At 37.3% G+C, this 72,089-nt stretch overlaps 3 pseudogenes; all 3 read right to left on the reverse strand.

The window, feature by feature from the left end:
- Positions 1–20,880: 20,880 nt before the first annotated feature.
- Positions 20,881–22,482, reverse strand: LOC149192991 (ethanolamine-phosphate cytidylyltransferase pseudogene; annotated as a pseudogene).
- Positions 22,483–49,632: 27,150 nt separating this feature from the next.
- LOC149192992 (protein NRT1/ PTR FAMILY 8.3-like) lies at positions 49,633–55,376 on the reverse strand (annotated as a pseudogene).
- A 7,777-nt stretch (positions 55,377–63,153) lies between these two features.
- LOC149192993 (putative kinase-like protein TMKL1 pseudogene) lies at positions 63,154–64,216 on the reverse strand (annotated as a pseudogene).
- Between the last annotated feature and the right edge of the window lie 7,873 nt (positions 64,217–72,089).

The following is a 72,089-nucleotide window of genomic DNA, read 5'->3' on the forward strand; positions in this document are numbered from 1 at the left end:
CTTTTTCCCCATCTTATGATGTCCGTCCCTTCTTTAACCACAAGTTTCCTTGTCTCCATCTCCTTTATGTAGTTTGCCCATTGTACTATTTCTAGTGCTTCTTGCTAGTCTTCTTGTGTTTTCCATTTTCTCCAGTATCCGTCCCTTTCAGGGAGCCAGTAGTTCCAGACTGTGTCTTCCTCCATTTGGGTGGTAAACTAGTGAATTTCTTGGAGTTGAGGTTGCTGATGGAGTTTTTCTCTTTGTTGCCATGCCTCATCCCAGAAATTTGCTTTGTCACCCTCCCTTATTTCCCAAAAGCTATGTTCTCTTATCAGGTCCCTATTTGATCTTGCCAGGTTCAAAATTGCAAATCCTTTCTTTTTTGATTGGCTTCTTAATTTTCCTTCAGGAGATCTGGCCATCTCATATTTTTTCTCCCACAATTTTTTCCACAAGTCTTCTCCTCCTTGTATCCATCTCCACCACAATTTTTCCCCCATTACTTGGTTTAGGATATATGGATCTCGCAGCCCTAGTCCTCCTTCTATTAATGTTTTACTTAGCCATTTCCATGATAGCAGCACCCACTTTTTAGCTTTGTTTGTCCCTTGCCATAGGAATTTTTTAAGGATTTTGACCATTTTTTGGCATATTGTTTTTGGTATAGCTTGGCTAGTCATTTGATAAATTGGAATTGATTGGAGGATTGATTTGAGGAGAATGATGCAGATCGGGGTGTTCAGAGCCCTAAAAGTCCAATTATCCATTCGTTTTTGTATCTTTCCCATCAGACCTCCCCAGTTAGAAATTATGTTTTGCTTATCGCTTAGTTGGATGCCTAGATATTTAGTGGGAAATTCCTTGTTTGAAAACCCATGGTTCGTGCTAGGAATGATTGGGAAGTCATTGGAGTGTTGAAGAAGTAGATTTTTGATTTGTCTTTATTTATCTCAGTACCTGTTGCTTTTGTAAATTCACCAAGGATTTCCATTAATTGCTTTGCTTCTTTGAGATTGGCTTGTCCATACATCATGACGTCATCTACAAATTTTTTATGTGTTAGGGGTAGTTCTTCTCCCCACAGTCTGAGTCCTTTTAGCTGTCCTCTATTCACTCTTGCTTTTATTAGTCTTCCTAGACCATCAGCAGCTAGAATGAACAGAAACGGGGAGAGAGGATCCCCCTGCCTGAGTCCTCTAGACGGGTTAAAGGCTTCTATAGGTGTCTTGTTTAGTATTATGGACATGACTAACATAGTTATCATATAAATTATCCATTCTATCCATCTGTCATCAAAATCATAAGCTTTTAGGATTTTCTGTAGATATTCCCAACTTACCCTGTCAGATGCTTTAGCTAGGTCTAGTTTGATCATCATCCCCTTGTGTTTTGAATTCTTCAGTGAATGGATTGCTTCTTGAGCAACTATGATTCCTTCCACTGTTTGTCTCCATTTAATGAACCCCATCTGGTCCTTTGAAATCAGCTCTGGGAGAATTGATTTTAGTCTATTCACCATTATAGTGGCTAGGATTTTGTAAATTACATTACATAATGCTATCGGTCTAAAACCCTGAGGTTCTTCAGCTTTTTCCATCTTCGGAATCAAGGCAAGGAAGGTTGCATTCCAAGCTGGGTGCATTCTTTTCGTGCATCTAGATTCTTCCACTACATTTACAATGTCTTAACCATGAAGCTCCATGTGGATTGGAAGAATTTTGAGCTGTATCCATCCGGTCCTGGGGCTTTGTTTTTTGCTATTGTCTTCATTGTCTCTTCTACTTCTTTCTCTGTTATCACCCTTAGGAGTGCTTTGTACTATTCTCAATTCACCCTTTTGGGTATATATTGTATTATTTTTGCTATATCTTCCTCTCTATTGCTTTGCGTCTCGGTCAAGATTCCTTTGAAGTGATGTACCAGCAGACTCTCCATCTCCTCTTTCTGAGTTAACCTGTTGCCTTGGTTATCTTTTAGAGAGAATATTCTATTTTTGTTGTCTGTGCTATTGCATGGCCTTGTGGAAGAATTTCGTGTTTCTCTCCCCCTCTTTTAGCCATTGTATTCTCAAATTCTGTCTCCATAAGATTTCCTCTTGTTTTCTTCTTTCCTCCAGCCTGTTTAGTACCATTCCTTCTTCCTCTGCTAGTTCCTCTATTCTCCTGTCTTCTATGATTTTCTGTTGTATTATTTTCATTTCTGTCTGAAGCTTTTCTTGGTCTTTTTGAATATGTCCAAATTCCTCTCTATTCCACTTCTTTATTTTGCCTTTGAGATCCTTTAATCTTAGCTATAGAGTATGCATTTTGTTTCTTCCTTTTATTCCAGTCTCATTCTCCTTCCACCATTGTTCCATATTTTCTATGAAGGTTGGATCTCGCAACCAGAAAGCCTTGAACCTAAAGGGTCTATTCTAATTTTGATGGTTCATGGTGATTTCTAGTTTTATGGGCCAATGATCGGACCCTTGGCAGGGTAGGATTGTTGCTTCATAGAAAATGTCTTTCCCTATGAAATGTTTTGTTGCTAGGAACCTATCAAGCCTAGAAGCTATTTGCTTGCTTCCTCCTCTACGGTTGTTCCAAGTGAATTTGCCATTAATGGTATGTATGTCTATCATTTTCAGTTCTGATTGTATGTCCCTGAATCTTTCCATGTCTAGCTCTTCTCTTTGCAATCCCCCTTTCTTTTCCTCTTTTGAGGTTGTCATATTAAAGTCGCCGGCTATCAGCCACAACTTTTCTGTGTGCAATTTTCCTAACTGTTGCAGTTGGAGGAGGAAACTTCCTCTTTCCACTGGTATATGAGGTCCATAAACTGTTGAGACCAAGAACCATTCTCTATGGCCTATGATTCGGAACCTCCCAGAAGAATCCTTTTCATTCCTATCCTATAGTCGAGTGTGACTTCCGCGGGGTTCCATAAAATTGCAATTGCCCCCCACGCTGCCTTTTGCATCAATTGTCATACATTCATATGTACGTTTGATTTTGGCTAAGATCTCCTCCATTCCCCCCCCCCCCCCATTATTTTTATTTCCTGTAATAGGATTATTTGGGGTCTTTCTCTTTTTATCCTTTCTGCTAGGTATCTTTTTTTACCTTTGCTATGAAGTCCCTGTATATTCTAGGATGTAATTATCATTGGGCAGTTGGGTTTGTTTGGTGGAATATCGCTGAAAGTGGAACTACTCTTCCAGTGTTTACTAACATTTCCCCCACAATCTGTATTGATTACTGAATATTCCTCCTACCTCTTTTTTTACCTCCTTTCAATTTAATTTGTTGATCTTGGTAATTTTCAAGTTGGATGCCTAGTTGTTCAGTCATTTTTGTCTTTCCCTGATCTTGTTTTTCCTTGTATTTTTGAAAGGTTTCCCTGTATAATTTTTTGTCCTCTTCTAGGATGAACCTTTCGTCCAAATGTCTCCATTCGTCTAGAAGTTTCCTCAGGATTTCTTCTTCTAATGTTGGATCTTCCCCTCTACTGATATCAATTTCCATTACTTCACTTTCCCGATTCCCCCCTTTTCCTTTCCTACCTTTTCCATTGTTTCACTTTGAGTTTTTCTCTTTGTATTTTTTGTGCCTTGGCTTGGGCTACCCTACTGTTCTTTCTCCTCCTGATAGTCCATTATTCAAATTTCTTTGTCCTCTTCTTCTACCTGTAGAGTTTAAAATCTATTTGACTTATTTGTTTTTGCTTGTTGTTCCTTTCTACCTTCCTTGGAGTTTTACTTTGTAGTTCTTTTTTTGTTTTTTATCCCCTGAAACCCTTCGTTATCTTCTTGATATTTCCTTTATTTCTTGCTTCTTCGTTCTTCCTCTTTTGTGTTAAGAGGACATTCCTTGAAAAGATTTCCATATTCATGACACTTTCTGCATCTGAAAGGGAAATGCTCGTAGTCCAGCGCTTGTTGCCATACCTCCTCATGGTATTCTAGCTCAACTACCCCCGAAATTAGGTCGGCTATGTTCATATAGACACAAATTCTTGCATAAGAAGTGTATGTTCCCTTCTTTGTTGATTCGGCTATCTTAACAAAGCTTCTTATGGTATTTCCTATTCCCTCCAAGATCTTTGGGTCCTAGAAGTCCATTGGTAATCCAAACAGTCTTACCCAAACTGGGGCTGCTAGGAATTTTTCTTTATCAGGGTTGTAACATTCCTCCCAGTACCACATGAATAATCCTGCATTATTATGAAAATATGGACCATTTTCAAACACTCTTTCTTTATCTTGCAGGTTTGAGAAGATTACTGTAAAGAAGCCTCATGCGCCCAGCTTCAGCTTTATGTGTCCTTGGGGTTGCCATTTCTATTGGATCCATCTAGTTAGGTCCTTTTCTGATGGCCATACGCCAATAAACTTGCATATTAATGCATGGTCCTTCATATAACTTCTATAGCGCTCGATTTTATTCATGGGATAATGAATCTCAGATTTTCCATTGCACACAGTAAGCATTTGCCTCTGCTTCCTACCTGTCATCTTGCTCCGAGGATAGGTCCCTGTATCTTCGTTTCCTCGTCTGATTTGTTATTTCTCGGTCCTTCTCCTGCCACTGCATCTCTATAGGAGGGGATCTCTCCCCTCCTATCTTCCTTTGTCACTGTTGTAATCTCTTGGTTTCAGTGCCGCTTTCTGACTGCAATCGTGGTTTTCTGCACCACCTATCTCATGGTCGCATGACCATTAGGGTTGCAGAGCTCCAAAAAACCTTAGCATCCACAAAAATTTATAATAGCCATACAAATGTTATATGAACAATAGTGATCAATTGCTATTATTCATATAGAAATTGTACTCCTTCCCGAGTTCCTCTTCTTATCAAAATACTTAGATCATCATGAAATGAATTATATTGGATATATCTATTGGATAAATGTATTGTAATAGGTTATGAACTGGATTTCATTCTAAGCTCAAGTTGCATGTCTATTAAAGAGCATGGATTCTTGTTATTAATAGGATGATGAAAACTTAACTAAAATGAGAGGAGAGTGTGGGGGTGGGCGGGTGAATCAAGTTAGTATATTCATGGACATTAAATTATTTTCTTTTAAACCTCATTAATTGAAACATTAAATGAGAATCTTAACAAATAATGAATGATAGATTGAATATGTGAACAACAAGTAATAAGCAAATAAAGACATCACATCAACACATAATAACAACACATATTGATACTAGATATAAGTGGAAACTCATAAAAGGAGAAAACCACTATTTTGTTATTATTGTGATGCAAAGGAAACCTCCTACTCCCTTATTACATCTGATTCTCTGTAGGGTCCAACCTACATGAGGCTGCTACTTCAATTTTTTGCAAGCTACAACATGCAAGGAAGCTCCAACTCCCATACGCTTTCTATAGGCTATAACCCATAGGAGGCTCCTACCTCAATAGGATCCAACTTGACGTTTATCAAGACACTACTTGAAAGGAGACTATAATCCCCTAATTCAAACAGTAATCAACAATGTGATTGTTTACCTGGTTGTAAATTCTACATATCTCCAACTTCTTTTCTTCCTCTTCTTCCGTTCAATCCTGCTTCACATAAGATTCATATGTGTCAGGTAACTAATGCATAACACCTCAATAAACTCTCACACATTCTCCAACTCTCTCTCTTCCCTCTTGCCTTCCAAATCACATCTTTTATAAAAATAGTTTGCTGGTTATTTGTATCCCACATAAGAATATGAAGTGAATAGGCTTGAATATTTGCATTCCACTCATTCATTTCCAAACTCTTCATATTTTGAATCTTAGAACACAAAAATAAATGCTCCATCCAATATTATTTTTCATCCACATGTAATGATTAATTCATCAATATAATGCCAACATCACGTAAAATTATAGGAATAACATATGACTATATAATCGAGCATTAATTTCTCACGGTCAATAACAACATTTTCCATTAATGTATCACAATAATATCTGCAACACCTTTACATTTTCCTTGGACTTGCATCAAAACATATTCATTTCATTGTCTCAGTAGCCTTTGCTTTGTTGTCATGGATTTTTTCCTTGCCTTTATTGTCATGCAATTTTTCCTTGCATATGTTTTCATGGAGTTTTTCCTTGCCTTTGTTTTCATGTAGTCTTTACTTGCATCACAACAATTTTCTCCAAGAAATTAGTCTTCAAATCAACCTTATAGACAACACATGCAAGCATCAATTTTATGCCAAGCTATCAAGGTATTTGTTGCTCCTTTGTTCTACTGTCATCAAGCATACCAATCATAAATTGCTTCTTTTCAACTATAAAAACATATGCTTCATGCTTCTTTTCCTCATTGCTGCTCCATTTCCATCTCATATTTTGTTGCTTCTTTGCCTTGATCATAACCATACATGCTTGTTGCTTCTCCTTTGTTGCTCCTTGCTTTGCTGCTAACTTATTGCTCTTTTTCCATGTTGCTGCTTCTTTGCGACTTCTCCTTTGCCATACATGAAAAGAATGTCATCAATCTCCCCCTTTGCCATTGATGGAAAGATCATGTACTTTGCCTATAAGATCTCTAGATAGCTTTAGTAAACAAGTCACATAAAAGAATATATGATGTTCCTTGGCGAGCCTTGGTATTACACCAAGAGTGCTACAACTCCCAAGGGCTTCTCAACTCTATTTATCAACATGGGGTCCATACAAACTTCGAGGTGATAATGTTATAAGAACAAGAGATGAGATTCTACTCATGCCACCCTCAACTAGGAAATTTGATCAATAGTGCTCCAATACCATTCCTCCTACTAAATTAGAATGAAAACTAGCTAATGAAGGTACACTTTAGAAGCTACCTCTAACTGTGAAAAGTGAAATTTTATTAACTTCGACTTGAAAATGTTATTGAATCAATTCATGAAACGATAAGAGATGAACTAATTTCAGAAAGGAAGCTACATTATCTTGCAATCATCCATCTAGTTATCAAATCTACTTGCAGAAAAGAAGCCAACCTACCAAACCATAATCCAAAATTCTATGTACCATCTAACTAACTCACACATGCATGTAAATCATTGTTCTATTTATGCCAAATTTGTGATAAGGAAACTAATCACTATTCTATTTTTGTAGTGAAGGAAAAGGAGGGTTTGGAGTGGCCTAAGAGCTTCCCTTGATCATGAAGTCATAGCTAGGGGTCAACATCCTTCTAAATTAAGTCCAAATTGCAGCAAGGATCAAAACTAATGAAGAGAAAAGATGCTACAGGTGTGCTACGAGAGGTTGCTACATGTGCCATGTATTGCTACAGGAAGGATTGTAATGCTACATGAGGGTTACTGAGAAGGCTAAAAAGGTGGAAATAATGGTTTATTGGTATGGGAAGGTGGATAGAGGTTAGGCAATTGAGTGAAGGATGGAAAAAGCCCCTAGCCCAACTGAGAGCCTCTGGAAGGCATGTTTTTCACTAGGAGGGATGTTCTCAGTGACCCTACGAAAATGATCTCATGAACATAATTTTAGGAAGTAATTTGGGGTTCACAAGAGAAGGTGAGGAAGTCCAAGATGGAGGTGCTGAAAGTGCCCTTGCCTGTAGATCCAAATAGCCCTACAATCATCACATGTGTGTACCCATTTATCATTGACAAAATGAAACAATTAGTAGTGGAAATGATGAGTTGAATTTAAATGATGTCTAATCTATGCCAATAAATAAACCAACTCCTAAGCTACATAAAGCATATGCAAAACAAGATGACTAACACAAATCTTCTTCAAATAAATCATAAACAAAATACTTTTGGACTATGGTTGTAAATCCTTCTCTTCATTCTCCCATGAGAGATATTAGGTTGAGTTTGCAATCACATATTTTTGATAGATTATTCTCTAATGAAATGAAAGAAACTAATAAGCACTCTAAACTAAAAATATATACAAATACACAAGCGGGACCTAAGCCACTAGGGTTGGGCCCAAACCCAAGAGCCTCATCCCTCTAGAACTAACTCAGTAATGAATAAATAATCAGTTTCTCATTATCATTTCATCAATGTCTAATACATCACATAACAATAAAAAATGTTAGTGCCAAGTATTCAAGTTCAATATCTACCTAGCTGAAAAAGAAACTCGAACCCTAAGGAGCTCTTTTACATGTTTATTTATACAAGAGGGTAGCTACTAGAAGGTCACTAGAAATAGGAATAGTTGTCTCCCACAACTCTAGAATGGTGGATATTGTTCCACATTAACTGCACTTTCTTGGCTATCAATGACCTCATCTTGCTTGGTTTTCAATGACCTCGACCTGATGAGAGAGACTATTGTGATCTTGGGCTGGTTAAGGGAGTTAAATAGGTGGAGAACCCCCTAGATTCTCCCCCTGTTGTCTACTCTGAGCCCCTTCATATAAATCATCTCAAAAATGGCTCCATTTCCAGTGATTAAACCATATTAGGCCACATGACACAACAAACATATTTTACCCTTCTCACAAAGCATAATATAACAAAAAATGTAAATAAATGTGAGAAAGAGATAGTTCTAAAGATGGAGGATGGCATCATGACCATCATAATGTACCTATTGATGAGCCTCATCATCACCCCTATTGAAATTTTTGCTCATAATCTAAGAAACTCAATAATCCATGTGCATCTCTTTCATCGCCCTAGTGGCCTCCCTGAGATCCCAAGGCTCCTCAGATGGTTTTCCCTCTTAGGGATAGAAACCTGCATTCTTCACTATTTTTGTTCACTCCTTCTGCTCTTTTACTTTATTTCTTCCATCCTGTAGGCCTAACAACAAGGGTGGACTGAGATTGATTCCTATCCATTTGACCTTCAACCTTTGCATGATAATATTGTATAATAGTGTTCTCTTGAAAGCATTCCTTAGCCTTTCAGGAGAATGATAATCATTGATCTGGAGGTTGTGGGGTAGGGCATGCCATCTTCTCTAGCAAGATTGCAATATTTTTGTTCCAAGCAACTTGAATGTATCTTCGAAATGTAGGATCGCTTGATCCTAGTTGGAAACCTATTTAGGTGCTAAATCCACATCATTAGAGATGATTCCATGATTGATAATGACAACCATTGGGCTCACTAGCTCTGCCCTGATATACATTGTTTCCTTTTCTTCCTTTGTCGTTACTCTTTTCACTTCCTCGGCTCTTTCTTCCTCATGAGTCATCCAAGATGCTGAGGCCATTGGCTCTGTATACCCCAATCTTGCATTTGGATCCCAAAAATTCATATCTGTCAGTGTGAGGTTGTGTATGTAAAATTCAATCATATTTTCTTTGTCCTCCATGTTAGCTTGGTTGCAAAATTCAATGAACTATCTGTAATCTTGAAAGGGCATCAATCCACGTTGTGCCAAGGTTTTATTTGGAATTGCAACCATTGTTCTTCGAGAAAGAAGGCATGAGACTTTGATGGTTGTCTGCACTGTAATGCCTCCATGGAGAGGCTTTCCATAATGTTTCTTTCTCTTGTACCTTCTCTTTCAACCTCGTATATTCATCCTTTAGTTTCTACTTCATTGTAGATTCTCTCATTCTCAGCTCACTCAATCCTTTGCTCATTTCAAGGACCTTTTCTTCCATGAGGCCCACATCCTCTACCTTCTTAGACTTAGCAATTTTCATCCACCTACGGGTTCTTCCTCTTTCTGTTTCTAGCTAATAAAAAAGTGGGACTACAAATTTTTGCAGAATAATCCTCCCTCCTTCAATGAATTTGTAGTAGGAGCTTAGGCTAGGTTGTGGACTAGGCTCTTCGAACTCTGGGAAGTCCTTCTCAAATTCTTTTGCGGAGGTTATTGCTTCTTGTAGTTGTTGTGTCACATTTTCCACTTCTAGTAGCACATTATGCTCCTCCTACAACATCCTTTGTCCCTCTTGTATCATATTTTGTCCCTCCTTTATCATACTTTGTCCCTCTTATAAATTCCCATTCTCTTCTTGTTGGAGGGTTGTTGGTGTCTTGGGTTGTTTGAAGTAGGTTGATCTGGTGGTGGGCCTCCTTACATATGTTATAGGAGTCTTTGTTTTGGGTTTTGGAGAGGTGACCTCTTCAATTTTTCCTTCAATTGGTACTGCCCCCTCTTTGTTGCTTCGGGACTCCTCAATTGTGATGGGGACCTTTGTGGGAGTTTGTGGCCTCCCTTGGTTGATCTTGCTACTTTTTTTGGTCTTAAAATAGAGGGGATCTTTCCTTTGCCTCTTCCTTTGTGGTTTGAATGGTTTGCTTAAGATAGCTAAAGTTACTGCTACCTCATTTTTAGTGGTTCATGGGGAAAAACTTGTTTTCTTTCGGGCATCTTTGTTTCTCTAGGTTCGGTAGCCCTCTTAGGACTTAATGTTCATTTTCCTTGTTTTCCCCCCTCTCCTTTTTCATCTTTTTCTTCTCCTACCTATGCCTCTGTTTCTTCTTCTTTTTCATATGAACCTATTGCTTCTTCCTCTTATGTCCTTGCCCCTTCTTCTTCTTCGTTTGTTTTTCCCTCTCTTCCTCCAATACTAGAGGGGTGAGGGCTTGTGTCTATGTGAAAGTTTCTCTATCCATGTCTATGAATTTGGACCAAAGGACAGGGATTCTTAAATTTCTCAAGGCATGCACCACTATCAGTTTAATTAGGCAATGGTGGCCTAGGTGTTGGTGTTTCCCCTGTCTTACTTTCTAACTCATTTCCCTGATGGACTGCAGGAGGAAATATGGCACACTAAGTCTTTCAACAAGAGGCAATTCTACCAGGAACCTGAATTAATGAAGTAATATAAAATGGTAAGCATATACCACTCTCATTCTTCCATCACAAGATATGTACTTCGGAATATGGTAGGAAACCTCATCCCAAGGATAAGGTAGGATTTTCCTCATAACTACATTTTTTCCTCGACAAGATTTTCATTGGCAGTGAAGAAATTCGTTTTGGCAGAAACACTAGAGGCTTTGTCTTCTATTATCCACTTGATCTCTAGAGCTAGGGTGGTTACTCTACTAATTATTTCAGGGCTAAGAGATATAGCCAACCCCCTCACCACAATGGTGGCACTTTCCTCTGTTTTTGAATTCATATCCATGGAAAATTCAAAGGCATGGTCATCATCATACACTTTCAATAACTCGAAGAACACTAGCTACTGATGTCTTCTAAAAATATCTACCACAAGAGGGTCTAGGTGGATTCTCTTAGTATCTGAGGGCTCCCTCCTGTTAAATCCCCCCCATCTCTTATTTATGTTGTTAATTAAGTGAGGGAGAGGTACTTCTACCATAGCTTCAGTGTTTACCTCAGTGGCAATAATGACTTAAAAATTCCTTGTTAATGACAATTTCCTATGTTTCAATCACTCTACTACTTGAAAATACCTCTTAATTTCTTAATTAAATTGTCACTATGTTAGAGAATTGGAGTAAAAGTTTCATGCAATCTAATGGATGGATAAAGGAAATGGTGGAATTTACTTCTTGTCAAGTAGTATGGAATGAATATTATAACTTGAAGATTAATTCAAACCTCTGTGGATCTTTTCACCTTCTCCACCTTCCTGTAGTAGTCTCTCAGCCCCCTTGTAGAAATTACATGCTTGCCTGTAGCCCCTTCCTGTAGCGATTGCAGAATGAGGTTCAAAACTCCTCGATGGCACACCGAGCTTGTCCTCTCCTTAACTATTTTTTAAATGAGTGAATATGCAAAAGAACCCGAGCCAAAGTACATCAAATTCCAATTTTGGGTTGAGGCTTGGAGCATTGTGCTGACCTAGCAGTCACACAGGGTTTCCTCTTTTGGACCATTTTCCCCACTTTGAGTAATTATTATTCTTCCCTCATAATCACCACCCACTATTTGTGATCCCAACTCGGCTGATGTGACATCTCCATGTTGCATGAGTGCTTACCATCACTTTTAGTTCACTAGCCAAGGGTGGCCAAGTTAACTAGCCACCTCCAACTTATTAAAACATCCCCTCTAGAAATTTTTACATCTTTGTTATTCACACATAGGGAAGAGGTAAGAGTTTTCCATACCTGTGCCTACCTCATGATCGAACTACTACAGGGATTTTCATTCTAGAGCTGGACCATATCATTGGCATCAAGGGAGTTGACTTGCTGCCTTATTTCTTGTCTCTTTCTTTATTTCACCTCAGGATACTTGATTGTTGTGTTTGTTGTATGTGCAGGTGCCTTGTTGATGTTCAGGATGATGCTGCTAGTGGAAAGTCCTCCTGGGAGTGACATGACTTCTCTAGAGTTTTCTCGTAAGATTTCATCACCCGCCCCCCTTTATGAGAAAAAAAACAAGATCAATGATTTTTGTGATGTATGCATAGGCTGCTATAGGAGGATGTTTTCCCCCTGTAGTAGTCATTTCCTTTTCGTATGGGGTCTTCAATCTACATGGGGTTAATGAGAGAAGTTGTAACAAGTCCTGAGGATGATGCTAGGATCATGAGGGAGTAGTGTAGACTTGTATAACTAAAGATGATGGCTTCTCTGCTTTTTCAAAAATTGTAAAAGGTTAGGACAGAGTGGAGGAATTGAGTGAAATTTTTTGTGAAATGAGATGGATGAGTGATTTATGGATGATTGAAAGTGATGGAGGAATCCTCTTCATTATTTTTAAAGTCACAAGTTCCTTTTTGGGTTGTGATTTTCCTTGGATCCCCCTCCTGTAGATTTTCATAAGCCTTCCTTAGCCCCACAAGACCTTCCTGTAGCAATTACAGGTCCTTCCTGTATCAATCCAGAGAGTAGATGAAACTTAAATGTTAGGCTAATGGGATGGTGGCGAGAGGTGATCACATGAGTGGACATCATGGGTAGGATGTGGATGTATGGAAGAATGAAAGAGATCCTGATAATTATTTCCCTATAGCCATGAAATCTACCACTATGTATACTCCTACAAAATGAAAAAAAGGTCAACAAACATGGTATCAAACCTTTTCTTGTGTTTTTTTCTTTTTTATTGAGACACACAGGTTGCCTCAGAGGAGGTGTTCAACCTATATGCCTTCCCTAGGTGACTCAAGAAAGGTTTTCACGTAAGGATCTTTATTATTTTTTCTTCTTTTTTTTCCTCTTAGGGTGCCTCGAAGAGGTTTTCAACCCAAGAGTTGGTGTCAAATTCCTCATAAAGGTTTTCATCCAAGCCTTTTTCTTCTTTTCTCTTGTTTTTTCTCTTTCTTTTGAACAATAATATCTAAAACTGTTGTGGATTGGAAGCTATGACACCCCCAATCACATTGACTGCTTTGCTGATTGTGCTGATGAATTCTGCCCTAGACATAGGTTTCCTGTATAACTTCAGCCTATAACCATTGACAAGCAATGGGATCCCTTGCTCATTAATGGTGATGATTTGGAAAACTCCATTGTCATGACATTTTTCTACGAGGTATGTGCCTAACCACATTTTCGTCAATTTTCCTTTAAAATCTTTGAACGTAGAATCATATAACAAGGACCAATCCACTTCTTGGAAATCCTTTTCCTTGATATGCTTATCATGCCAGACCTTCCTTTGTAATTGTATAACTTCAGTGTGGAAGAGGGCCTGCATTCTAAACACATCCAAGCCATTCAACTGGAACAACCTTTCTTGTTGTGCTTTGGAGACGTCTAAATCCAATTGGACTGCCATTCTCAAAGTGTTATATTCATTATAAATAGAAAGTAGAGATTTCTTCCCATAAACCAAATCATATGGAGTGAACCCAATAGTTGTCTTCCAAGTGGTGCTCTAGGCCCAATTGGTCTCCACTAATTTTTTTTCCCAATCTTTCCTACTATTGCTCACAACCTTTGTGAGGATGCTCTCCAATGCCAAATTTGTAACCTCTACTTTCCCATTTTCTTACAGGTGATGGGTAGTAGATGTTCTTTGTTTGACACTATGCTGCCGCAAGAGATTATCAATCAAATGTGATGTGAATTGAGCCCCCCAATAAATGACTATTTCCATTGGATACCCAAACTTGTAGAAAATATTTTCCCTTAAGAACTCAACCACTTTCTCCTTTGTTGTTTTTTTACAACCTTTGTCTTAGCCCACTTTGTCAAGTAATTAGTGCACACAATGATGTAATTTTTCTGTCCTAGTGGTGGATCAATTGGCCCAATGAAATTCATGCCCCAGTTATCAAATGGCTCTAAGGCCACTTAGGATTGTAGAGGAGTTTCATCCCTAGGTGTGGGTTTCCCCATCCTCTAGCACTGATCACATTTGCTACTATATCTTCTTTCATGTTAATGGAGAGTGGGCCAATAGTAGCCAGCCTAAAGTTTTGAAAGTTGTTCTCTTGGTAGAAAAATGACTCCCATAGGGCCCATCATGTCAGGCTAAGAGGATGTCAAATGCTTCCTCTCGCTAACACATCTCCTTAAAATACCATCTGGTTCCAGTTTGAAAATATTGCCCCCAATCCAAGTGAAAGGGGTCCTTTTGGTTACAATTCTACTCTTCTCCCTCGATGAAAGATTTGGAGGAAATATCCTTGCAACTAGGTAGTTTCCTATATCACCAAACCAAGGAGAGAGCAATGAGATAGAAAATAGGTGCTCATCTGGAAGCTGATCATCGACCATCCTTTCATCACCTATAGGAAAAGTAAGTCTAGATAAAAGAAATATGCAACTGCATTTTCTTTACTTGGCTTGTCAATGATAGTCAAATCAAATTGTTGTAACAATAAAAACCATCTAATGATTCTAACATTCACATCAGGCTTATTCATCAGATATTTAATAGTTGCATGATCATTATGCACAAAAGTTTGGTATCCAGTGATGTAGTGCCTAAATATGTTTGAGTGTACAACAACTAAGAGCTCGTTTTTTGTGACAATTTAATTCAATTCAGCCTTAGACAATTTTTTACTAATGAAATAAATGAAGTAGGTTAAGTTATCATCTATTTGCCCCAAGTCTTCCCCCACAAATTTTTATGATGCATCAATATGGATATGGAAAGGCAGAGCCCAATTGGGACCCCTACGTATGGGTGTAGTGGTAAATTTCTCTTTTAATATCTCAAGGGCTTCTTGGGAGCTACTTGTCTAATAGAATTTTGAGTCCTTAGCCAGCAATCCAAACAATGGTGAAGCCACTTTATTGAAATCCTTGATAAACCTCCTATAATATCCAGCTAAGCCCAAGAAACTCCTAACATCCCTCTGCTTTTGAGGGGTAGGGACCCTTTTTATGATGGTGATCTTATTCAAGTCCACTTTTTTCCCTTCCTAAGATATTGAATGTCCAAGGATAGTCAATCGATTCATTAATAATTCACATTTCTCAGGACTCAGTGAGAGGGTCATTTCAATGCATTTTCTTAGGACTTTACCCATATTAGAGAGAGCCTCCAAGAAGTCACACCCATAGGGAGTGAAATCATCCATGTAGATCTCCACTGAGTCATGAAAAATCTCAACAAAGATGCTCAGAACTTCCCTTTGGAAAGTGGCAGGGGAATTGCATGTACCGAATGGGAGGACCCAATAAGTAAAGGCACCCAAGCACATGTGAGTGTAGTCTTTTCTTGGTCCTCATTGCTGATCTAGATATGATTGTAACCATTAAACCCATTGAATAAATATAAGAACTTCTTCCCTGCAATACCATCTAAAACTTGTTCAATGAAAGGAAAATGGAAATGGTCTTTCTTGGTGGCCTTGCTCAGCTCTCTATAACCCACACACATCCTCCACTTCCCATTCTTCTTAGGGACTAAAGCTGGAGGGGACACACACTCACTATCTAAGATGGGGTATATGGACCCTGCATCCAACAAATTTCATAGTTCTTCCTTAACTATGTCCTTAAGGGTTGGGTTCATTCTCCTCTAAGGTTGGTGCACATGTTTGCATCCCTCATTGATGAAGATGTGAAGAGTAAAAACCGAGGGATTCACCCCCTTCATTTCTTTATAGTTCCAAGCAAGGGCATCTAAGTGTTCTCTCAGCATCTTACACAATTTCTCTTCTTGCTTAGCTAAGAGAGAGGGGTTAATAATTAAGGTTCTAGATGGGAAAAGCTCTATAACTTTTACATGTTCAGGTTTTGGTTCAACTGATCATAACTCAGTCCAAGGACTACTACCATATTCTTTCACTAGATCACAAGGAGGCATGTTGTTGGGGGGTTAGTTATGAAGGATATGGTCAATGAGGTCATCTTAATCAAGTTTCCCCCTCCTGTAAAAACATCTAGGGTACATATTGGGTAGGATGTTTTATGATACACTTCATCGTATTCCTCCTCTATTAACCACAAGAGTAATTCATGCTCAATGGATGGCTAAGAAGGAGGATACAATACCAATTGTTTAGAAAAATGTCCATTCTTAATGGTCATGTTGCCAACCTTGCAACTAATGTAAGCATTAGAGGTGGCTAACCATGGCCTTTCCAAGATGAGAGGATATCCATTGAACTTGGTTTTGGGTTGGAGAACTAAGAAGTCAGTACGATACTCTCAAGAGTTGATGGAGACCATGACATCCTCAACAACTCCCCCAGGAGTTAGTGTGGATCTATTTGCAATTTGCAACAGTGTAGTGGTCTTTCTCAAAGTTCCTTGGAGGTTTAGATTTAGCATGGTTTCTTTAGTCATCACATTGATGGCAACCCCAACATCAATTAGGGCATAAGGGAAAATCATGCCATCAATGTCCACATCCACTATTGGACTTCCAGGGTCTAAATATTTTGGACAAATTACTCTCCCCAGCATCAAATTAGATAATTGACCAATAACATTGATGGTGGGGGTGTCTCTTTTTCTTATCCCAGGGTGTTTGAAGAATTTCTCCTTGATAATCTTATTATAGATGGTAACATCCTTAATAGCCTCGAGAAGGGGTATTTTAACACACAGATTCTTCAATTCTCCTAGAAGTTCAATCTCTTATGGGATGTGTTGGCTAGGGTCAATCAATATCTCAAGAAAAGGAGGTGGATTTACTTGAGGCATACTATGTTCCTTTTCCTCTTCAAGTTATTCAGATGGAGATGGTGGATGGTTATCTAGAAGCACTCTTCTAGACCTAAGGTTGATCTCTCGGATCTCCACAGCATAGGCAGGGTAAGATGTCTCTCCACTGTAGAACTTTTGTGTCTTCTTGTTATTCAAGTTTAGACTGGGTTGAGAAAGCATATGAGTTTGCTTGGGTGGAGTAGGATGAGTGATTTGTGGGTGAGGTTGAGGTGGAGATAGTAAAATAGAAGGTTGGTTTAGTTGAGGCCTCCACCCTTGTGATGGGTTGTTCCATTGAGGAGGTTGGGGAGCATATGGCTGAAATGTTTGATTAACACATCGAGGAGGATATTTAGGAGCATAAGGCCAAGAAGGAGGTGTGGACCATGATGGATGAGTGGAAGAGTACCAAGGTGGCAAGGTGCATTCTCGTTGGGATGATAATGAGAGTAAGATACACCTTGCATGCCCTGTTGGTGATCCTTGAGGCCTCCTTTGATTTATAAACAAGAGTTTCTCAGCACCACCTTCTACCCCTTGGTATACAACTTTTAAACCAGGAAAAGAAGGGCATTTGTCTGTGCCATGGTTTTCCTCACAGACTGAGAAGATCTCTATGACATTTAATGGGCATTCATTTCTAGGGTGCTTTCTAGTGCATTTAGGGTAGAAACTAGTTAAGGCTATATTTGATTCCTCTTATTTCCTATTGATTTGCATGGTATCCATTTGCAAAGAAAAGGTATGAAACATTTCACTTTTAAAATCCTCCAACATCTTCCCAAACTCACTTTTTATGGAACTTGTGGAAGGAGAGGAACTGACCAAGCCTTGACTAGCCCTACCCTTCCTTCTAGTAGCCCTAGAGTGATTCTTGAGCACAATTTTATTGTCATCATAGGATAACTGATAGATATCTCCCCCAGAAAACATGTTGAGGGTCTCCAACATGTCCTCCCTGATCCCTCGGAGAAGAACTAGTTTGAGTGATTTAGGATCAAGGGTGCATATGGCCCTCCTATAATTGAGTTAAAATGTCTCCTCGTAGTCTTCTAGGGATTCATCAAGTCCAAGAGTCATTCTAAAGATTTCTTCATTGGTTTCTTTGTACCTACAGTGGACACTATACTTTTCATTAAAGTCTTGTTGTATTTGAGGCTAGGTAGTGATGCTACCCCCAAGCAGACCCATAAACGAGTGCAAGGCTGCATCCTTAAGGGTAGAGGGGAATAACTTCAGCTTCTGGTCAAGAGAGGCATAGTCATAGGTCCTACATAGAACATAAAATTCAAACATGAAGGTATCAGTATCCTCTAAGGTTAATCCACGGAAGTGTGGAAGAGAAGTAGGGATTATATTCTGCATTCTAGCCTCTCCATTAGTCACCCTAATAGGGAAAACCTCATTATTCCTTTTTTCAGCCATAGGTTGGGTAGGTGAAGTGGGTTCTTCCTCTTTCCCAATAGGTTCTTCAAATATTTTAGGTTTCTCACCTAGAGGGGTTTCTAACTCCCTTGTAGTCAGGGGGGAAAGTTGACCGTCACCGAAGAAGAGTGAAGGTTGACTGCTTGAGGGTGTGGGGATTTTTGGTAAGAATTTTCCTTGAGTATCTCTACTCCTATGAAGCATGAAAGAAATTTTTTATCTTTATCTTTTATATTACTTCTTTAAAACTCTATGCAAAATGGAAAATAATTCTTAAAAACATAAAACAATGCTTAAACAGAAATAACATCTTTCTAGACACCTCCACAACAATGACACCAAAAAGTGGTGAACCCTGGTATTGCACCAAGAGTGTTGCAATTCCCAAGGGATTATCAACTCTATTTATCAACCCGAGGTTCGTACAAACTTCAAAGTGACAGTGATATATGCACAGTATATGGGATTCTACCCATGCCACCCTCAACTAGGACATTTGATCAATAGTGCTCCAAGACCATTGCTCCTACTGAATTATAATGAAAACTAGATAATGAAGGCGAAATTTAGAAGCTAACTCTAACTATGAAAAGGGAAATTCTATTAACTTCAATTTGCAAATGCTATTGAATCAATTCCTGAAAAGAAAAGAGATAAAATACTTGCAGAAAGGAAACTACATTATCTTGCAAGCATACATCTAGTTATCAAATCTACTTGCAGAAAAGAAGCTAACCTACCAAACCATAATACAAAATTTTATGTACCATCTAACTAACTCACACTTGCATGTAAGTCACTGTTCTATTTGTGCCAAATCTGTGATAAGGAAACTAATCACTATTATATTTTTGCAGTGAAGGAAATGGAGGGTTTGGAGGGGCCTAAGAGTTTCCCTTGATCATGAAGTCACAACTGGGGGTCAACATCCTTTTAACTTAAGTGAAAATTGCAGAAAGGATCAAAACTGATGAAGAGACAGGCTTCTAGAGGAGGCTTCTGTAGGTGCCATGTATTGGTACAGGAGGGTTTCCGAGAAGGTAAAAAAACTGAAAATTATGGTTTAAGGGTATGGGAAGGAGGACAAAGTTTGAGGTAATTGAGTGAAAGGTGGCCAAATCCCGTATCCCATCTCAGAGCCTGTGGAAGGTGTCTTTTGCATTAGGAGGGATGCTCTTGGTGGCCCTAGGAAAATGATCTCATGAACATACTTTTATGAAAAAATTTGGGGCTCACAAGAGAAGGTGAGGAAGTCCAAGATGGAGGTGGTGAAAATTCTCTTACCTACAAATCCAAAATACCCTGCAATCATCACATGCATGTACTCGTTTGTCATTGACAAAATGAAACAACTAGTAGTGGAAAAGATGAGTTGAATTTAAATGCGATCTAATCTATGCCAAAAATAAACCAACTCCTAAACTAAAACAAGCATATGAAAAAAAGATGACCAACACAAATATTCTTCCAAGAAATCATAAACATAATACTTTTGGACTGCGCTTGTAAGTCCTTCTCTTTATCCTCCAATGACAGAGATGAGGTTGAGTTTGCAATCATAGATTTTGATAGATTATTCTCTAATGAAATGTAAGAAACTAATAAGAACTCTCAACTAAAAACAGATACAAATACACAAGACAGACCTAAGCCACTGGCATTGGGCCCAAACCCAGGAACCTCGGGCCTTTGGAACTAGCTCAGTGATGAATCAATAAGAAACTTCTCATTATCATTGCATCAATATCTAATACATCACATAACAATAAAAAATAATAGTGTCAAGTACTTGAGCTCAATAGCTACCTAGCTGAAAACAAAACTTGAACCCTAATGAGCTCTTTAACATGTTGATTTATACAAGAGGGTAGCTACTATCATCTCCCTAGAAGAGATAAATATTTGTCTCCCACAACTCAAGAATGGTGGATCTTTTTCCTCATTAACTGCACTTGCTTGGCTGCCAATCACCTGGAGCTGATGAGAGAGAGTGTTGTGATCTTGGGCTGATTGAGGGTGTTAAAGAGGTGGAAAAACCGCTATATTCTCTTTCTATTGTCTACTTCGAGCCCCTGCATAGAAATCATCTCAAAATGGCTCCATTTCCTGCAATTAAACCATATTAGGCCACATGACACAACAAACATATTTTACCCCTATCACTAAGCATAATATAACAAAAATGTAAATAAATGTGAGAAAGAGATAGTTATAAAGTTGGAAGATGGAATCATGATGCTCATAATGTACATATTGATGAGCCTCATCAATCCTTCTACTAGATTTTCCAATGAAAACATGATTTGATTATAATCAATAGCAATAAAAGATCTGCGCCCCCAGGATTTATTTGAAATTGTTGTAGTGAGACAACAACATGTGGAACAGGTAAACATTAAAACGTAAATGGATGAGGATGAGGCCTAAGAATGCTCAATCACTAATCACTACAACATGTGGAACAGGTAAACATTAAAACGTAAATGGATGAGGATGAGGCCTAAGAATGCTCAATCACTAATCACGTAGGTTTTATCTTCATAATACCTCCTATCACTTTCAATTTTCTTCTCATTTCGTTTCTCGAAAGCTTCATGATTCACAACTGTCCTTTTCATGATTGATGTAGTTGTTATATCTCTCGGCATGCCTATAATCTTAAAAATCCCCATGCCCTTAGGAGATGAATAAGGATCAACATCCCCATTTAATGAGTCATTGTTCTTAACAACAGGTCTGTGCACAACCAAATAAATATTGAACGTTTTAATCATATATTTAGTGACTTCCCACGGGACACTAATTATAACTTCATCCACATACGGACATGCTCACACTAAGACTACGCTCATGGAGATTCATGACTAGATGATGGGATCCCCTATATGCACTGATAATTTGGCTTGTATGAAGGTCAACAAGTAAAAAATCTCCAAGGTTCCTTGCATATTTAAGTATATCTACATGTCCAACATGAAAAAGATCAAAAGCACCATCAATATAGACTATGCGTGCCTGTGGTCCAGGACCTCTTCCATTTGAGAACTGCACAACCTTGTGAGATATAGGTAGAAAATGGGAAAATCGAGTTGCACTTGAAGAAATTCCACCATCATCATTGTGACTATTTAAATGACTAAATTTCCACTGCAAATTAGAGTAATCCTGATTGGCACTGTTTGGTCTGTCCCTTACACAGAGCAACATTCGACCAAATATATCAGTGCTAGAAGCACCCTAAATACGTTTGATCTATTTATATCCTCCAACCTTCTTGTAAAGGGAATGTGCATCACTACCATCAGGGAGAAGACATGGATCATCTCCATGTATAATATAGTCAATATTATACTCGTCAAACAACTTCTTCATGAAATTCTCATTTATTGCATATGGTGCATCAACTATAACCTCATCGACCCGCTGCAAACCACTCACCATCACCATACTCTCTTCGAGAGACAAGACCGGGGGTCCTTTATTGGTTATAATTTCCTCTTCATTGATAACCATCTCATCACCGAGCGCTCGTGCCTACCTGAGAGCATTTGCATGCCCATAGTGCATCAGGTTGAAGCAGCGAGGAGACCAGTCTTGAGAGACTACATCTCCATAGTTAGAAATTTCTTCACTACTGTGAAAAATACGAATGGATTCCACATTTCCTCGTTATGAAAAGCGTTCCTCTAATTCACATAGACTACTTAATATCTCAGGGATGAAAGGATTTGTAGAAATTCATTAAAAACTCCTATTGTTATCATATCCAATCGTCCATTTGCTATGATAGTCAACGTTGATGTTTGTAATCATATGAATAATTCTTGAGTGAAACATATAAATAAAAATTCATGAGTAGGCACAGTCAAACAATTAAATACTTCATCCTTTATAACCTCTTCTCCATCTCGAGACTGGTCCCTTTTATAAATAATTACATTGTATCTATATGCAATTAAATCATTGTCTTGAATCTTGATAGCTAGGTTGGTAAGATAGTCGATAATATGCTTATCAACGATGAGATAATATGGAAAGGTTTGCCCAGGAATACTTGACCTCGTGGTCTCTTCAGGAATTACGCGATAGGTCATGGCAAGCAAGTCTCTCATCGTGGGGCTGAGGCTGACACGGATCGATAGCAGGATGCCACACCTGATGAAGGCGATGTATAGATAGCAACAATATGAGTATTTTAATGCATATGTTATGACAACCTATCCATATAGCATTATAATATTCTGAAACCAATTCTTTTTGTTATGATTCCATTGAGAATACTACGTTGTTCTGTCACTGGGCCCCTGTAGCTTCTGCAATTCCTATCATATTTTTCAATCCCATCACCTTGATTCCATTAAGAATACTGAGTCATTCTGTCACTGTGCCCTTATAGCTTCTACTATTCCTGTCATATTTTTCAACCCTATCACTTATACACCATCAATGAATATACAAAATGTAGCACCAATAAATATATGACTGTCTAAAAATGGCAACATATTATACCATAATCATATTACGCCATAATGAAATATATACTGTGCCACAAAAATAATATATGCCAAAGTACTTCGTTGTCACTGCACCAGTGAATTACTACAACATTTCCATTAGGATATGTTACGTTGCCATGTCTTAGTGCTAGCTATTTGGAGAATCGATGAAGATGGAAGAGTATGATTCCACCCCTTGTCGGATTGGTTGGAGTGTTCATATCAACTGTGCCATTTGAAATTGGGTGGCCACTCAAAAGTTTACCAACACCGTTTACATCCCTTCAACCATGGATGATGGATATACTATATGGAATGAAATTATTGGAGGGCAAGCCGTGGTGAATATATAAGACACAATAATAATCATGCACCAAGAATTATAATACATATAGCCTGCCATAATATATATTATATATCACCTCACAATATTGTTTAACACTGACCAATAAACTGAATACCAATGTTGCTACAATATACATGAGGATTATGCCACATATAATCGCTAATTTGCAATTGAGGTTTTCCTTCACAATGGATCCCAAATACAAAATCTCAGTTGAAAAACTAGGAGTCATGGGATTGGATTCAAATTTATGGCACTAGTGGATCTGGAGAGGCCAAAAAATGTGATTTATTCTTTCTATTCTATCATCAATTTACCATAACACATATCTTATGTGCAGCATATCAATTTTCCCACAGTTCTAACTTGGTAGGTCTGGTGCTGACAGAATTTCTAGCTCTGAAGCATAACGTTCTCCTTTATCCTTAACATATGTTTCCATTATAATGTTGGCTACCTAACTTCCCTCAACATATGTTTCCATTATAATGTTGGCTACCTAACTTCCCTCGGGTCTGATTTGTAACATTTGAAATGAAATTACCTGGCATATAACTGGTATTTTCAGTTCCTCTACTCTATAACCTCCACGTTCCATATTCCTGACTGTCTTATGTCGTTCCAAATTCCACATGCAAATATGGAAAATATAATGGACTCAACATCTTTATCTCTTTTTGTGCTCCTTTTTCTGGCTTCCTCTGCTGCCACCTCAAGATTTCTCCTCTCTCTGTCTCTCAATAGTTTTCAAATGCTCTATCTTAACTACACAGATGTAACATTCCGTGATTTTCGTCTTTTCCCTGTTGTTACGATTACATAATGGTCTCATAGTCGTCCTGTTAATCACAATTATATTTGTCTTAAATAATTTGTGTTGTTTATCGAAGTGATCCAAGGAAATCTCATTGAGAGTTAGCAGACCATCCAGCGATTGAGGACTCATCGTACGATCCGACTAGCTGAAGTCTAATCTTGTTTATTTGTATAAGAAGGAATTGGGCACCCTAGCCACAAATAAGGCATCGATTAGACTAGGGACCTCCCAAGAAACTGGACGAGAATGATTATTACTAATTGCTGTTCATTTTTCAACTAATGGGGTTCACTACTTAGGCATTTCACTAGAGTGCACACACATTTAAAAGTTGCATAATCGATACAACTTTTTAAGTCATTATATGCCATTGAAGCAAGTATTTTCCTCCACGCCATTATATTGTCTTTATTTGGAATTATGGTGTAAAACCGTAAAAACATATATATCATAATATCTTATTCACCTCCTTACGAAGTCCATAGATTTGCTTGCATAATAAACAAGTGCAATGTTGAAAGATTCTACATTGTAAAGGTAAGAACCTTCCTCTAGCCTTGACCTTACCATCACCAAATCCACATGCCTCTTAATCATGTTTTAATTATCCTCTAACTTGTTTGTATGTAGATTTATTGAAGTTGTGAAAAAAATCATTCTCTGTTATGTTCAAGGCAGAGTTGAAGGGATATAGAAATTTGAGGGGACAAAAGTTATTTCTTTCTTTCATATACCTTTGCTTTATTTCAAGAATTGGCTTCCTGAAGAAAAAACTAAATTAATAGTTCTATATATGATGAAATTAACCAATCTTTTTGGCACTTAGTCAATGCAATGTATTTAATGGAATGATAATTCAATAATATATAAGTTGATTTACATAATGGCCTGATTATTTTGATTTTTTCCCTTTTATTCTTTTTACAAGTAACACTTTAATTTTTCTTCCTTTTGGTAGCCTTCTTAGTCAAGTTAGATATAGGATATTTGATGCACTCGTTTCTTAACATGGTCATTCAAACATCTCCTTTTGAAAATTGCAATTAATCATAGTCATTATTTTCATTAAAGTTTTATTGTAGAGACACTCCAACATATATACACACACACACACACACATTTTGTCTAGAAATTATTTGGGGCTTCTCTCCCCCTAAGATGCTTCTCCTACTGTAACACTGAATGAATTATTCTTTTGCTTTCTTGAGCAGTTCCCCTCTAGGCTATGATGACTTTATTGTTCTATTGAAGTTTAAAGTTGCTCCTTTTGCTTTCTCTTCCATATCTTAGTTGGTTGTCTTCTATTGTTTTATGCATTTCCTTTTGGCTCATTGTCCCATCTTCTTGGAGTTTCTTCTACTTTATCTCTAGAACTCTTTACAATATATAGTAACTTGCAGTATTTGGCTGTGTGGACAGGATTGTTACACTTATAACACCTTATGTCGCCAAGAAATGAAAGAAAATGCTTGTATTTTCTATTTTTCATTTTACAATGTTTGCAATCATCAACCTTATGTCCAAATGCATAGAACAAGAAACAATAGCCATAGAATAAATTTTTATACCAGATGACTAATGGTCTTCATGTAGGTAGATGTCTCCTTTGATTTCTTACTTGAGGTAGATTATTTGTCTGGTGCATCTTTTGCTGATAATATTTGGTCTGATTTCTCCTATAGTGTGATGTTGCATGCCCAAGTTTATGGCAATGGAGACAGTGACATTATTTCTCCTTTGAATTCTTGCAGGCTTCTTACCTTCATATTTAGGAGCAGATTGCATTTTCTTCGAGTCATTATTTTCATTTTGGTTTTATTTCTTTCCTTATTATACATGTATTTTCAATGTTGTTGTGTTTTCTTTAATGGACAATTTTTTTGATTTCTTCATGGATACATTCTATTCTTCTAGTTGTTTACACAATATCTTCTTTTCTTCTAAATCACTTCTAGCTTAATCAATCTCAACCTCTAACCTTTCACATTGTTCTTCTTTCTCTTTCATTCATCTTCTCATTACCTCTTCTATTCTTCTTACTTCATCAAGTTATGTCCTTAGGCTAATGATTCCCTTCTTGTATTCATGCTCTCTTTCATCACATATCTATACCAATTTCTTCAAATCTTTGTTTTCATTCTTCAATATTTTAGTCAAGGCTTTGTCAAGCTTGGCTTGTTCTTCAGTTGTCTTTTCTTCATGGCAATAAGGTCTTGTTTTACTGGCTTCAACCATCCTCCAAAATTTTTCCTTAGCTTTGTTTTGGAGCCTCCCTTCCAACCTTCACAGTAGCTTGCCTTGCTTCGTCAAGTTCACAAGATTCAATGTCTTTCTTTTACAAAGGTAGCCTATTGATCACAACTTGATCCATTCCCCTCATAGGCTATTCACCCGGACTTGGTTTTGAGCAACTTCCCCAAGAAAATTGTGCATTTCTAGAGGGCAACCAACCTTCCCTCCAAAAATTGCGCAATACTATCTGGTAGCCTGCTAGGCTCCAAGATTGCGCAATCCTACCAGTAAACACTCCCAATAGGAATTGTGCAATTTTCCCCACCAGAGATGCTCAGCTTAGAATTTGCGCAAATCTGGGCTACAGTCAGCTGCTCTGCCCAGAAATTATGCAAATCTCCTGGGCCATCAGCCTAGCTCCCAGACGGAAATGTGCATTTCCTTCAAGCAGTCGAACAACCTCTTGCATGTGCAACTGAGTTGACTGGTTCCCTCCGGGGCTGAGAAAAACAAAATTTCATGCATGGGTTGCTTCTCCCAAGGCACCATGTAAAGGCATCACTTGTTTCAAGGATCTATGTTTAGCAGTTGGAGGTTACATGCAAGTATCATTTCAGAAACCTCCCACCAAGTGTCACTTTCCCTAGATTTGTGCCATGCGTGTCACAACCTTGACGTTATCAAAACTAATCGACTGGACATTGCAGATCTCATTCCTCACATCAACCTTGCAGCTCTAACATCCCACATCACATATAGGAGCAGTGAGCACGTTTAACTCAACTGTTTTGGGGTATGTCCGCTTCCCATGCCTTGTGTTTCATTTCTGTCATTTTTTGTGTTTTCGCTTGTATGAATATTGTTCTCTTGATTTATTTGAACGCTTGGTGTCATTGACATGTATATTAGCTTGTTCTAGCATTGTTTTAGTTTACGTCAACATCTCACTACTATTTCATGCATGAAACCATTTTTCGTGAACAGTTGTTGATTCATCGACTCGCCTCACCCACATGCATGTTGTTCCATTTTCTGAATTTCTCATTCACCATTTGCATGCATGATCATTCACTTATGCTTACACTTAGTATCAGCATGCATTCGCACTCACAAACACTTTTAGTTGCCCGTCAGCAAGTTTGGGCAGCCTTGGCTCGGACTCTACCTCACCAAGAACCTCACCAAGACAACATTGCACAATCTTGAGAGGGAAGGCTCTACCTTCATCCCCAAAAATGCAAATTTCTACCCAGAATCTATTCCCCAAGCTTGATTTGCATAATCTAGAGAGATAGTGAGTGTTGGCTAAGAAAATTGCACAGTGAAGTCACTGAGCCTGCAGTCATTACCAGCTGAGATAGTGGATTGCGCAATCCCGGCAGTTAGCAGCCAGACTAGACTGTGCATTGTGCAGTTCCAGCAATTAGTCAGTGTGCTAGTAGCCCTGGCTATGCCTTGGATAGTCTTAGCAGTCAGTCTCCCGACCTCCCAGCCGAAATTGCACAACCTTCATGATCAATCACACAGGTATGTTGCAAGTCAGTTCTCAAGTTCATTTTGGTTTTTGACTGATAGATTTCTTTCCATCAATGTTTCCATGTCCCCAAGTATTGCAGGTGCTCATCTTCCTCTCAGCAGTGCAAGTACAATGGTTTTAAGAGAGCAGAGTCGAAGACTTCATTCAGAGCACACCTGGAGATGCATTCGATCAAGCATCTATGAGCTTGCCCACTTACGAAGACATCAAGTTGTTCGTAGACAAGGACATCAAGATATGACAACAGCAACATCACCGTGAGGATCATCATGAACAACAACTGAAGGCAGCATACCGAATGCAGCAAATGCAAGAGGAAGGTTGTTGCAAACACAGAGGCAAGACAAAGTTGCAAGATCAAGAAGATCCACTGATAATGAAAGAAAATTTGGAGACTAAGGTTATGAGGTGATGGCGCGACCTAAAGGTCGCCCGAAGACAGAGAATGGAACAAAAAAGGAGTTGCATGTGCTAAAGCAGCAACTCAAGGAAGAACATGAAGATGCACTGATAGACGAATGAGTTGCAGTAGGACCAGGAACAACAATGGGCGCAACGTGCACTCACGGATGAAACTGTGCCCGTACAAGTTAAATATCCAACCCTCCAACTAACTTGGAGCAGACATGGCGAACATTGTTTTCAATCGAATGCAAGGTATTCAACAACATGCATGTCATTGCATGCATGCATGCAATATAACACATTCAACACACTCACCAAGGCAAAGACAAGTAGCAAGCCCAACTGGACCTGAACATGTACTTTGGCAAGTTGATGTGCATGAGCTCCAACACACACTTTAAGATCAACACGGACACTATGCATCAGCGTGTTACTGGTTCAACCGCACCCAAGAAGACCATGCACATGTTAGTAGATGAGTTGGATGAAGAGGTTGAACCAAAGCACCGGTTGCAACGAAGGCAAGAGTTCGTTTCAGCAAGATCTCACCATGAGGTGCATGCACACCATCACGGACGACCAAGCTTGGCATCAGCTCACCACCTTCACCATCACAAGCATGTCAAAGAGTTGGTCTCATCAAAGCGGACCGAGTGTCAGTGACGTCTTGCATGGCTTTCTCAAGCCATGTTGTTTCACATAAGTACATGTGCATTGTAATGTTGAGTCATGTCAAGTGTAAGTCAAGTGTGAATAGTTGGACGTAACAGACTTAGAGTAGGTGAAGAGTCATGAGGATAGTTGAACTGTTGCAAAGGGGAATGTCAAGGGTCACCCCACCCTTTGCTATAAATAGTCCCTCATAGCTAATTGTAATGGATTTTGATCAACCAAGCTTCTGATAAGACTATCTTGGAAAGAGCTTGGACAGTATTGTAACGCACCTTGGCTTCTCTGCTGCATGCAGCTAGTTCATCTCTTTGGAGGAGCAGGTGGATGTGGCTGTAATGTTGCACTATTGGGGCTAGAAGGTTTACATGGATGTATTGTATGATTGGAACTTACACTTTTTTATATAATAAGAGCTAACATGCTTTCAGACATGTATTGTATCTATTGTAAGACTGATCTTTAACACTTGTAATGCATGTTGCTTTAACCTATGTTCTACATCTAAACTGTTTCATTTGTTGTAATGCATAATATATTAATGGAAATGCATTGTATATGTTGTTAATGTTGTCCCATCCGTGTCGAATGCTCTATCAGACATCAGATAGACCTTTCTTATGAAGCTCTCTGTAACAATCGTTGCACTCGTTCGGACTAATCTATGAATGTTGTACGTGTTATCTTACCTTGTATGTTGCGACTGCTGCATCCGTGTGGACTGCTCCACCTAAATTTGTGTATGTCCTGTGTATTATGTGTTCCTAGCCGAGTTGGGACTGATCCCTTTCAACCTGGAACTCACCTTCACCCTCATCTCAACCCACCTATGTTAGAACCTCTCATACACCTTCCTCGACTCACTGCAGCAGTCAAACCCTTGCTACTAACAAAGTTATCTTACTTGCCTCTATGCGACATCATAGTCAAGGAATTACCATATGGCCCACTATTGGGACTCCTACAGCAAACAGTCTGAGGTATGATTGGGACTTCTTACCGAGGAGATCCCCTTACATGTTGGCGGGTCCAGCACCATCAACATTTTGGCACTAGAAGGAGGGTTAGATGACAAGCTGACTCCTCACATCTTTTTTGAATCTCTACACATCTATCATGGTTAACTACTGAGTTTCTCTTTCGGAATGTTTGTCTCATGGAAACGATTTCATCATCCTGAAAAGGCTCTCAGATAACTTGTCCCATAAAACATTTGATGGTGGAGGCTATGTAGCCTTGGTTAGGAATGCAATTGACGTTGTAGGCTCATGCAAAACACATGAACTCTTTGAAGAATACATGAGCTCCACATTGTTCATCTACACGCTTTGAGGGCACCCAGTGCACTAGTGTTCCATGCTGCCTGAAAAAATATTCGTTCTCTTGATCATCTGGTCACAGAGATAGACCATGATTTCAATCACTATGACCGTAAAGCACTCAACAAAGAAATTCTAAAAATTACGAAAAGCACCCAATGAATCCATTGAATAGTTTCACACACGATTTTGTAATCTTGCATACCGATTCTTGGAAGATGATATTGATTGGGAATTTATTGATGGAAGATTTGAGTATCTTCTTCACATATCTGAACCCAGCTCAGCACACTTTGGTGATGGAGTTGTGCAATCACGGGCAGGCTGTCACAAGTGGTTGTCCGCCTTCACCTCATCAAATAGCTCCATCAATGTGGAGTGATGTGGGAGATTGTCCACACACCTCGGTTGAACTGTCACATCCTCCCACCCCACCTCCTCTTGAGATTTGCACAGATTTGGCTTGCAATATTGTTGGTTGTCACGTGGACTCATTCCCTCGACCTCTGTCCTCATGTTCTACTAATCCTCTGGATTGTATTGTCTTGTGTTCTACCATTCTGGACTCCTCATCTGTTGTGAATGAGGATCAAGCTATTGATGGAGTTGGTGTAATGCAGCCAACCTACGCCATCATTCATGATGAGTGTGTGCGGGAATCTAAATAAGAGCCCGCGGTGAAGGATGACTCCCTTCTAGATGTTCCTCGTCCTATTCATCCTGACATCCCTTCTGATTCTGCCACTGCTAATTTCTCCTGTGAAAATTCATTTCTGGATGCTTCTACTTCCGATCATTCACAGGACACCTCAGATGTTAGTCTGTCATTACTATCATGTGGAAAGAGTCAATTTTGCAGACAAAACCGACGTCCCTAGAAGCTAAGGCTTTCTAGTGACAAACAAGACAAGTAAACACTACCTTTCTCTAAATATGCATTTAGAATACAAGTAATCAAGTGTCTATAACATACCTTTAGTCCAACGCTTTGTAGTAGTCCAGCCTCGCCGATCCGGATGAGCTCCTCCTTCTCTTCGAAACCTGCATTCACTAACAAGCCAAAAGATTAAATAGCACCTGAATAACTTATAAAATAAAACATATTCATCATACAGACCAAGGAGTATATGAAACAAATCATGTATAACAATCTGTTGAGAAAAATGAGTTTATTTGTATTAAGTGGAAACAAAAGAAACCACTACAACCTGAGCCTTGGTGTTGTGCAGGTCCCTCCTAGGGTCCAGCAAGAGTTTTCCTTTACTTTGATCAGCTCACCCACTTCCAAATAAGGCTAGGAAAGGATGGGAATCTCTCCTCTCAAGCTCTATAAGGGAGTCCTAATTCCAGCAGCATCTACCCTTAGGAATGTTCAGCTTTCAACCTCCCCTCCCTCTGGCCCAATGCCTATATTTATAGTGCTCTAGAGGAAGTTAATCAGGTCCACCATCAATGGGATAGCTCCCCTCTTGATGGGATAAGTTCCTCTTTCATAGGGATACATGAACCATCTGGAGGCGCTCAATACACGTCAAACAAGCTTCTCGAATGCTCTAGAGATGACCACAAGTAACATTTTTGAAGTGAAACTTGCGCCTTTTGACCTTTACAGGAGTACGCACCCACCCCTTTACAGACAGAGCGTACAAGTACGCAGGTATTGTGAACTTGGGGTGCGTACACGCAGGTAAGGCTAAGAGAAACTGCGTACCCAGAGTTATTTGACTTTTTAAGGACTTTCTCTCTGTCTTGGAGTTTGACATGAAGAGCAGAGGTATAAGACTTGCCAAGGAGGATAGTATGACAGTTGATGGAGCCATACTAACTGCAAATAGTCATGGTGACAAATTTTAGTGTAACAGATTGCCCCCTAAAGTGCGAAGCCTGTAGTAGATTAGGGTTTCATATCATCTAGGAAGGGTGAAGCACTTTATCATTTCAAGGATTATCTTGTGGAGAGCCCAGTCGGAGCCTGCAAATATTCAACACAAAATACATATATGAGATCATATCATCGCTGAGGTAGGCATTCCCATACTCAGATTGAAAACTTTAACTAACAAACTAACTACTGTTCTGATATAGGAATGATTTCGCGGTACATGATAATCATAGACTCTTGTAGACACAGTATGGACGCAACCGTCTGTTTATGATTAGTCTACTGTATAATGAATACAAAACTCCTCGCAACCTGGATGGTGGAAACTAGATCCAGGGTCTTCATTTCTACTTCCCGAAATGGTACGATTCTATCCACGCGAATAAATGAGTTGATGTCGAACATGGTAGAAACCACTTGATTACTAGTCGATGATGTAAACTGTTAACAAGTGTGAGAGAGACCACCAGTGATGTCAATGGTTCTCAAAGTACCCAGTACAAACCATGAGATGTGAATGAATGAGTTGATGTCGAACATTTCACGGAGTCCTTCGATCGAAAGTCAATGATGTAAACCGTCGTCAAAGGCGTGAAACCTGCCATTGATGCATGCAGATTTCAAGGTACTGACGATTTCTAGGTCATCTTTCTAGATAATGTCCTGATGTCGATAGAAAGCGACCCATTGCAAGCAATCCCACAATACGAAATCATAGATCAAGTTGAAGAAACACAGCTGTAAGGACTGACTCAGGGATGGTCGAGATGGATGACGGGTATTTTGCAGATGAATGGTTTATTTGCAGTGACCTCTTGAACACATAACGACACAACATATGGCTTGGTGACATTTGACCCAAAGTTAATACCCGGCTGAAGACTTTCAATGTGGTTTAATCAACTGTTAGGCAAAGGATTTCCCAACCCAGGTGAATGGAAAGTGTCGTGTTCAAGAGTGGTGATAAGGTTTCTTCTAAGACAAAGGATAACAAATAGGCTCATTTTTCTCTCTTTTCCCCCACCATTTCTGGCAAGTACCTCTTTATTTTTTACAAGCTTGAGGAGGATAACATATGCTTGATTATAAGCTCATCCTTCGGATGAGTCCAACTTAGTTTAGATTTGAACCCTAAGAAGGAGTGGTCTGTTCCTGTTTGTAATCGAACAGGTCCTTTACTGTGAAATTTTAACGAGCCCAGTATAGGAGAAACTCGGCGTTTTTCAATTTTAGAGAGTCTGAAAAAACTTAAGAAGACTCCAGGGTTGAAATTTTTCGTAAATTTGTGTCTCCCAAGCCCGAAAAAGTATAAAATAATACTTGAGAGAACCGCTTGATCTTTACGACCAAGGAGTACTTTTCGTTATTAGTGTCACTGATCCAAAAAAGTAAAAAAGCGATCAACGACACGTCGTTTTATAACCAATATCGAATTTGAAACGACAAAAATCCGGTAATCTTTTCATGTTTTTACGGTCAGAAAAGGGCTATAAGAGGACCGTCTTTTAATTCCGTTTTAACGAGTGTAAAAGAAATGCTCGGCAATCTTTTCATGTTTTAAGAGTCTGAAAAGGGCTTAAAAGAGAACTCCAAGGTTTCATTTTTTCGTAAGTTTTAACGAGTTCGAAAAAATGATAAAAAGGTACTCATGGTTTTCACTTTTTCGTAAGTTTTAATGAGTTCGAAAAAATGATAAAAATGTACTCATATGGCCAACTTTCAATTTTATTTACGAGCAAGAAAAGACGGAAAGAACTCGGCATTTTCATTTGTTTTACGAGAATGAAAGATAGCAAAATAATCTCGAGATTTTCATGAGTTTAACGAGTCTTGAAAATAACTGAAATTGACTCGAGATAGGTTTCATTTTTACAAAAGCTTGAAACAGAGAAAAACTATGCTTCAAAGTAGTTTCATTTTTACACAAGCTTGAAACAGAGAGAAAACTGTGCTTGATTGTTTCCTAAGCATAACTGCTAGAGCGCATGCCCCCCAGCTTCATTTCATTCAACCAGTTGGATGAAATGAAGGTTGAGTTACGAGATCATTTGAAAGACTCGACCTAAAAATGTAAGAAAATTATGCAAAAAACTGAAATAACTAACCTAAATACTTAACATTTATGAGATCTAGTCAATCTCTCGACTCAAGTAGAGGAGGATTTGTTTCATTTTTTAACGAGCTTGACACAGGAAAAGAACTATGCTCGGATTCGGTTTCATGTTTACGCAAGCTTGAAACGAAAAACTATGCTTGTTATAAGCTCACATGCCCCCAGCATAATGACGCAAAACGAGGTACATGTCCCCCAAGCTTCATTGCATTCAATAAGGTGGATGGAATGAAGCTTTACTTTCAAGATCTTGGAAAGAATTGTGGGAGTTGTTTCATTTTTTAAAAAGCTTGACACAGGAAAAGGAACTATGCTCGTAACTACTCTCTACAATCTACCTACTTAACCTACCCTTGTTTCATTTTTTAAAGAGCTTGACACAAAACAAGGAACTATGCTCAAGAAGTTTGCATGCCCCCAGGATAATGATGCAAAGCGAGGTACATGCCCCCCAGGCTTCATTGCATTCAACCAGATGGATGGAATGAAGGTTTACTTTCAATATTTAACTTGAAAAGGGAGTTGTTTCATTTTTAAGGAGGTTGACACAAGAAAAGAACTATCCTCATACCTGATTCATTTTTTAACGAGGTTGACTCAGTAATAGGAACTATCCTCAAAATCCTACTTTCTACAATCTACCTATATAACCTATCCTTGTTTCATTTTTAAACGAGGTTGACACAAGACAAGGAACTATCCTCGAACCTGATTCATTTTTTAACGAGGTTGACTCAGTAACAGGAACTATCCTCTAACCTGATTCATTTTTTAACGAGGTTGACTCAGTAACAGGAACTATCCTCTAACCTAATTCATTTTTTAACGAGGTTGACTCAGTAACAGGAACTATCCTCGCATAACTGATTCATTTTTTAACGAGGTTGACACAGGAAAAGAACTGTCCTCTGACCAACTGATTCATTTTTTAACGAGGTTGACACAGGAAAAGAACTGTCCTCATACTCACTGATTCATTTTTTAATGAGGTCGACACAGTAAAAGGAACTATCCTCGTACTCACTGATTCATTTTTTAACGAGGTCGACACAGTAAAAGGAACTGTCCTCGTAACAGCCTATTTCATTTTTTAACGAGGTTGATACAGGACAAAACTATCCTCGCCACATTGATCATGGCTCCCAACTGGAGGAAAGACATGTCAATGGACACACCTTGATCATGGCTTCCAAGAGGTCTTCATCAGAAGGAAGAATACTTCTCGGGAAGGAAAACATGTCAAGGGACTCAAAAGGGATAAGAACATCGTGTTCAAGTAATCCCATAGAGTTTTCCATGTCAATTACCGGATCTAAATCAAAGGAAGATGAGCAAACTGTGAGAGGTTCACTTACATCGGTAACTGAAAACATGGGACCAGTTGCCAAATAATTAACCTGTGGCAGGGTAGATACCACTTTAGAATCAGGAACATTTAGGGGTGTCATATTATTGGTAGTTGAGACAAGACTAGGGAACGAAAGCTGGTCTACAGTCACAATATTTCCATTGTGAGGGAAAGACATCACGCGAAAGAGTGTCGATACGACAGCTTTCATTGCATAAACATAGTCTTGCCCAAGGAGTAAATTGAAATCCAAGGGACCTCGAACTACCATAAGATCAATACAGACAGTTTTACCTTCCAAGATAATAGAAAACTTAGGAAGGATCCCTAAAGGTTCACTAATGGTTCTGTTAAAAGCTTTCAGATTCTGCGTAATAGGCGCAAGCTGAGGGGAACCCAAAGCTTTCCAAACAGTTGAGGATAAAATACTAACAGAAGCACCTTCATCTACCTGAGTACGATGTATGTCCCTACCACCCACCTTTACAATGATTTGGAAGGGGATGGAGGAAGGAAGACAAGGTTCTTTCAGTCTATTCCAATCAAAGGAAAAGACCTCAGTGCTTGGAGGGGGTTCTGTAGAAACAGGTGAAATGCCCCCCGACATAGAAGAATCTGATGTAACAAGAAGAACCTGAGCGGTATGAAGTTCACTCTCTAAAGGGAAAGTGGGATCGACCGAATGTGAAATTGAATCGACCACTTGATCAACTAACGGATCATCAACCCGAGTGACATGAGTTTCACTCTCCAATGGGAGAGTGTGATTGACTGTACTTGAAATTAGATCAATCACTCCGTCAGTTGACGGTAGGTTGGGAGAAAGTTTACGGTAACCAGTTGGAAATTCTTGCTGTGGAACAGTAAGGTTTTCCAACAATGTTGAGGCTTCATCCATGTGAGGGAAAATATGAGTTTGATGACTCCCTTTGCATAACTTACAAGGAAACCTAACTTTACCCTTTTTCCCAGGAACCTGACTATCACTGGTTGATGGATCAATGAAAAGTTGATGATATTTTTCTGACCATACTTCCAAGACCTTTGGAATACCAGGAAAATTGATAAGGAAGTGGTCACCCTTACAAATCTTGCAAGGGTATTTGGGTTTATGGTGCATGTCGGAGTTTTCCTCAACACAACTAACACTTACAGTCGTGGTTGGTTGGTTGACTTCTTTCTTATCTTGCTTCTTTTGCTTCTTCTTCTTCTTCCCTTTCTTCTTCTTCTTAGCCACCTGGTTACTAGCATCAAGGCTTTTACCAGGCGAAGAGGAAGAAATGGAGGAAGAAAAATTAGGTGAAGGTAAAGGGTCAACAGAAGGTTGGTGATGTTGAGATGGTGAACTCTGTTGAGCTGAAGCATCCGGTTGAGATGGAACAATTGGAGTATTTTGGGCCAACGAAGTTGAAAATAACCATATCGGTAAACCTATTGTAAGTCCAGGTAATGACAAATTAGCCATATAAGGAGGACCAACATTTCCAAAGTAAGGAAAAGTACTAGGATTCTAGTTAGGAGGGGTTCCTAGGTTGGTAAATTCCGGAACATTTGCCATTATATTCAACTTCAATGAATTTTATTAACAATTTAAAACTAAAATTAACAATTCACACCTAACAATTAAAATTCACAATTCACACCTATGGTCTCTAAAAGTAAAAACAAACAAATTAACACGCGCTATCAAATCTAGGAGTCAAACCACACACAATCAGTAACCTTCCGGACCGAAAACACTAGTTGGTGATGAAATCCAACATCACAGAATTCAGTACAGAAGTGGCGGGTGGAACAGTTACCCTGACAACCTGCTTAATGAATAGACTGGACCAAGTTCCTCCACTTTAACCGTCTCGAGTGAAGTGAATCCCCCAGAAAATCCAAGTGAGTCTAGCCGACGTCTGCTCCAGGTACAGTGGGATCTACCCTCCACCGTCACCTTGGGTAGAACCCTAAAGATAATGGTCACTAAGGTCACCAACAACAACAAATACACCTGGGGGAACAGTCTACGACCCGATAGCATGCAAGGGCAGATTAACAAGCTCAATCCCCTTGCCGGCTCCTTGACAATAATCCAAGGTTTACCGACAAGTGACCCCAGGCTCCTCGACAATAATCTGAGGTTTACCGTTTGTAGTACGTGCGTATCTGGCATCTTTCCCAATGAAGGAGGATTGATCCCCTCACTGGTTCAGACACGGTCTCATGCTTCTCCTTTAAGAGGAGCTTTCCCAGAGCATAAATGTAACAATTGGATTTATCCTACCACAAGATGAGCTACTTGTTTGGTTTTGCTGTCTTGGAGAGTTAATTACTCTCCTACTCCAAGACACTAGCCTAAGCTATGTTGGTGTATCAAAGCCCTAGAAATGTAAAAATTACTAGATGAATTTTAATTAAGCGCTGTGTTATTAAGGCTGTTTTTACTCAAATGGGTAAATGGATACGATACCAATGGTGTTATGACCCGACTCAACTGAATGCAATGATAATGCAATCCTTTCAATTCGATGAATCCTAATTAAAGTAAGGAGAGAGTTTCCATTCACTTCCGACAATGCAAAAAATTGATCACTAAGAGAAAATATAACAAATTCTCTAGTGCACTAATTTTATCAAGAAAAACTAATGCAAATCAATTCCAAACCATTTTTTATTTTTTTTATTATTTTGTGTAAATTCAAATCAAAGAAAACTGATCTAAATCTACGATTGATTTTTCAGAATGTAAACTATGCAATTTTAATCTATGCACAATTCACTTGAAAAGTATGCAAATGTAATCTATGCACATTTTTCATTCATATTCTGAAAATGAGAATTCTAATTATACAAATGTGATCTATGCAAGAGAATTCTCAAACACAAGACGATTCTAATGTGATCTAAGAACCAATCAAGTGAAAGTCGAGAAAATTGGGTGAGAGTTCCAAAGATCAAAAAATAAAAACACTCAAAGGCGATTAACACTCATACACAATTTAGCGCCCCCCCCCCCCCGGCGAATGAGGGGGAAATTTTTTTGCAAAAACAAAAGCAAAAAGATGCAAAATTGTGAAAAGATTGAGACAAACCTCTAAGTAATGACCAAAGGAAATCAAATTAAGAAATTCTCAAAAAAGAGACTCAAAACACCCAATTGATGAAAGCTTAAAGTAGGAATGCCAATGAAATTAGCCAAGATGAAAACTTCTGACAGGTGAACAGTGGATCTGGGCAGCAAAAACAAGCTATAAACAAAATCTAATAGGAGAAAAAGGAAAAAATGGAAATTTTCTAAGCTTTTGACAGGGGTACGCAGGCAGCCTGTTTGCACAGGTGTGGCCACGCTCTGTGTACACAGAAAAAGTGCGTATAGGTACGCACTGTGCTTAACGCAGAGGGTGCGTACTGCTCTCAAAATCAAGAAAAATAAAATCTAACTTAACCCTAAGCTATTCCACCCAAATTCACAGTCAAACAACCAAAAACCAGAAAACAAATGACTTTTCTCAAATCAAAGTTTCACACAAAGGAAAAATCATTCACATCAATGGAGTTCCCCAGCAGAGTCGCCATTTTGTCATGCGGAAAGAGTCAATTTTGCGGACAAAACCGACCTCCCTAGAAGCTAAGGCTTTCTAGTGACAAACAAGACAAGTAAACACTACCTTTCTCTAAATATGCATTTAGAATACAAGTAATCAGGTGTCTATAACATACCTTTAGTCCAACGCTTTGTAGTAGTCCAGCCTCGCCGATCCGGATGAGCTCCTCCTTCTCTTCGAAACCTGCATTCACTAACAAGCCAACAGATTAAATAACACCTATATAACTTATAAAATAAAACATATTCATCATACAGACCAAGGAGTATATGAAACAAATCATGTATAACAATCTGTTGAGAAAAATGAGTTTATTTGTATTAAGTGGAAATAAAAGAAACCATTACAACCTGAGCCTTGGTGTTGTGCAGGTCCCTCCTAGGGTCCAGCAAGAGTTTTCCTTTACTTTGATCAGCTCACCCACTTCCAAATAAGGCTAGGAAAGGATGAGAATCTCTCCTCTCAAGCTCTATAAGGGAGTCCTAATTCCAGCAACATCTACCCTTAGGAATGTTCAGCTTTCAACCTCCCCTCCCTCTGGCCCAATGCCTGTATTTATAGTGCTCTAGAGGAAGTTAATCAGGTCCACCATCAATGGGATAGCTCCCCTCTTGATGGGATAAGTTCCTCTTTCATAGGGATACATGAACCATCTGGAGGCGCTCAATACACGTCAAACAAGCTTCTAGAATGCTCTAGAAATGACCACAAGTAACTTTTTTGAAGTGAAACTTGCGCCTTTTGACCTTTACAGGAGTACGCACCCACCCCTTTACAGACAGAGCGTACAAGTACGCAGGTATTGTGAACTTGGGGTGCGTGTACACACCCCAAGTTCACAATACCTACGTACTTGTACGCTCTGTCTGTAAAGGGGTGGGTGCGTACTCCTGTAAAGGTCAAAAGGCGCAAGTTTCACATCAAAAAAGTTACTTGTGGTCATTTCTAGAGCATTCTAGAAGCTTGTTTGACGTGTATTGAGTGCCTCCAGATGGTTCATGTATCCCTATGAAAGAGGAACTTATCCCATCAAGAGGGGAGCTATCCCATTGTTCACAATACCTGCGTACTTGTACGCTCTGTCTGTAAAGGGGTGGGTGCGTACTCCTGTAAAGGTCAAAAGGCGCAAGTTTCACTTCAAAAAAGTTACTTGTGGTCATTTCTAGAGCATTCTAGAAGCTTGTTTGACGTGTATTGAGCGCCTCCAGATGGTTCATGTATCCCTATGAAAGAGGAACTTATCCCATCAAGAGGGGAGCTATCCCATTGATGTTGGACCTAATTAACTTCCTCTAGAGCACTATAAATACATGCATTGGGCCAGAGGGAGGGGAGGTTGAAAGCTGAACATTCCTAAGGGTAGATGCTGCTGGAATTAGGACTCCCTTATAGAGCTTGAGAGGAGAGATTCCCATCCTTTCCTAGCCTTATTTGGAAGTGGGTGAGCTGATCAAAGTAAAGGAAAACTCTTGCTGGACCCTAGGAGGGACCTGCACAACACCAAGGCTCAGGTTGTAATGGTTTCTTTTGTTTCCACTTAATACAAATAAACTCATTTTTCTCAACAGATTGTTATACATGATTTGTTTCATATGCTCCTTGGTCTGTATGATGAATATGTTTTATTTTATAAGTTATTCAGGTGCTATTTAATTTATTGGCTTGTTAGTGAATGCATGTTTCGAAGAGAAGGAGGAGCTCATCCGGATCGGCGAGGCTAGACTACTACAAAGCGTTGGACTAAAGGTATGTTATAGACACCTGATTACTTGTATTCTAAATGCATATTTAGAGAAAGGTAGTGTTTACTTGTCTTGTTTGTCACTAGAAAGCCTTAGCTTCTAGGGAGGTCGGTTTTGTCCGCAAAATTGACTCTTTCTGCATGACAAAATGGCGACTCCGCTGGGGAACTCCATTGATGTGAATGATTTTTCCTTTCTGTGAAACTTTGATTTGAGAAAAGTCGTTTGTTTTCTGGTTTTTGGCTATTTGACTGTGAATTTGGGTGGAATAGCTTAGGGTGTAACAATTACAGTGTGGAGAGGACACATCTTCCTCAGAAAATCCATTCAATCTATCATTTATCTTTCTTGAAAACACAAAGGGTGAACATCTTTTCTTCTCATCTACCCCTCTGCCTGATTCATCAAATCATGAGGATGTCGATGAACATCTTGAATTTTTTGATCTTGGTTGTCATGATCTATTCACTTCCTCATATGATAACAATGTTGATTCAAAAAAAATTAATCTATCTAAGACATGAGTTTACGATGATCTATCCATCCACAAAGTCGAAACCCCCCAGACTGTTGAGGCACTTCAGCCCGAGCTGATGGTTATGTCAGGCCCTCGCTATCCTGAGGTTGGTTTCACTTCCAATCAGGAAATTGTTGAAACGATCAAGGCTCGTCATCACTCTCTGCTCTGCATAGAAGATGAATCAAACACCCAGATTTCACTTCCTCCACTCAGACTACACAATCCCATCTCTCATGATTTGGAGGAATCTTACACAGCAAGCACACATGCACAACACAAGTGGTCTACCTTTCTGACATTTGCTTGCATGTCACACTCAAGAGAATGCATACACTCAACATCTTCATATAGCGAAGCACAACATCATGGAAGCACCATAGAATGTAAGCTCAGAGTGTGTTCATCTTCACTATTATATCTTTCTTGTTCGCTGGTTCACACACTTGCCTTGTTTGCTAACCATGCCTTCACCAACATGGGTCAACCAATGTGCTGGTGGCTGCATTGGAAGTATCACTTCACATGAGACAAACCATACATTGTTAGCTTAGGAGTAGGAGTAGTGTTTGCTTTCAGTTAGTTTGCTTGCATGCTTGTTTGCTTACTTGCTTTGTTTGTTTGTTTGTCTGCTTGCTTGTTTGCTTATTTTCTTTGCTTTCACTCTTGCTTTTCTTTGTTGTTTGTTATTTTTCTTGTTTCGTTTCGTAGGATAGTTTTGCATGAAACCATGTATGACTCTTGAAACAAGCTGGGTGAAGTACAAGAGGGCTTGTACAACTATCACTAATTTGTTATCTATCATCCTACCTCTATATGAAGAACTTGTTACGTTTAGTTCATGATACATCGATGGAAAATATTTACTGTTCGAAGTGAACATCGGTGAAAACACAATGCTTGCGTGCTAACTAGTGTCACCTACTCTAGTCAGTTTTTTTTGCCTTAACCCTTGTCAGATTAGTCAGGTAGAGTAAGGTGAGGGGGAAAACCTTAACAAGCACGTCAGAGGTGTAATAAACTACTTCTTTGCTGGAACAACCTCTTCTTCTCTCAATAAGTCAGGATCCCTCTTCTGCCTCTGAAATGAATAAGTGCTATGCACAGTTTGAAAAAATGAAAAATGAATAAGGCGAAAAAAGAGAAAGGCTTCTTACACAGAGAGGTGATGCAAGTAACTCCACCAGGGTACTGACCAGGCTCGCTGGGAGCAGAGCCATGCTTTTTTTCCTATGTGACTCCGCCGAGGTACTATCCAGGCCTACTAGCAATGGACCAACACCAAAGATGAAACTAAGACTCTGACGACTATATTGCTTGTGCACCAATATACCCCTCAACCCCAATCAAAACAATTGTGTTTATTTGGTTTGGAATGTGTGTCAATAGACCAAGAGCTTGGCAAATTCTACATCTTACAATCAAGCTAATGTGAAGCCAAGACAAACTGAATTGAACAATAATTCCGAAGGTGTTAGACTTTCTTTTCACGAACAAGGTCCATTCATAGAGCTTGGAGTTCTACCAGTGAGTCACTAAGTGTTGTAGCAGGTAAAACCACCCTCCAAAATTTTGTTTTAGCTTTTTTTTGGAGACTCCCTTCCAACCTTCAACTTCATTTTTGAGTCTCCCTTCCAGCTTTCACAGCAACTTGCCTTACTTCGTCAAGTTCACAAGCTTCAGTGTCTTTCTTGCACAAAGGAAACCTGTTGATCACAGCTTGATCCATTCCCCTCACAAGTTGTTCACTCGGACTTGGTCCAAATGCCGGGTGAGCAGCTTCCCCAAGAAAATTGGGCATTTCTAAAGGCCAACCAACCTTCCCTCCAAAAATTGTGCAATCCTGTCTGGCAGCCTGTTGGGCTCTAAGATTGCGCAATCCTGCCAATCAACACTCCCAGCAGGAATTGTGCAATTTTCCCCAACAGGGCTACTTAGCCTAGAATTTGCCCAAATCTAGGCAGAAGTCAGATGCTTTGCATAGAAATTGTGTAAATCTCCTAGGCATTTAGCCCAGCTCCCAGCCAGAAATGCACATTTCCTTGAAGCAGTCGAATAACCTCTTGCATGTGTAGTTGATTTGACCGGTTCCCTTCGGGACCGAGAAAAAAAGACTTGCATGCATGGGCTTCTTCTCCCAAGGGAGCATGCAAAGGCATCCCTTGTTTCAAGGATCTATTTTTAGCAATTGGAGGTTACATGCAAGGATCATTTCAGAAACCTCCCACCAAGTGTCACTTTCCCTAGATTTGCGGCATACGTGTCACAACCTTGATGTTATCAAAACTCATCAACCAGATGTTGCAGAGCTCATTCCTCACATCAACCTTACATCTCTGACATCCCACATCACATCTAGGAGTATTCAGCACGTTCAACTCAGCTGTTTTGCAGAAAGCCCGCTTCCCATGCCTTGTGTTGCATTTCTGTCTCTTTTTGTGTTTTTGCTTGTATGAGTAATGTTTGCTTGATTTCTTTGAATTCTTGTTTTCGTTTACATGTATATTAGCTTTTCCTAGCACCATTTTTTTCATCAACATCTCACTGTTCTGGCATGCATGAAACCATTTTTTGTGAACGATCACCGATTCGGCGAATCGCCTCACCCACATGCATTTTGTTCAACTTTCTGAATCTGTCATTCACCATTTGCATGCACGATCATTCACTTATGCTTACACTCGGTATTAGCATGCATTCACACTCACAGTCACTCTCAGTGTCCCATCAGCAAGTCTGGGCAGCCTTAGCTCGGACTCTGCCTCACTAAGAGCCTCACCAAGATAGCATTGCGCAATCCTAAGAGGGAAGGCTCTTCCTTCCTCCACGAAAATGTGCATTTCTACCCATAAGTTGTTCCCTAGGCCTGATTTGTGTAATCCTGAGGGACAGTGACTGCTGGCCAAGAAAATTGTTCAATGCGGTCACTGAGCCTGCAACCATTTCTAGCTCAGATTGTGCGTTGTGTAATCCCAGCAGTCAGCAGCTAGACTATATTGTGCATTGTGCAGTTCTAGTAGTTAGTAAGTCTCCCAGTAGCCCAGATTGTGCCTTGTATAGTCTTGGCAGTCGGTCTCTCGACCTCCCGGCCGAAATTTCACAACTTTCATGATCAGTCACACAAGTATGTTGCAAGTTAGTTCTCAAGTTCATTTTGGTTTTCGACTGATAGATTGCTTCACATGAGTGTTTCCATGTCACCAATTATTGCAGGTGCTCATCTGCCTCTTAGTAGTGCAGGTACAATGGTTTCCAAGAGAGAAAAGTCGAAGACACTGTTCAGAGCACACCTGGAGATGCAGCCCATCAAATGTCCATGAGCTTGCCCACTCACGAAGACATCAAGTTGTTCGTAGAAAAGGATATCAGGATATGACAACAACAACATCACCGCGAGTAGCATCATGAAAAACAGCTAAAGGAAACATACCGAATGTAGCGAATGCAAGAGGAAGGTTGTTGCAAACACAAAGGCAGGACAAAGTTTGCAATATCAAGTAGATCCACTTATAATGAAAGCAACTTTGGAAACTCGGGCTATGAGGTGACGACGCGACATGAAGGTCGCGCGAAGATAGATAATGGAACAAAGAAGGAGTTGCACGTGTTGAAGCAACAACTCAAGGAAAAACATGAAGCTACACAAATAGATGAATGACTTACAGTAGGATCAGGAACAGCAGTGGACACAACGTGCAGTCACGGATGAAACTGTGCCCGTACAAGTTAAAGATTCATCCCAACAGCTAACACGGAGAAGACATGGTGAGTAGTGTTGTTGATCAAATGCAAGGGATTCAACAACATGCATGTCATTTTGCGCATGCATGTAATCCAACCCATTCAACACACTCACCAAGGTGAAGACAAGAAGCAAGCCCAACTGGACCTAAACATGTACTTTGGCAAGTTGATGTGCATGACCACCAACACACACTTGAAGATCAACACAGACACTATGCATCAGTGTGTTGCTAGTTCAGCCACACCCAAGAAGACCATGCGCATGTTAGCAGACGAGTTGGATGAAGGGGATGAACCGATGCACCGGTTGCAATGGAGGAAAGAGTTTGCTTCAACAAGATGTCACCATGAGGTGCATGCACACCATCATGGATAACCAAGCTTGGCATCAGCTCACCACGTTCACCATCGCAAGCATGTCAAAGAGTTGGTCTCATCACAGCAGATTGAGTGTCAGTGATGTCTTGCATGGCTTACTCAAGCCATGTTGTCTCACATGAGTAGATGTGCATTGTAATGTTGAGTCATGTCAAGTGTAAGTCAATTGTCAATAGTTGGATGTAATAGTCAAAGAGTAGGTGAAGAGTCATGAGGGTAGCTAAACTATCATAGAGGGGAATGTCAAGGGTCACCCCACCTTTGCTATAAATAGTCCCTCATAACTCATTGTAAGGGCTTTTGGTCAACGAAGCTTCTAAGAAGACTATCTTTGAAAGAGCTTGGACAATATCGTAACGCACCTTGGCTTCTCCACTTCACGGAGCTAGTTCATCTCTTTGGAGGAGTAGGAGGATGTGGTTATAACATTCCACTATTGGGGCTAGTGGGTTTACATGGATGTATTGTATGATTGGAAGTTACACTTCTTTATATAATAAGCGCCAACACACTTTCACACATGTATTGTATCTATTGTAAGATTGATATTTAACACTTGTAATGCATGTTGCTTTAACCTGTGTTGTACATTTGAACTGTTTCATTTGTTGTAATGCATAATGTATAAATGGAAATGTGTTGTATATGTTGTTAATTATGTCCCATCAATGTCGACTGCTTTGTTGGACATCAGACAGACCTTTCATATGAAGCTCGATGTAACAATTGTTGCACTCATTCACACTGATTTGTGAATGTTGTACACGTGTGTTATATTACCTTGTATGTTGTGACTACCGCATCCGTGTGGACTGCTCCGCCAGAAGATGTGTATGTCCTGTGTGTTTTGTGTTCCTAGCCGAGTTGGGACTGATCCCTTTCAACCTAGAACTCACCTTCACCCTTATCTCAACCCACTTGTGTTAAAACCTCTCATACACCTTCCTTGACTCACTGCAGTGGGAACACCCTTGCTACTAACAGAGTTCAGATTCTAAAGAGTTATCTTACTTGCCTCTGTGTGACATCGCAGTCAAGGGATTACCATATGACCCACTACTGGGACTCCTACAACAAACAATTTGAGGTCTGATTGGGACTTCTTATTGGGGAGATCCCCTTACATGTTGGTGGGTCCATCACCGTCAACAGGTCCATTCACACTAGAAGAGGCCTTATCTGACTAAACCCTTTCTTCTTGACATGGATTTTTCTTCTTCCTCTTTCTCTTATGTTTTTATGTACTACTGTGTTTTGGTAAAAACACAACCCCCCCCCCCATTATTCACTTAATTCTCATTATGGGGACCCTTTGATTGAATGGTTGGTCATATTACTATTCAATTTTGAGAGTTTGGGTTGCCTAAATGAGCTCGTTTGGTTCTTATCTTCCTATTATAACTCATTTGATCTCATTTGTACATTTGGTTTGAAAATGATGCCTAGCCAAGGATTGAGCATTTTCACTATCCTGGCCTAATCAATTGTATAATTTTTCATTATTTCTAGCCCCTGAGACCAATATTTTCATTATAAAGTGATTGTAGTTTATTGGTCAGAGAATTTTTTTTATAATAGAGTTATATCATAGTTTTCAGAGTTATAACATTGAAGGAACCCTTTTGGAATTATTTGATGCCAAAACTCTAATACATATGACATTGGGTCTTTATAATAATAAACAAATATCCAAAGTTTGAACCATTGAATGTGCACTACAAGAAAAAAGGATATTGGTGAGGGTCAAAAAATATCACCATAAGTTCATTTGTGACAGTCAAAAGAGCCTCCGTCACCCAAAACTGAACGTCACAAAAAGTGGTGTCTCCATAAGTATAGGTGTTTTGGTGACATTCAAGTTTGTCACCAATAATGATTTATAATGATGGATAGTGACCATCACCATTTCATATGAGCAATGGTGACGAACCTTAGCTTCTATCACCAAAAAATTGGATGTCACCAAAAGTGGCATCGCCAAAAGTATAGTTGTTTTGGTGACATTCAAGGTTAGTCACTAATAATGATTTATAATGATGGATAGTGACCATCAAAATTTCATATGAGCAATGGTGATGAACCTTAGCTTCTGTCACCAAAAAATTGAACATCACCAAAGTAGCATTGCCAAAAATATAGGTGTTGTGGTGACATTCAAGGTCCACGACGAATAATGACCGTCACCATTTCATATGAACAATAATTATTTATTGTGATGGACATTTCATGATCATCACTATTGATGCATATATATATGTTGATGTTCGTTGACCATCACCATTTCATATTTTGGTGAGGGTCGAAAAATGTCACCATAAGCTCATTGGTGATAGTCAAAAGAACCTCCTTCACAAAAAAATGAATGTCATCAAAGATTGCATTGTCATTCCATATGAATATGAGGGCACAATGGAATCGAACCACCAACCTCCTTTTTGTAAAGAAGGTGCTCTTCCATTGAGCTAGCACCCTTTAAAGAATTAGACTTTAAAAAATTAGACCTTGAAACTTTATAAATTGTAAATTCTAAAACTTTCAAAAATTATAAAACTTTGTAAAGTCTTGAAAACTCTTTTACTAAACAATAAAAATAGCATCAAAGCTAGAGGTCCCTACCTAATGGTTATGAAAGTTATGAAAAGTGGCTGGAGAGAAAAATAGTTACATATAATATATTATGTTTAGTTGAATACTCAATTAGAAGTGAATATTTGAAGACATTTATAGCCTATAAATTACTTATAATTATCAAACTTTAAATCTACAATTACACCAAAGATTGATTTCTCACTTTGCGAATCATGTAAATTTATTATGATAGTATAAAAATATGTCTCTAAAAGGTTGATTTTCATGCCAAGAAGTAAAAAACAGTGAGCATATATGATGCAATTATGAATAATGAGCTACATACTTGAATCCTACTCACTATGGGGTCTAAAAGACTAATTAGGAGTGCTTCTTGTTATTAATTAATTTGAGATGTAAACATACAACACTCAATAACTATGATCTTGCAATGTAACCACTAAAAAAATGTTTAAATTGTAAGCACAAAGTTTGGCTAGTATCTGTTACACCAAAAAAATATCCAAGGGACATTCAAGCACTTACATATCCGCACCAAGCATGAGTATCCAAAGATGCAATTTCATGGATACAAGGAAAGCACTCTCTACATCTCAATCATAATTACGCCCTCCCATAAGTACTTCAACTAGCAAAGGGGTGTGAAGACAAGAACACCAAAGCAAAAAGAACTAGACAATACAAGTAGCAATTGCATCAAGAGGTGCAAAGGAGCGTCGATAGGAGGAACAGGGGGATAAGGGGGGAAATAATTCATACATTATTTTGTGTAACATTTCAAGGTTTTCAGAGTTTCTATAGGTTGAATGATCATGATTAGTGCATCATAGGATTAATATTTATTTTCCAAACTACAGTGGAGAGGGAAGAAAATATTTTTCAGATATCAGAGAACGTAAATCCATCAAGTAAATCTGGTATCATTCTAGTCAAATTAGGCAATTTATCATTTTGACTAAAGTTTTGTACAAGAAAAAAAATAAAATTACATCAGTAATTTTGCATGGTTCATCTGTAAAGATCATACAAATTACAAATAATTGAAGAGGTATCTAATGATGAGTAAAGTTAGATAACACCTCAATAAATTGCAAACTTGATTATGACTAAAAATCATCCAAAAAAGTTCAAGAACATATAATCATTGATGATAAGTGTGCAACATCATAGCATCTAGCATAATATCAATGTATAATATGAAAATCTAACCACAGTACTGAGCACTAGAGACCTTACATATCCTCTAGGCCATTCTCCAATTTATTTTGATGTTTCAAACTTAATATCCTTTTTCTGTTTCAATTTGAAAATAGAACCTGATAGTAAAGATATAAAAAATGCCATGATCAATATTAATGAAAAACTAGTATTATCACCACTATATCTAACATTGTAACATTGGTAAAAGGTTAATTAGATTCAACTAAACATTTTACAAGCCAATATAATGTTAAAGAAAATTATGTAATCACTTCAGTAGAGAGAAATGACTCATGGATAATTGTAATGCATCACACGAAATTTGGAATTTATCCCTAGTTGGGCTTCTTGTACTTGTATCTATGTACACAAGTGATGTATAACAACAAATTCAGAAAGCTAAGGAAATCTAAAAGTCTAAAGTAGTAGGCTAGATGGCCTTCATTGAAATTGTCGAGTATCCATCCATGCTTTCCTCCTTTAATGGTGACAAAAGTGACAATGGTAACAATTACGATGCTCAAATAGCTTCTTAATGCTATTGTAAGAAGAGAAAGAGAATTTCTGAAGTTGTGCATTGCATCAGGAGACTAATCATAAAAAAACTCTAACCGCCCTATAAAGAAAAAAACTTCTGAAGCACCAAGAAACACTAGGAAATTTCCGAAAACAATGGTCATTGGAACTGGTGTGACTATATCATGTGACCAAATCAAGAGTTATGACAATATCAAAATGCTTGATTTAAAACAAGGCAACTACTGCCATCGAAATTATTGATATGACTAGCCCAATACCCATTTGTTGTAGCTTAGTAAACCCCCTCTTTTCCAGTGTACTTGCAAGAAATATGCACAATTATAAAATCATAAACTTGAACCCATATCATGACTCTCAATGTAACAACTATAGACAATGATGTTGCAGGAATTTTGAAGGAACCAATGCTTGTGTTCATGGTCATGCCCTGTTCGAAAAACATTGTTGGCATTTGGGCATAAATAACAGAGAATATAGTGGCATTCACCCATATGGGAACAATATAAAATTGTCAGCTCCACTTGGGTCACAATATATAGTTTCCAAGGATTAGAAAATCCATTGTCATGAATATCATCATCAGTTATTATAGTTTCTTTTTCAAGACAATTGCAAAATGTTTTAACCTAAACCTATATATTAACGACCAATATATATATATATATATATATATATATATATATATATATATATATATATATATATATATATACATATATATACATATATATATATACACACACACACACACACAGATATATATATATATATATATATATATATATATATATATATATATATATATATATATATATATATATATATATATATATATATATATAGATAGATAGATAGATAGATAGATAGATAGATATCATTTCTCTTATAATACAATTATGTCAACTAGTAGTTCTGGACTCTTGAAACTATCTAACGTACACTACTCATTTCGATGCAATTATTTTGGTGAATAAAATAATCATATAAAATCAGCCCTCAAAGTTAAAAAAATATTAAGAGAGGTACTTGAGATAATTTGTATGCTATATCTTTTGGCTTCTTTGAATAACATAACACTTGTCTCACACCTCCTATGACATTGAACTATCTTGAGGGACTTCCTTTTGCAATTTACACAATGATGCATCTATTACTTGGCATAACCTTGTCAGGGGACTACCTCTAGGTTTATGGAATCTATATAATGGTGTCCCAAAAAAATATACTTATTATATCTAATCCCATAAAAATTATAGGGATAGTATACCCCCATCCCCACCAAACATTGTCTTCGAACCATATAATAACATTGTTGGAAACAAGATCCTCAACATCAATTGAGAAGTAAAACCAAATGATGCTAGAAAGGATGAGTTCAAACATAACTCTCTGATTATCAGAAGAACATGCTTCATCACCATGACTTTGAAGGTTTGTCCTCACCACGTATGAAAAACTTTGAATCTCAGCTAATAGCTCTAGACATGCTTGAAATCACCTTCTCTTCAAAATAAATATGATTCGAGCTTATGAGAGACAAAGTGAAAAGTATTTACCTAACCCTTCCATGCACTGAGAGGAGGGTTAACATCACCCCTTAGGAAATTTCCCCTGTAGTCCAAAATAAAATTTAAAAATAAATAATAAAAGTTACACCTCAATAAAACTCCAATAAAAGAATTACAATAAGATTGAATAAAAATGTCAATGTGATATTTGTTACATTATTGTGCACCCCACTAATTTGCAAGTCGAAAGCCAAACCTCTTGAAAATTAGTTGTTAGCATTATTGAATAACTTTTGGGTTTCATGCGACATCTCAGAATAGCATGGGAGAAGGCCATAACTTATTGAACATAGTTATGGTATGCATAACTTGATTTTTCTTGTTATTATTAAATGAACCGATCATCTCCTCGTCGTTGTCTATTCAGACTATAGTTAAATATTTGAACATAGTCTTGTTCTGGAATAAAAGGAAATGTTAAACATGTCACTTGAGTCATTTTAGTGTTTTCATTTCAAAGAAAATAATTAATAATTTCAAGGAAACAATTGTTTCTGCAAACCCAAATTCTTCAAATGTGTCATTTGTCCATGCATCCAAAGTGCAAGTCATTCATTTTGCATATCATGTTAATAAAACTCAGTAGTTTCAAGAGAAACATTGAATACCATCACATATTAGTTTTACATAATGGTTCACTGGCTTTTGAACTTTAAAAAATGCACAAAAGTTTAGTGAATGACAGTTAAATTTTTTGAAGAGGTATGCTTACTCCCAACCATAATCAAATGCATAATTGCAACTAACCTAATATTTAGTTTTGTGGTTATTTCCCACAAGTTAGAAAGATTAAAAGCATTCAATAAGGAAGCTTCTTGGAGGCGATCAATTTTTTTCATTTGTAAAAGTTTATGTTGTTGGATCTGTGAAAAATAAAAAAATGCAGGCTCAATTTGATATTAATAGTTCAGGTATGCAATATGTGGCAGAAAATGAGATTGTTAGTCTGAAACTCAATGCTCAAGAAAGATATCAAATGAAAGTTTCTACTTATTTTTCAGCCATCTATATTTTAGTCATGATTATTTCGACTTTTTTGCTAAAGAGAAAGTTCAGAAATACATGTACTTGGTGCAACTATGGTTACATGTTAGCAAAATCTCTTGAAAGTAATGGGGAAGGTTAACTTTAAAAGAAATACATTATTTTAATAATCATTTGAAGACACAAAAAAACAAAGGCATGTTATCTAGACAATCTAATGTCATCTATAAGGACTCGAATCTCAATAGAGTTAATGTTATGAAATTATAAACATATAAAAGCCAAGCATAAAATAATGATAATTTCAGAACCATGAACCTTGAATCAAAATTTAAAACTCCCAAATAAAACTCTCAGATTACTAGCACGTTCTGAATGCACACTGCAATATCATGCAATTTAACAAAGGTCTCAAAATTTCAATAGAATGATTTGCTCATCAACGTTTTGTATAAATGGCATGACAGGGACAGGATCAAGATTTAGTCCAAAGACACAAGTTTTACAGGCACTACAATTATCTTTAATTTCCAATACATTAATAAAAGGAAAAAAAGGAATGGCAGAAACCAACGTATAAATGTTCTAGGACATAATTGTTCAGTCTATGTGATCCAAAACATATCTTGTATCCTAACAGTGAACATATTATGTAAAACCAAGGAACCACTGAAACTACCCTTTTTATAATAGTTTACATGTGTTGAAAAACAAAAAAAAACAAAAACACATGGTTATTAAGAACTCCAAACTTTTCATTGAATAGGAACTGAAATATTTTGGTTTGGTACTAATGCGCTCCCTTCAATTCCAAAATACCATGACTGAAATGACATACAGAAGTACAACAAAAGGAAAAAATGAGAATATGTAATTGTTTCACAATAATAATTATCTCTGGATATTAGCATGACTTTAGGGAAGGCTCTTGAACATTTTATAAGTTGAATGAACTAAAACAAGCCCCAAAAGAACACATGAAAGGCTTAATGTCGCCAGTTCCTAATGTAATCAAGTAAAGTCCAAGGAAAGATACAACACATTCAAGCATTGTTTCCTTTTAGTAGATAGTCTGTGCAGTATGGATGTTGCAAGGCCGAAACAAAGGCTAAAATTGTCAAGGTTTCCATTCCCTACAAATGTTAAATTATGGTCATCAATCAGATATTAATCAATTAATAATAGAAAAATAAGCGAGCAGGGAGTCGGTTCAATGTTCAGGGCAACAAAGTTGTTAGATGATCCAAAAATACAAATTTTATCATAGGTTATAAAATTAGAATAAAATAATTATTAATTTAAGATATTAAATTAATAATTATTATTCTAGAATGTTTAATTATTTAATGGAGACTTTTAGAATTAACATATTGTTGTAACTAGATATTACTCTCCAAATGTGTCATATCTTAGGCTCTATTTTAGGAGATTAGTTAGCTAGTTGGTTTGAATAGCATTTAATGTAAATGGACACTTGTTATTTAATAATTGATCCATAATTAGAGGTAGTTAGGACATGGAGCTTATAAATAGCTCATTGCAAGAGTGTTTGGTTGTTCGGGTGTAAACTCTTGCAAAATCAATTATGTAATTGTTTTTTTTCTGATTAATAAAATTATGTGTCTGAGGACACTTCTGCCATTATTGTGGTATCAGAGCTCCAGTAATGCTGCAGTTGATTTGAGGAAGAGATTCCAACAGTTGATTTGAGGAGGAGATTTCAACTCTATCAGATCGTGGAAAAACTCAACTCCGTTGAAGTGATCAGCAAAAGATTGGTATGAAATTTGCAACAAATTTTTTTTTATTGATTTTAGATCTGCCAATTCTAAAATCATTTAAAAAAAAAAAAAAGTTGCATAGAAGCCTGAAGCTGCATATTAGCCTAGAACTACATGTGGGCAAGTAATATATATATATATATATATATATATATATAATGAATTATATTTCATCTTTTTTCTGAGCGCCGAGCTAGATCTGAACCTATATTGTTTCAAATTAACCTGGGCCATGTTCTGCTCATAGAAACTCTTAATTCTGTCTCTGGCATTTCTCTGTTATGGGGTTACCTTAGTGTCAAGAAACTCTGCCGCCTTTTTAAAAGACCTCTCGTCTACGATTGCCTGGAAGGCATGGACATTTTGCATAGGACATAGCACCGCTGCAGCGCAGCAATTCTCACCAACAGCAGCGCAAAATCATTTACAGCGCTATCAAATCTCTGATCACCACTTTTTGCTGAGAAGTTTAAGCCAGGACTCTTCATTTCGTGTACCCTTTATGGCTTCTTCCCAACAAATGTATCCATAGATGGCAGTTGCCAGTCCGGATTTTCCCCTCCTATCTGCATTATCAGCGGATCTTCCATTGTTGTTCTTCGTATTGGTTGTGCTGAACTGAAGAACGTAAATTCAAGATTTCAGCTACTGACATTCACAGCTAATTTAGCAGACCTTTCTCGGCTAGTTGACAAGGCTTCGAGCCCATGCAATGTGAACTGAAGCTGTTACTAGATATTTCTGTTATGCTTCAGTACAGATTCAGCCACTTGTCGTATAGCGCTTGGAGACATGCTCAGGCCAGTGAATTACAGACAGAACAACATAAAGAGCCGTCTGAAGTCCGTGCAAGCTCTACGAATCTAAATGAAAAACTGGAGACCGACAGTTGTAATGTTGCCGACTAAGTTGTTCGGGTTTGCGTCATGTTCACAATTGGTCATCGATCCAAGGCGGTGGGTAATTATTTCAGGCCACACGGGAAGAGCATGTGATGTTTAACGTGTTCCCTGAAGGGGGGACTTTTTTAACCCATCTATTGCTAGATGCGTTGCACTGAGCCGGGTTCTCCTTTGCCACTTTATATTGAATGTGTTGAATTTCGTTTGTCCATGAGAAAGCCAGCAAACCCAACGTCAAGCCAGCGTGAACCAACTTGCCAGCAACAAGCCAGCGTGAGCCAGCCTGCCAGCAACAAGCCAACATGCCAGCAATTAGAAATATTTTTTAATTTTGTAAATATTTGGAGAAATAAGGATTTGTAAAGTTTTGGAGTAATAAGGAGATTTTACTTGTAATTTTTTAAAGAGGATAACTGTAACTCAAAGTAATTTTACTTTGAGGGGGGGTAATTTTTTTTTACCAGATTGTGCAAAAGCACCATTGTAAAAGTCAAATTTTGAAAGTTTCCTTGTAAAAATTTGAGAAATTGACTAGAGCCAAGTGCAAAGCTCAGTCAATTTTCTCCTGTTTTGACGACTATTCGAGGGTCAAGGCCAAGCCCCGATAGTTCGTTTTTTGCGTTGTGTGTTGCTGTTGTGTTGCGCATCTTGATTTTTTTGGAGCTTGATTCATGGTGTGAAGTCTTAACACTACAATGTCTAAGTTGATTAATTTGTTTTCTGATTCCGACAAACTAGAAGGCACCAAATCTTATAAAACATGGCATCGTCTCATCGAAAGCACACTCATTTACAATGAATTATGGCAGGGAATATGTGATGGAGATGTTAAGCCGAATAAACCCACAGATGCAGATGCACTGGCAAAATGGGAAATCAAGAATGCTAAAGCCTTAGCTCTTATTAAATTGTCTATGAATGATGAGATGTATGTCCATATAGAAAATTCTTTAGATGCATGGACTGCCTTGAAAACTTTTAAAGACCTCTTTGATACTCAGCCTGAATCAAAGAAGGTTGATCTACAGTTAAAATTGTTGCAACAAAAATTAACTGAAGATGGTGATATTCTTGAATATCTCTCCAGACTTAAGAATATTAGGCAGGAAATTATTAATGCCGGTTTTCGCGCAATTGATGATAGCTTTATGGTCACAATTGTAATTGCTGGGCTTCCTTCTTCCTATACGCATTTTTTAGAAACTTTACAAGTAACTGGGAAATTAGAAAAACTAAAGTTTGATGAAATTTGTGAAATGTTAAGTAAACATGATAAAACTTTTGGGAAGAAGAAGAAAGTTGGTGAAGATGTTTTTCTCACAGAAGCCAGCACTAGTAAGTCATCAGCAGATAGTTCTCGAGGAAGAGGCAGATGGAATCAGAATCAAGCAGCACATAATCGAGGTCAAAGCCAAAGCAGAGGCAACAATTTTAATAGAGGAGGAAGAAATAATTTTCAAGGTAGAGGAAACAACCAAGGAAGAGGCAATTTTCAAGGACAAGGATATAATAATCAAGGTAGAGGACAATCTCAAAATAGAGGTCAAAGCAGAGGCAGAGGACAATCTTCAGGAAGAGGAAGAGACTTAAGTAAAATTGTGTGTCGAAGATGTAACAAAGTTGGCCATTATGCTGAAGATTATCGAACATCACTTAATAAAATTCCGAAGTTTCAGCAACATTCAACACAATTTTCAAATGATCAAGATGAAGATAACTCAGAATATGTTTTTACTTCCTCACCAACATCACAAATTTCATCCCATCTTAGAAGTGACTATGAAGATGCCTGGATCTTGGATTCCGGGGCAACTCAGCACATGACTTATCGACGTGATTTTTTCTGGAATTTTCAAGATTGCCAACTTAATTCCATTTTTCTTGCTGATGATACAAAACATACTCCTTATGGAAAAGGAGTAGTAAAAGTTTTTCTCCCTGGTATTGGAGAAAAAATGATTTCCAATGTATGGTATGTACCCAGTTTCAAGAAAAATTTGCTCTCTTTATTCACGATTCGACAAGCAGGACATCAGATGATTATGGAAGATGGTTTAGTGAAGATTAATTCAGTGAAACAGAACTTGAAAACAGTCATGATAGGTTATGAAGATGGAAAACTGTTACGGATGAAAGGGACAGTTATTCCAAGGCATTCTGATTTTGCAGGGGCGGTGACTACAGGTATTTCACCTATAAGACTATGGCATGTAAGATATGGACATTTGAATTATGAGAGTCTTTCTCAATTGCAGAAACAAGGAATGGTTAAAGGACTTCCCACATTCAAAAGGGAAAATTCAAAATGTGAATCTTGCATTTATGGCAAACAAAATCTCGAAAGTTTTCCAACAAGTTCATGGCATGCAAATAGGCGGCTACAACTAGTTCACAGTGATGTTTGTGGTCCACTACAAACTTCATTTGGTGGTTGCAAATATTTTTTACTATTCATTGATGATTTCAGCAGAATGACTTGGGTACTTCTTGAAGAACAAGTCGGAAGCATTTGATAAGTTTAAACTTTTTCGCCAACTTGTTGAAAACGAAGTCGAAGAAAAGATACGTACTCTCAGGACGGATAATGGGGGAGAATTCACTTCAAATGAATTCAAAACTTATTGCAGTGAAAATGACATAAGACGACATCTCACTAATGTTTACACTCCATAGCAAAATGGAGTAGTCGAAAGAATGAATCGCACTTTGTTAGGAATGGCGAGATCCATGTTAACATTCAAGAGGTTAAGTCCAACATATTGGGCGGAAGCAATTCATACAGCTGTCTACTTAAGAAACAGATCTCCAACTGCTTCTTTAGACGGAATCACATCTTATGAAGCTTGGTTTGGTTTCAAACCTCGAGTTAAACATCTTAGAGTTTTTGGGTCAGTGTGTTATGCCTTAGTTCCGAAAGAAAAATGAACTAAGCTTGACTCAAGAAGTTTAAAATGCACAATGATTGGCTATTCTGATGAGAAGAAAGGGTATCAGCTTTTGACCAATGGAAAATTCATTGTGAGCAGGGATGTCATTTTTGATGAAACAGAGAGTAAGAGTGCTGAAGAAATTGAAAATCTTGTTCACAAATTAGAAACTAAGGGAAGTAAAAGAAATGAAAAATGCAAAGTCAACCAACTTCACCAAATTGGTATGAACTTGATTTTCCTTCCTCTGACGATGAGTCATCCAGTCCATCTACATCAACAACATCATCTGGGTCTTCTAGCAGTTCATCTGCATCTCCAAGCAGTAGTAGTTCTTCTGACAGTGATTCTCCACATTCTTCACCTGAACGACGAACATCAGTTTATATTAATCCTCTTTACAATGATGGGGACTTTACAGAAGCACAAACAAGTGAGCACCAACTTCCAAAATGGGCAGTTCAACTTTTGAAAGATGTCAAGCCTGATGAACAGAATAAAACTGGCACCAGAAGGGCACATAGAATTGAAGGCAATTTTGCCTTGATAGCAAATGATTTTACTGAACCTTCCACATACAAAGAGGCAGTAAAACATAAAGAATGGCAACAGGCTATGGTTGAAGAATATCAAGCAGTAATTGATAACAACACTTGGAAACTTGTTGATTGTCCAGCAAATGTTAAACCCATAAGGTGCAAATGGGTTTACAGAATTAAGTATAATCAGAAGGGTGAACTTGAAAAGTATAAAGCACGACTTGTCGAAAAGGGTTTTGCGCAGCAGGAAGGCATTGATTATGAAGAAACTTTTGCTCCAACAGCTAAATGGAACACCATCCGATTAACACTTGCATTGGCCGCTCAAAAAGGATGGAAATTTCATCAAATGGATGTAAAAAGTGCTTTTCTCAACGGGGTTTTACAGGAGGAAGTGTATATGACCCAACCACCAGGTTTTGAAGTTGAAGGACAAGAACATAAAGTCTGCAAATTGATCAAGGCTTTATATGGATTAAAACAAGATCCCTGAGCTTGGTATGCAAAGATGGATGAATACCTTAAGAAAGTTGGTTTTCAACGAAGTGAATCTAATGATACTTTGTACGTGTGACAACAGGGAAAATATTTGGTAATTCTTGTTATGTATGTAGATGATTTGATCATCACTCGCAATCATGATGATCATATTGCACAGGTAAAAAAGGAGTTACATGCAGGTTTTAAGATGACAGATTTGGGATTACTTCACTACTATCTTCGAGTTGAAGTCTTCCAACGTCCACATCATATTTTCATTTCTCAGAGTAAGTATGCCGCAGAGGTTCTTCAGCGATTTGGCATGCAAGATTGCAAGCCCGTTCTCACCCCCATGGAGAAAAACTTGAAACTTTCAAAATTTGAAGGGGGGGAAAAGGTGGACAGTACAACTTACAGATAGTTGATTGGCAGCTTGATTTATTTGACAAATACTCGTACTGATCTATCTTATGTAGTCAGTATTCTTTCACGTTTTATGCAGGAACCACGAGACAGACACTGGAATGCAGCCAAAAGAGTTCTTAGATATATCCAAGGAACAAAAGATTTTGGTCTTCTTTACACAAAGACTAAAAATTTTGTACTTGGTGGATATTCTGATGCCAACTTTGCTGGGAGTATTGATGATCGAGCATCAACATCAGGTTATTTAATGAACATGGGATTAGCAGCAGTATCTTGGAGTTGTAAGAAACAAGCTACAGTGGCCACTTCTTCAGCAGAAGCAGAGTACATTTCAGCATGGGAAGCAGCATGTGAAATTGTTTGGTTGCACCGAATTTTGTAGGACTTGGGCATTTCTCAGGGAGAAGCTACATCATTGTTCATTGACAGCCAGTCAGCCATCAAACTTGCCAAGAACCCAGTTTTTCATTCAAAGACAAAGCATGTGGACACCAAGTATCATCATATCAGGTCTCTCATTACCAAAGATGTCCTCAAACCAGTTTATTGTCCTTCCGAAGATCAGATCTCCGACATTTTCACGAAACTGCTTGGCAGAATAAAATTTACTAAGTTCAGGGATGAACTTGGTATCTGTTGTAATGTATCTTTGGATCATAGGGGGGAATGTTAGATGATCCAAAAATACAAATTTTATCATAGGTTATAAAATTAGAATAAAATAATTATTAATTTAAGATATTAAATTAATAATTATTATTCTAGAATGTTTAATTATTTAATGGAGACTTTTAGAATTAGCATATTGTTGTAACTAGATATGACTCTCCAAATGTGTCGTATCTTAGGCTCTATTTTAGGAGATTAGTTAGCTAGTTGGTTTGAATAGCATTTAATGTAAATGGACACTTGTTATTTAATAAGTGATCCATAATTAGAGGTAGTTAGGACATGGAGCTTATAAATAGCTCATTGCAAGAGTGTTTGGTTGTTCGGGTGTAAACTCTTGCAAAATCAATTATGTAATTGTTTTTTTTTCTGATTAATAAAATTATGTGTCTGAGGACACTTCTGCCATTAAAAGTGTTAATCCATCCACAAGTCTCCATTCTTGTTGGGTAGTTGGTTCACTAGTCAGGGAAACAAAATGTTAAGCCATCCACTAAGCTCCATTCTTGTTGTGGTCTACCCCATCAACGCATGGTGTGAGTTACAATGTAGTGATACTGACTATAGTTCCCAAGAAACATTCACATAATAGATATCCCAATCCCCTTAGAGCTCAAAACTTGGCCAAATAATTACCTTTATATCACCTTAGATAAATAGATACCCCTCATACTTGAAAACTTACCCCAATGTATATCCATGCACTATATGTAGCAATAAAAAGGTAAAAATAGATTGAAAAATAGAATTTAACATGCTTCGAAAACCAGAAAAAATTTGGGAAGATTTAAACGTATGGTAAAGTAAATTAATTTAAACCAGAGAAGTGTTGGGAAGGTTTCAAAATACAATAAAGTAATTGTTGAGAAAACAATAATTTTCTAGTATCGGCCCCAGTATGCATCATCCAAAACTACCCCAAAATTTTTTATGAGATAGCACGTGCCTGACCAATTGTTGACACTCTTTGCAACATCCACATTCCCATAATGTAATTTTTTAATAAAATAAGTCAACAAATTTATGTTAATACCATAGTATGTCAGTCGCTCACAATAGTCATTCCCTACAGTGCATATCAAAACATCCATAATGGGTATGCTGTAACAATATAGTGTGGCAATATTTTCTCGAATTTCCCCAAATTCAAACAAAAATAGGACAGGGGTGAGGGAGAACCTAAAACAAATGGGCAAGATCTCTAGTTAAATGTGTTTTTCCTCACAGAAAACCATCCATGGATATACCCAATACCCATCCCTAGTGTATTTCCCTTCTTGTCCCTCTTGAAGCATACATATCTCAATAAATCAAGATAATCCCCACATGCAAGCTGCATAAAAAGGTTAAAATGAAGTCTCTTCCTATACATCAGCTAGAATGTACATACTATCATAAGGGTTAGCAATATTTCAATTTGAGTCTTGTTCAAAGTTTTAGGATGATCCATTACCTCAATTGTCTTTGTTTTTCATGATCCTGAGGCTCTAAGGGTTATAAGACCCCGTTTTCCCTCGTAAATTTCAGTGGTGAAATATTCCACCCTATTTGACACAATTCTACTTTTCTTTTTCAGTTCTGGCTTTGGAAAGATTTTGGAAGTGTAGCAGAATTATTTGATGATTTTGGTTCTTACTTTTGACACAAAAATTTTGGAAGATCAGTGAAACCCTCTCTGATCCTTATTTTGGAACATGTTGTTTATTGCAAGGGCAGCGAGTTTCTATAGTATTCTTGGCACACGAGTCGAATTTTCTATGATATTAGACCACCTCCTAGAGAGATAGAGAAGGTTTTGATTTTCTTTAATCCTCTATTTTTGGCATAGGGGTATCATCATAAGGAAAACAAGATTTTTTTTTATTTATCTTGGTCATGTTCTAAAGTAATATTGTAATGACTACTCAAATCTATTGTCTCTTGTAGCAAACAAATTTGTGGAGCAACATAAGAGTAGTAGAATTATGATCTAAGCCTAGCCTGAGGATTTTCCAAAGTCTTATGCCAACCTAAGTATCAATATGAGTTATTCTAGATAGGAACCAAATCACTGTGGCATTATACTCTTATCCATTGGGCAAGCAAAGGAGCTTGGTGGTAGATCTGTAGTGTGAGAAAATTGGACTTGTGGGATGGGTTAGATTTGGACTAGAAAATGTACTCCAAGGCTTTCCATCAAAGGTTACTTTTGCAGTTAGGATTTCTGTATTCGAGAAGTCATCATAAGCTAACATATTGGAAGACTAAGACTGTTTAGGCTGGAATTGGAAGACTAGAATAAGGAACGAAATTTTCTGAAGAAGCATTGAAGTAAACATAAGATTGGAACATCTGAGGCCAAAGAATCTATTAGAATCCAATCAAAGAATATATCTGAGGCCAATAAACCATGCTCGTGAAGCAACCGAGGCCTCCTATAGTCATAAGTCAAATTTTTACTCCATCTGTAGCAAGCGGCCCAAATTGCCTGAGGCGAGAATGAAGTTCACTAAACAACTGAGATATCCTACTACCATAAATCAAGTTTGAATCTATATGAGGCAAGAAAATTCATTCCCTGTGGACAGTTATCTGCACTAAACTTATTGTATGAATGAATTGGGGATGGTATTTTTGGTTAGTTGAATGAGTAATTGAAAACGTTGAATTCTGACTTAGTGTTGGGAACTTTATCTTTTGGAATTTCGGTTATATCATTAACTATTGATTTGGAAATATGTGTTATATGAATTTTTGGGGTGCTGGATGGGCATAGCTTTATTATTAATAGTTAGATTATCATTGGAATAAATATTTTTATTTTTTGGGGCAGAAGAAAAGAAATTCTAAAAATATATATAAAGAACCTAATTGCCTAGAGAAATCCTAGATCAAATTGCCTTGTCTTATTACATGGATTTTATGTATATTATACTAACAAGACATGTATCAGTGTGTGAGCCTCACTCTCATACTAAGGGGATCAGTACAGGAACATCACAAGGTTTTAATAAACATAATGCCATTGGATAAGACAGTCAAATCCAAAGGAGGTACATGCCTAATCAAGAGCAGGGGTCCTAGGCATGTATAAAGGAGAATGAATTTTGGGTCTTAATTCCTCCAATTATTTTATAACTTTATTAATATATAGCTTTACAGTAGGTGAATATGCACAAAAACCCATTACAAGCTGAATAGCATGAAGAAATCCATCATCTGTCAGGCTCCTAATTCCCCTCAATGTTTCAGTGTCGAGAATCTATATGTTGTATTCTTCAAGCTCTTCAACCTTCATAAAACTGGGAAAATACATAATCTCATTTGAATCATTCTTACCTGGCCTCTTGGCCATCAAAATTTCTGAAAGAAAAATATCAAGGTTGTAGATATCAGTCTTCGTATTAGCCTTCTTCATTTTCTGAAGCTCAAGAGCCTTGTAACCTTCTAGGCTTGCAGTTGCCATCATATCGGCCATAGAATTAGAACTCATCAGCCCAGCCATGGGATACATAGAATTCATCAACAAAAACATTATTATATTTAAGGTTTCCATGAATTATGGGTGTTTCAAGCCTTGTGCTCCCAAGCTGCTCCAACAACAATATTTTACATAAGAGCCCAACTCATATGCTACATGCTTGAACCATGAAGAACATCAGCCAAGGTACCTTTGGGAATATGATCATAGGCTAACAACATTTCTCCTCTTTCACCCTCATAAAATTCCCTAAGAGGCCCTAAATTATTATGTCAAAGATGCCCCAAATCAGTAACTCCAGGGAAGAATAATTCCCTACTAGTAACATTGCCTTCTTTAAACAACCTAAGCACAATAGTACCTCCTTGAACTAGCTTTGTCTTATACAAAGTACCATAGCTTGTTTTCCCCAATAATTGTCCAGTTTCATTCAAAACATCTTAGACAGTGAGATGCTCCCCACCTTCAAACAAAACCAACCTTCCCTCCCCTATTTCTTCTTCCTCAAATGCATTTGTAAACTCCCCCTTCTCTTCCTATCATGAGAACTAAAAAATGAAATCAAAACAGACAACACAACAACCAAAGAAGCTATCAGACCAATCACAATTTCAACTACCACACCAGGGCTCTCCTCTATCATGACCCTAGAAAAAATGTACCCATCATTCAACCAAAATCTCAATATAATATGTCTATCTCATTGTAATTCTTAAAGGGTGATATTGATGATGAGAATCCCAATATAGGAAATGATTTTGATGATATGTAGGTATTTAGTGTAGCATGCTTTTCTTTTGACATTATAGGCCTCTAGAGCATCTTTGTTGATGTATTTTTGGTTCAAAGATGTATTGCACTAAGTGTTATTTTGGTTATATACACTCTTACTTTCCATATGAATGAATTTTTTTGCATATTTTTGTATAAATGGTTTGGATTAATGTGGATGCACATGACTATATATGTTTTTCTTTAAAAAAAAAATATATTTATTGGTTGACCAATTTTTTGGTCTAATTTTTTCCCTTCTCGACTCAAGGGATTGGCCGATTTGGTCACTGGTTCAATTTTGATAACATTGAAGAGTAATGAGTCAGTGTGAGATTGGAGGGTGGAAATTGTTTGGAAATGATATTGACATGTTTTTGGTGGATATTTGGCATCTAAGGGAGAGGCTACAACCCATTTTCAAGATTGGAGGAGCCCATTATCCATTCTTCATATTCCCAAGTATGTAAACAGTGAAATGATAAGTTTGTCTGTATTTTTTCTCTCAAAATGTGGATTTGATGTTCGGCCCTATTTTTCTCTGTCCTTAAAATGTAGATTTCAAATTTGTCTTTGCATTTTTATACTTTCAAACCTCTATATTTCATAGTCCTACTTGTTTGAAACATGAATTTGAAGTTTAAAGTAGGTTTTCAATGTTGTATATTTGGATATTTCTTTCCATTTGCCATGGCCCCAAGAGTGAAAGAACCTACATGGATCCATGATGATTTTTTTGATAATGACATGTACTACAACTTTTGAATGAAACACAGGGACTCAAAGGCTGAAAGAACACTCCATAGATATAAGAGGCTAAGTTGCCCCATGGAAGTCACCATTAAAGGATATTGGACAAATTAGATTAGAGATGAAAACTCAGTTTGCAAAAATTTTAAAAGACAAGGCTAGGCAAGATGAGATAAATAATGAAATAGAGAGGAACAGACAACTTGTTGCAATGGGAACAAATGTTGGTTTTTAGGTTTAAGACTCTTCCTGTATCCCCTATACCAATATATTGGAACCCTTCCATTATGATCCTACCCCTGATAGTGCTAATATGAATCCTAACAAAGGACATTCAAAGTTATGCCAGACCAACCCCCAAATCCGCTAGTGGCTCTCAATGGAGTCAAACTCCTTCCACCTAAGATACCCATTAGAAGAAGCAATACACAGATGCTACTTTTGAATACATAGAAATATTGTGGTATGATGCAGATATCCCCTTCAATGCTTCATGCTCTACTTATTACCATCCTATGTGGGATTTTGTTATTGCTACAAGAAAGACTTTAAAGGCCCTGGTTTGCATGACTTGAGAGGATTTCTTTTGCAAAATATATTTAATACATAGAGTAACGCTTAAAGGATTTTAGATCTTCATTTGGCCAAATTGTATGATGTGTTAGATGGATGGACTAATGGGAAGAATCATACAATCATAAATTTGTGGAAATTGGTGAGCCTCTTGTTAACGTGTTGTAGTTGGTGGATGAGGAAAAGTTGGCCATGGGATACACCTATGAGGCTATAGATCAAGAAAAAGTGAAAATAAGGATAGCCTATAAAGATATAGTAGATAAGTATGGGACTATCTAGGTCATCATTGATAACAAATAGAACAATCATTTCTATTGCCATATACATGCAAATAAGTTTTTATTGAACTCAAGGTATCATTACAGAGCTCACTTAGGGGAAGATAAAACTACAAAGGTCAAAGATGGATTACATAAGTGATTAGAGCACATGATTTCTAATGAGACAAATCAGTTCTAAGTACATCGATGGATTAGTACTCTGACTACAGTGAGTTGGGTACCTTTCAAAAAAACCTAGTAAGTATTACAAAATATGTGGACCAACTAGGTAAGCAATTCAAAAGTATTTTTAAGATCAGTGGTTTAAAATTTATATACTTGAATTTTTAACCACAGAAAAAATATAATTTGTTGAACTAAATTTGTCTATGTAAAAAATTTGTGGGATTTAGTTGGTAGCCAATGTCCTCAAATTCAAAAGTTTGCAGTTCGAGTCTTGAGCCAAACTTGTGATGCTTCTAGGTGTGAGAAAATCGGTTTGTCTTTGAGTGGATTCACATGAAAAAGAGAGACCATTTGGAACAAAAAAGGTTAAATGATCCCATATTCATGCAATAGAACCTTCTATTAAGACAACCAATGGCTAAACAAAAGACATGATACAAATCCCATTATGTTGGATGATATTGATCCAACCTCAAAATGGGTGGAGGAGTCTCGCCTAGTAGAGTTTGATCTTGATTTTAATATTGATCACTTGGAGTTCCGTGGAATTGGTTTGGATCTAGATCCACTACTATAGGAGCAGACATAGCACCAAGCATGAAACATGCAAGAACTAATCATGCAACTCAACTACCTTATGCTTCGACTAGTACTACTATAACCATTGCAATTGCAAATGTCCCTAAAGAGTTTGAAGACTTTGAGGTAGAGAATGATTTTGTAGCTCCTCTTGAGGATCCCATTCCAAGGAATGGTCATGATTTTGATGTTTGATCATGTTGATCAATGATATGTACTATGTAATAATGTATTATGTAGTAGGCTAGACTCGAGTAGCATGTTGCATGTTTTTTGGACTTTTGAGGCCACTTAGAAAGGCAAAGGCTCATTAGTTATGTATTTTATTGTTGATATGTATTTCACTCGTACCATTTTGGTATATTCATCACGGCATTGAATATACATGAGTAGAATGTTCATTTTTTGTCTCTAATAGTCTGAAATATTTGAAAATTAATTTTTCATTAAAATGTACAATTTTTTTATTAAACCAAACCATTGAAATCAAATGAGTCCTAGTCAATATGAGTTCAAGTCCAAGATTGAAGTTATCATTAGCTGACCCCAAAGCTAATTCTGATTTTTAAAACATTGATGCACAAACAAATAATATGAATACCCTGTGAGCAATGACACCAAAGATAACACGATGCAGTCTCAATCACTAAAAGATTCCAGCTGCCAAGGTATGGGTTCAATTACATGGAGTTGGATGACTTACTAAAAGAATAAAGGTGTCTAAGTGTCATCAAAGGTTGTACTGAATAATGTAAAAATTTAAACACATGCATCAATATCCTTCAAAAGTTTGGGCTATAGTGAATTTAATTATATAAGACTCTTGGCAAAATAATGAATGCAATCCATGCATATCATTTTACTAGCAATAAGATGTTCTATATATGATTATCTACAGTAAGACACAAACAAGAAATATTATAGTGTGTCTCAAAAAATATCCTAGGTTGTTAATACTTTAACACTTATTCTGTATCCTTTAGACAATTTTATAAGGGAAATCAAAGTTCACAGCAAAATAAAATTTTAATAAATATAGAAAAAAAATGACTTCAAAATATAACTATCCCCCAAAAAAACACAACAAAACTAGAATAAAGGGAGGTAATTTTACATCATGCTACCTGATCTGCAAAATCTCTACCCAGACCTGTAGATCGCACCCATTAAGCTCCACAAAAGAAGTTCCTCCCTCCTACAACAATTGCAACCTAAGCAATATCATTATGTTTTGAGTCAAGTAGCAAGCATGAAATGTATATGACATTGTACAATACTCTTTACCACCATTCAATTTCTTGTATCTATATATATATATATATATATATATATATAGATATATATATATATATATATATATATAGATATATATATATATATATATATATATTACACACTGAATCCATTGTTTCCATAAAAATAATTAAAAGAAACATGCATGTGACCATGTGTTTGTATAAGCAAAATACAACTAAAGTAATAATTACTAACAAATATAGATTCCCTCCACTAAACATTTTTTTGTAGAATCTAAAGAAAATGAAAAAAATATGTAAATGTTAAAAATTAAAACAACTCTACACCAAGGCAATTAACTGTTACAATTTATCTGGCTATTGATGATGTCACTTATGCAAAAAAGAATATGAAGTTCCAATTGTCAACAGTCTCCATGAACACCAAGTCCCTTAATATTTAGGCAGCAAAGTGGGTAATATCCTTCACAGATAGAGTTGTACAACAATAGTATCTACATTCGATTTAACCATCTAGGAAGCAATTTTAAGAAGAAGTCATGAAATATCGATATACCTTTGGGTCAAAATTGTGTATTCCCTACTAAATCAGTCCCACTTAGCTTCATAAGAACTCTACACCATCTTGGGGCTTGTTGAAACCAAAGGAATGATTACTAACAAAGATAAGTTCCCTCCTCCACTACAAATTCATTTGTAGAATGTGGAGAAAATGAAAATTTTCTGTAAATGTTAAAAATTAAAATACCTCTACACCAACGCAATTAACTACTGCAATTTATATGGCTATTGATGATGTCACATGTGCAAATTACAGATAAATTTTAGACTGAAAAGGCGGGGGAGCATGGAAGATTCCAAGATACCTTGGTTATAAACTTTGAGAAGGATAAGACATGGATACTTATCCCAAGTCAATTTTGAAGGGGAAAACACTATTTAATCTTGACTTGGTCAATGAATCATTACGCTAATATCAATATTGGTGGATTTCATGCCATGGTTTTGTGCCCATTGTTTTGATGTAGTGAATCCTTTAAAGAGGGTAATGTTAGGTTAACCTTAAATTTGTAAATGAGTCATTGTGTTAAGGTCAACAGTGATCGATTTCGAGCCATGGTTTTGGTAGCCCTTTGATATTGATGTAATTAAGCCTTTATAAAAGCTTGGGATACTCCATTGTAATGGGCTTGGAGACTTGGTTGGCCTTGCTCAAGGGTACAATGATAACTTTGGCTAGTTTTCCCTATAAGGGCTTTCCAAGGTAAATTGTGTGTCAATGTGTGCATGATTTATGTGTTTTTTTCTACTTGTTAATCATTTCTCTCGTAATTTTTTCTTATTCCTAACAACATAGACTACCACTAATGGTGAATCAAATATAAGTTAAAGTGTCCATCCCTTATCTAGAAATACATTTTTTGAAGTTACATCCATTTGTCTAATATCCATAAATATTCTTCTATTTCAAAGATTTTGAAAAATATTCCAATGTTATTCTCCTCTGCATTAAGTAAGTCAAATCTCATTTAGCAAATTTGATTTCAATTTCAAATTTTTAATATTAAAAAACATCTAAATGTATACGTTTTGACATGAATAAATTTCTTTCTATTAAAAAAAATGTAACCATATAACAGTGAGGCAAATCAACTGAAACTTGAGTAATCCAACAGTCTTAGAAAATTAGATTTCATTTTAGACAATAGATTCTATTAGCACTTACCAGCTATTCTCCAACAAATATAAATAAAATGCAAAAACATAAAATAATGAAAAGACATTAATGTGATCAAGTTAAATTAGTAACAAGATGATAATCGTTAAAATAAAAAACAATTGAATTTATTAAAGCTAAATTATGACAGGCTCTGAACCTTGCTCTTCTCAATGCTAATGGATTAGAAATTTAACTTATTGCATTATCAAATAATGCATAATTATATTTAGCTATATAATGTTACTTCATTCTCCTTCCTCAGACATACCAAACTATACATCCTAATACCTACTTCACCAAATTGTATCTGCTACAACCAGGCCTAGAATTTCAAATCCGCTTTGCCCATCAAATGAAAATTTGATGATGTTTTGGCATTTTTCATGCCTTTCATTTTACATTATACTTAAATTTGTGAGTGTCGACTTCCCCTTATCTAGAAATTCTCTTACAACTATTCCTTCATCTCAACTTTCTTTAATCTCCCTATGAGAGTGTCTTGTTTCTTCTCAGCATATGTGTTTCACCATGTCTCCACTTCCTTTAATCTCCCTCTTAGAGTGCCTTGTTTCTTCCTAAGTTAGCATATGTGTTTCCACCTAGTATACAACCATATTTTTAAGATTTTATAAAGGTCTTTAGCCTTTAGGAGTTAATAATTTTCATTATGTACATAAATTTTGACATGTGAAAGAAACTAAAGAAAGCCATATAATTACAATGATGAGGATCCTCAACTGCTAGTAAATGAGATAGATTTTTTTTTTTTAAATATCAAGAATTTAACTACTATCCATTTTTATAATTTATTTAAATCCAATAATCTACTACATATGTCAAATTTATTAAACATATAATTACATGTTTAACTATTTCTTAATAACTTATTTTCACCAAATATTTTATTTACAGATGGCCACACACATCTTTATTTACTCACTACATATTTTATTTACTGAATTCTCTATTTATACCAAGATAACTTTAATCCCTATAAGTGCACTTTCAACCAATTGTGAACTACTTGAATAATAAATTCAGTAACGATAGCTAAATATTTTTAAAATATTTGTCTATCCTTTCAACTAATTTGATATCCATTACACATATTTGGAACACATTATTCCTAAAACCATGACGCTGAAAAATGTCAAGACTAACGATAGCTAAATATTTTTAAAATATTTGTCTATCATTTCAACTAATTTGATATCCATTACACATATTTGGAACACATTATTCCTAAAACCATGACGCTGAAAAATGTCAAGACTAAGCAAACTCTGCAATCTACGAGGTAAACTCTGCAATATATCTACGAGGTAATCAACTCATCATCTGCGTTTGAACACTGTTAACTAATCATGTTCATAATATCTTAAATATGAGGCTATGATTTCCTCATCTTAAAAAATTTGATTCACATTATTGTCCACATCATAGATGAAATATACAACCCAACCAATTACACAAAGAAATCCTTCCTATTAAACATTGCCCTACACAATACCATCACTTATTCTATTCATGTACTTAGTACGAGTTGAATCCTCCAAATACAACTATATTAGAAGTGGTTGACAATCTAAATAGGTATATTAAATAAATATGAGTTTGTAACATCTTCAATAATTATTTGTAGAGAAGTTTAGCTTAATAACTATATAATTATTTTCTTAAAGAGAAATTCACTACAGTAAAAATGAAGTTGATTTCAAAGCATTTAATAAAAATCTCAAAATACAAAATTACTCAAAATAAGCTATAAGGCACTCAAAAAAACAAAAATAGTCAAAATAACCCTCGGCTTTTCAAAATGGTAATTGAGCGCTTTATGGAATAAATCACAAGCTATTTTTAGTCAAAATAAGCCAAGGCACTCATAAAAAACAAAAATAGTCAAAAATAAGCATGGCCTTTTCAAAATGGTAATTGAGCACCTCATTATGGAATAAATCACAAGCTATTTTTCTAATATTTAAGACATTTTTTAACGTGACATGATATATTATTTGAACTGACCTCAGATAAATTCATTTTGACAAGCATATATAATTTCACAACATTTATTTCACATGAAGCAAATACTAAGAAAGAAATAAAAAAAACAACATAATGAGATTGAAATTGGTTGAAGAAGGTAACTTACTTGGGACTTAGAAAACTGGGAAATCTTGTCGATTGTGAAGTAAATTATGACGGAAAGTTCAGTAGAAAGCTCCAACATTTATTTTTAGTCGCTTATTTTTTGTTGTGATGTTGTTTTCCATATTTATCGTATACAAATTTTTGGAATCGAGGTTTCGAACCATTTTTCATAGTTCATGAACCACTGAAGATGGTTCAAAACTTCAATTCCAAAAATTTGTATGCAATGACTTTGAAAAACAACACCTTACATAATATAGATAGCAAGAG

This window comes from Pinus tabuliformis, chromosome 2_2 (assembly GCF_031772625.1).
Source record: "Pinus tabuliformis cultivar Carrire ecotype Pingquan chromosome 2_2, CPIR1, whole genome shotgun sequence".
Classification (NCBI taxonomy): Eukaryota; Viridiplantae; Streptophyta; class Pinopsida; order Pinales; family Pinaceae; genus Pinus; species Pinus tabuliformis.